Source organism: Cyprinus carpio, unplaced genomic scaffold (assembly GCF_018340385.1).
Source record: "Cyprinus carpio isolate SPL01 unplaced genomic scaffold, ASM1834038v1 S000006478, whole genome shotgun sequence".
NCBI lineage: Eukaryota > Metazoa > Chordata > Actinopteri > Cypriniformes > Cyprinidae > Cyprinus > Cyprinus carpio.
Genome location: NW_024879153.1, coordinates 1 through 72,089, shown reverse-complemented (window position 1 = coordinate 72,089; position 72,089 = coordinate 1). Strand labels below are relative to the sequence as shown.

General features: G+C 36.8%; 3 protein-coding genes, 2 long non-coding RNA genes and 2 pseudogenes across 6 annotated transcripts; 2 read left to right on the top strand and 5 right to left on the bottom strand.

The window, feature by feature from the left end:
- Window positions 1-7,845: 7,845 nt before the first annotated feature.
- On the bottom strand, window positions 7,846-18,492 carry LOC122143647 (annotated as a pseudogene).
- A 6,817-nt stretch (window positions 18,493-25,309) lies between these two features.
- LOC122143645 lies at window positions 25,310-30,876 on the bottom strand (annotated as a pseudogene).
- Window positions 30,877-31,981: 1,105 nt separating this feature from the next.
- On the bottom strand, window positions 31,982-40,667 carry LOC109103212 (NLR family member X1-like). The gene is given in 10 exon segments (XM_042754200.1): window positions 31,982-32,647; window positions 32,763-33,014; window positions 34,270-34,356; window positions 35,285-36,717; window positions 37,412-37,714; window positions 37,716-38,035; window positions 38,181-38,290; window positions 38,365-38,434; window positions 39,030-39,154; window positions 40,515-40,667. Coding segments are annotated over 9 exon segments (3,057 nt in total). The 5' UTR covers window positions 39,136-39,154; window positions 40,515-40,667; the 3' UTR covers window positions 31,982-32,271.
- Window positions 40,668-41,222: 555 nt separating this feature from the next.
- Window positions 41,223-48,280, bottom strand: LOC109103697 (ATP-binding cassette sub-family G member 4-like). 2 transcript variants are annotated; one of them, XM_042754202.1, is made up of 14 exons: window positions 47,916-48,280; window positions 46,059-46,176; window positions 45,667-45,814; window positions 45,446-45,496; window positions 45,207-45,352; window positions 44,983-45,106; window positions 44,786-44,900; window positions 44,486-44,628; window positions 44,035-44,133; window positions 43,689-43,857; window positions 43,438-43,538; window positions 43,104-43,262; window positions 42,875-42,993; window positions 41,223-42,794 (listed from the first exon to the last, which is right to left on the bottom strand). In XM_042754202.1, the coding sequence occupies exons 1-14, from the start codon at window positions 48,190-48,192 to the stop codon at window positions 42,572-42,574; spliced, it is 1,992 nt and encodes a 663-aa protein (XP_042610136.1). In that variant the 5' UTR covers window positions 48,193-48,280; the 3' UTR covers window positions 41,223-42,571. The 2 variants fall into 2 exon arrangements, with proteins under 2 accessions (XP_042610136.1, XP_042610137.1); XM_042754203.1 differs by having other exon boundaries at window positions 41,224-42,794; window positions 45,667-45,799.
- A 3,258-nt stretch (window positions 48,281-51,538) lies between these two features.
- Window positions 51,539-57,962, bottom strand: LOC109103214 (porphobilinogen deaminase-like). The gene is made up of 13 exons (XM_042754201.1): window positions 57,777-57,962; window positions 57,182-57,235; window positions 56,158-56,230; window positions 55,982-56,031; window positions 55,832-55,887; window positions 55,599-55,676; window positions 55,284-55,362; window positions 54,693-54,767; window positions 54,435-54,548; window positions 54,285-54,323; window positions 54,067-54,186; window positions 53,018-53,158; window positions 51,539-52,931 (listed from the first exon to the last, which is right to left on the bottom strand). Exons 1-13 carry the CDS (start codon window positions 57,801-57,803, stop codon window positions 52,752-52,754), a joined length of 1,086 nt encoding a protein of 361 aa, XP_042610135.1. The 5' UTR covers window positions 57,804-57,962; the 3' UTR covers window positions 51,539-52,751.
- Window positions 57,963-58,436: 474 nt separating this feature from the next.
- LOC109103218 lies at window positions 58,437-59,240 on the top strand. The gene is made up of 3 exons (XR_006159296.1): window positions 58,437-58,604; window positions 58,686-58,777; window positions 58,867-59,240. It is a non-coding gene; the product is annotated as an uncharacterized LOC109103218 (long non-coding RNA).
- An 8,637-nt stretch (window positions 59,241-67,877) lies between these two features.
- LOC122143646 lies at window positions 67,878-69,115 on the top strand. The gene is made up of 3 exons (XR_006159297.1): window positions 67,878-67,955; window positions 68,026-68,110; window positions 69,017-69,115. It is a non-coding gene; the product is annotated as an uncharacterized LOC122143646 (long non-coding RNA).
- Window positions 69,116-72,089: the final 2,974 nt, after the last annotated feature.

The following is a 72,089-nucleotide window of genomic DNA, read 5'->3' as shown; positions in this document are numbered from 1 at the left end:
GGGAGAAGGGCTGAAGGTCAGCGCCTGCTCCGCTGTGATTTAATAGCCCCGGATCAGTAGAGGCTGTGACGTAAGGTAAGGAATGTGACGGAGGATGCCTTTTTTGACAGATCTGCCTACATTTAAGCTGGGTTTGACCCCCGGCCCTGCATTCTTGTTTCCATGTGGCCAAGTCTGACTGACCTGATGGGCCCTGTCAGGGGCAACGCTGGACTCCATTGAGCTGAAGCTGCAAAACGTTCACCGGAATCACCTTGTGGTACGGAACGCAGCATACACGAGAGGTGTCTGTCCAGTTGGCTGTCTACAAAATCCAACTTACCCTGCACTTCAGTCCATGCAAAAAGAGCATCACACATGGTACTATCAAAGGACACCGCTTCTGGAACAAGCGTAGGGTGTGTCCTTTGAGTCAGATAAAATACAAAATGTGGTCGGTGTGTTAAATCTGAGCGGGCAATATAATTTTAACTGTTAAAGATACAAAGAAAATATCACTGAAATCGCGCAGCGCCATCAACAATTTCGTTCTTTTTTATGACTAAATTAACACAGTCTACAATGATATGGTTCAACGTATCTCTGATGGTAGAGTCCTGCAAAGATTGACTGTTGCAGATGGGTGCTTTTCATATAGCAGCTTCTTGGATTACAATAGGATTGATTATAGTGCTGAGGCATCGCAACACTTGTGTCCAGTTTAAATAGGGTAATGCAAGTTTGTTTTACAGCTGCCAAGCAACTTTGCAATAACATAATATTGAACTGATGTGTTATCACAGATATGTTTACATTAGCTATTTCAGACATGACTGATCCAATCAGACTCATAACATAGAAGTGTTTTAGTTTCTAACCAAGATGTAAATGTGAATGTTGTTTATAAAAAAAACAGACATTACTTAATGGTGACAAATTAAAAAATGTGGGCATTAAGTTTAAAATGACAAATTACTCCATACCACTGATATCAATGTATTCTACTTTACCTCAATATTATGGCAAAACAAATAATATGTAAAATTAAGGGCTAAAGGTATCCTGCTTTGTGGCCTGAGCTTTTCCAATCTGAACATCACACCAAACAACCAAAATCATTAACATTGTGCAAAATCAAAATAAAATATAATGCTGATTTTTAAGATTAAAGTAAAAACAGAGCCAGCCACTTTATTTTGGAAGCCCTGCAGCGTAACTTTATATGTGGGTCTGTTGGTAGAGAACTGGTCGACACCATTTCTTTTCATGCCTCATGGCCCTCCCTGTCTCGGGTGCAACCCAGTTTCTTTTCTAAACGACACCACTGACTGATTATACTCTCCTCACCAAAACAAATGGCATTCCTCCCATTCGTGATCGGCTGCCCTGAAAATCAATTCTATGTTTTTACAGATGGCACCGCCAGCCATCCCTGTTTATCTGGCGAGGAAATGTATCTAAGGCTCTTTGCATTTAGATAAATACCAAAAATGTAAAATCAATGACTTTGAAAATTATGCAGTAATGGAGGAAAAAAAAATAAAATAAGTGGCTTAAGGTAAAATAATGGCAACCTACACGTATCCATAAGACACGCCTAGCAGAGGAATTATGATTAATTTCTTTATTCTGAAAAGATGCTTTACAAGATGTTTTAGTTATTGCAATGTTTCAGTATGTATAATAATCAAAGACATCCTTTTTTTAGACTGGTCTTGTGGAAAATACTGTACGTTTGCCATATTTTTTCAGTTTTATTTAATTCTGCCCAGTTTTTTAATAAACACACTAAATGACATTTACTCACTTGATAATAGCATGCAAGTACAGTAAACTACTACATGTAATTTGCTTATTGCATTATATTTAATGCTGTAAAATAGAAGCATGATTAAATGAAAAAAGGTACTATTCATAATTACTATTTGCAATCATAATTACTCTGGATATGCACTGATATAAATAAACAGTGGGGTTTTTTTAACATTTGATATGCATAGTTATATGCCACCTATATAAAATCTTAAAAACGAGGGTTAACAAACTTTGCACTGTGCATCCGTAACTGGACTTAAATTGTTATTTGCATCGTGTAACATAAACATGGTCCCTAAGAGCAATCATTTGACTAGAAGGCACAAAGAGCACAGTTCCTCCATGATATCTGGGGTTGAGGCGCGGCGTAGACTGTCAGCTGCAGCCGTGATGCTTGAGCATCTATCTAATAGCACATAATCATACCTTGCTGTCCGAGTCTTCAGGCAAATGATCATTGACACTTGATGGATGCCCGGATCGGGGCCTGCCCGTGTCTGCCTCACTCCATCCCCTCTCACAACCACATAAGACAGCCATGATTCCAGCCCATGGCCAACCACCCAAATTCCCTCCAAAAAGCTTTCATTTCACTTTCTCAAAGACGTAAATGAGGACTCCAAGAGAGAGGAAGAAAAAGATGCCTGGAACTCATCTTTATCCAAGGATTGCCACTGATAAAAGAAATCATAATTTTTCAATATTAAGGGAAATTAAATCACTTGAATGATCTAATAATGGGAGGATTCACTGTCCCCCCACCTGTGATGTCACTCCCTGGGGCCCCATTACAAGGAGCCCTATTTTAGTTTTTTTTACTTGGCGAAAATTGACATGCGGTAGCCGCCATCTTTTGATCTCTCCACTTGCTTGACACCAATCCTTTCAAGCCCCAGCATTTTCTGCTGGGTAATTAATGCTAATTAAAATGTTTCAGAGCATTCATTGAGCTCCTTTCTTCTCCCGTCCAAATTGGCCATCAACTTTCCCCTATCTACGGATCTGCATGTCATGCACATTTCCTTCCTCCTCATGCAGGTTTTTAATCGCAGCGATCTATGCAAACAACACATTATAAACTAAATGCGAGGCAACTGTCCAAAATGGTATCTACTACTGAGCATTTGCAGACATTTTGCAAAATATAGAAGCATAGCAATCGTTAGTACTAAAATACCAAAACACAGCGGTCCCGCATAATAACTTCGCGGGTTTCGAGTCAATTCGCCAATCTCTAATTCCCAAACAGCAGGCAGACAATGATGTTAGACAGCTTAATGTATGTTTTTTAAAACACTCTTGAAGCGATACAGGCTTCGTTTATGTAACGGTCACATGTAAATGCTGCCCTGCCTACAATTTATGTATACACTGAAAATAGGTTAATGGCTTTTGGTTAGGAATTGTACCTCGGCTAAGTTTGATCTCCAGCATTTCCACGGACATACAAACAACCAGTGGAGATATTCCCTGTTACATGGGGCCTTTCGGTCCATGTTAAGTAAGAGATATGCAATAAATCTGGTTGTAATTAAATGAAGAGTGGTTTGATTTAATTGCAAGTCGCTCTACATTGGCAGTGCTTTAGAGTTCACTTAAATATATAGAGGCAGATCCACGGCGACTCCACCATCTCACACTCTATTATGTTGCTCAGTACTGTCAGCCATCCCGCCATATCATTATGTAGCTCAGTAAAGTGTCAGGCATGAAGATGTCTCTTCCTAGCTTGAGCAAAAGGCAACATCATTATACAATGCTACAAAGGCAAATAGTACATTTACTTCTGCATGCAGTACCAGCCTATATGTGATAATTAGGCAGGCTATTCCAAAGAGTAGGGTGGGAATTTCACAGATGAAGCTTCTCTGCGTTTTCCTGGCTCAAACATACAGTTTGAGCTTCTCCAGCCGCCCTGTCCACAAATATCTCACGTGAAAAAATGTTACTTGTAATCGCAGAATAACCTGTGCATGCCAAGGATGAAGAAAAAAAAGGTGAACAGCAATCACATCTTTTATCAACTAATTATGAACATTACACGCATAATCCCTATAAATCAGCAGATAACTTAACTTCAGAAAATGGTTCTTTGAAAACTTACGTCATTAGCCCCCACTCTCCAGTCCATTTCCAAACCCATGATACTTTCTTTTTTCACACAGGAAGCAAAAAGATGTTATTTAGCTGTTATGTCCAAGCTGCTCTTTTTCCATACATGAGGCCAGCAGCAGCTGAGGCCACAATTTCCTTTCAGTGTATGGTAAAGAAAGAAAAAAAAGTCTTGTAATTTACTTTTGGTGCTTAATTTTAATAATAATAGATGGAAAGTTTTCTTAATAATGCTTAAACAATGATACGCTTGGAAGGTGTCTTAATAATGCTAAATGCCTGTTTTGACATTGCTTAACTTTAAAAGAAATAAATCTTTGGCATTAACACTAAACTATCAAGTATGTATGGACATCTTGAAGCGCCAAAAGGAACAATAATGGTTACTGGAAAGTATTCCTTAGAAAACTAGATTCAATGGCCATTAGAAGCACTTGGAAAGCCTTGTGTGCATCCAACTCATGTGGACAACCATCATGTCTTTTTAATAATTATAGCTTCTTTGCACACAAAACACATTATGTTCCTGTTGGTATAGTACTTTTTGCATGTCTAGCCATTCCTAGAGCACTGATCTACTACTTACATCAACCGAGGTCCAGCTGGAAATGGGGAAGGTCGCTGCTTTCCTTTTCAAACGTTTGCAGGTGCCCTCTCTATAATACACAGCCATGACGCTTTAAAAAGAGGCATGTGATGGATGATCTGCGGCAATTTGGCTTGAGGGTTTCAGTTTGATGTAAGATTATTCTCGTTCTCTATGCCATTGCTTCATTTACCTTAGAAAAGCGGGAATCATTAAAGAGGAGGCAGAGTCCAGTCAGAGCCTGCGGCATGAATTCTCCTATAGAGTTGAACTGCTGTCAGCATCATTGGCAGATCGCTTTCTCCAGCACAGGCTATGACTTATGCGAGCACTTCTTTGTGTGTAATGATCCAAATCTCTACAAAAATCGGCTCCCCTCTTCAATGGGCCCTCGGGGACACACTAACACCCATGCAGCCTGCAGACATGTCAGAGGCATAGATCAAATGAAGCCTCAGTAATGGAGGCGCTTTTCTTTATCTTTTGTTCGCCTGTTTACTTCCATTTTCAGGTGACAGTCACCGTTGTGTGGCTGTAAAGTGGTACGTGCAAAATGGAGCATGCGTAACGAAAGCAGGAGGAATAGGGTAGGTAACGGTGATGTTTTTTGTGGTTCACAAAAGCATTGCTGCTATGCATGCGCAGAACCAGCTGAGCTTGAAGAATGTAATGTAAACTACTGGCCATGTAGTGGCGGGCTTAGAGGGGTCACTTAAACAGCTCTATGGACAAATCTTAGCAACTGTGATAAAGCACTGGTTGTGCTTCTGGGATTTAGATTTTTACATTGAACCAGAGCTCTGTAAACAAAACTGTTTATCATACAACAACTGAATTAAAAACTTATCAAATGCATCAGGAGATATATGCTTTAAAATAAAAACAAAATAAAACACAAAAACAAAACAGCAAGCCAAGCCATGAAAGCCAAAGCATCACCAAAAAAAAATAAAACAAAGTGAAACCAAAAGCAATGGTAAAAAATACTGAACATCCCATGTTTTCAAAGTAGGAAGCACATCAAACAGAACTACAAAATGTTGTTTTAAAAATAAAAATAAAATAAGCAATACAAAAATAAAATGCATCACAAAACATCAAAAATAATGACTGTTTTCTCAAGCCATGTCTCCCCATGTTTTTTACTTATAATATAATATAATATATATAATAATATAATATAATATAATATATAATATAATATAATATAATATAATATAATATAATATAATATAATATAATATAATATAAAACATAAAATAATAGTTTACTGTTCAAATATAAATACAAAAATAAAAAGAAAAAAAAAAAGAAAAACTTTGTATGGGCATAGGACTCTGACTTTACATTTGGACATTACATAAACACTAAAAAAGGAAATTGTTTGTAAAAGTGAAGAAAAAAAGTCCTTAAAATTAAACATCACAATAGCCATAGTAATTCAAAATTTCCGACTGGATGTGAAAACTCACAATAATACTTTACAGAAATGTGTTCTTACGACTGGACACAGCTTTGACACCAGCAACAAAATAAATGGGAAGCGTTTTCTCCTACCAGGTTTTGGACATTGATTGGCCTGTTTTTCTGTCCTAAGTATGCACAATTATACATGCTGCTTATGCTTAGCAACATTTTTTTGGGTCACAATCCACCAGTCCCGGAATCACTGGTTTTCCAATATCTCAGCCCACTTCTGCATGTACCATATGAGTAATGACTGGGTTTTTGTTATGAGCATGCTACGTATGAAGCCATGACAATTAGCCTGGGAGATGGCCTCACTGGCCCACAATGAAAGATGCTCTCTACAGACGGTGACTGGCTTACCTTTATCTGTCCCGGGGTATGTGTGTAATGCTTCAGCCTCACCTCCCAGCAGGGGTGTTGAAGCCCAGTCTGCATGAGGGGTGATGCTTCTCAGGGGCCTAGGACCACAGTAAATCTTCAAACAATTTAAGGCAACAAGAGGCACTAAAGGCGGGAAAAAAAAAGACAAGGAAAAACAGATGAATAACAGCAGCATCAATTACCGACAGGGTTGACCTGTGAGCCATTTTACACTTCGGCTGTACCCCTCACACCAGGGGGTAGCAGATTGAGAGATTGACATGCCTGGAGTAAGGGAGCAATATGTACTCACAGGAGCGCTCACTCGATCGCGGACAGAGCGAGAGAGAGAGAGTGCCAGCAGTGGGAGCTATGAATGAAAAAATCCGCGCATGGCCAGGTCCGGCTTTAGTTTAAAGAGTGAAACAAAATGGCTCCAATTTGAGCACACTTAGCCTGTGAAGAATTGGCGAGGCTGAGATAGGACAGGAACATGCGAGGGACAAGCCGAATCCCAGCCCTCTGATAAGTAGACTATAAAGAAGGGAACTTAAAGCCGGGATGTCCAATGGGCTTTGGTGAACTCAAGTCGCGATTACGGCCCCCTCGAGATGGCCACTTCAGTCTCTGCTTGCCCTCAAAAGACCTCCTCTCCCCTCAGATGCTTTGTGCTTGACCAGTAGAATTTAAATAAATACAGTGCTTATATTTGTTTAAACCCCACTTTTAAGCTTTGTGTCATCCCACTGGATATTATTTTTTGTAGGGATGAGAGAGCGGGGTAAATCTGCATATACAAAGCTTAGGAAGCTTTTAAGCTAACAGAAAGGTATCCGCATTCTTTTAAAAATCACTTACACACTATTGCAATAGGGAACCTGCATAAATGTTTATCTAGATAGTAATTTTTTTCAGCACAGTACTCACTTTAGAATCGTAATTTTGACTTGCATACTAATGTACACAGGATTTTTTAATACTGTTATCAAATGCATCAGGGGATATGAATATAAAATAAAATAATTGTGTGAATATAATTATAAATTAGTGCTATCAAATGATTAATCACAATTAATCGCATCTAAAATAAAAGTTTTTGTTTTTACAAAATACATGTTTATTATTTTCAATGTATATTTATTATGTATATATACACAAGCACACACATAGTATATATTTTGAATATATTTACATGTATATATTTATATTCATATAACATATTATATATAAATATATTTAATATATAAACATTACATATTTTTCTTAAATATATACATGTGTTTGTATTATATACATACAAATATTAATTGGTACACACAGATATAGCGATGTGAACAAAACTTTTATTTTGATGCATTAATTACATTAATCATTTGATAGCTAATATGTATATACAGTTTTTTATAAGTTAACCAAGTAAAAATGACAAAACTAGCTGAAATAGTTTCAGTTAACATTCATTTAAAGTAATGAAAAGGTTTTTTTATTAGGTTTCATTTTAGTTTCAGATTTTGTTTACTATAATAACCCTGATACATGCTCACCTTAGTAAATGTCGTGCTATTGTTGAACGGTCCACTGTGACGTTTGAAGAAGGCAGCAGCACCGGATCAAGCATCAAGGTAGACATGATGGGATCCAGAAATTCATCGGGAGCATCAGAGTAGGTCTCCTCCTCTTGCTGATGCCTGTCTGCAAGAGACTGAAAGAGACACAAAAAAAAAATCAACAAGGTTACCATAAACACTTGACTTCCTGAGAAAGGTGTGTATCTGAGATAAATACGCATAGTGATTAATTAACCTTAATTTTATCTGCTAACAGACTGAAAGATACAATCATGTCGCCAGGCTTGTTGATTTTCTGAGTACTAACACGTGACAGTTTGGCAGAACAGAGTGGGTGAATATGACCTCCATCTTTGGGACAGTAGCAGACAGAAATTTTCTTCTTCTACTTGTGGCCAAAAGTATCTATAACAGTTATTAATATCATCTATAAATAAAAAATGACATTCTGACAAATCTGAATATATGAACAAAGAGCCTACCCTAGGTTTAGGTAAATAGTACAGATGTCCCACACTAGCTGTATTGGGGTTTGAAGTCAAATTCACTGAAATCTTTTTACTTTCAAGGCGCCCATCTTGGGGCCTACCAAGTGTTGTAAAAAGTAGTTGAGCATGGGAGAGAGATCCTCTCTAGCAAGAAACGGGTGAACAAAAAGACATTTTATCTCTAGAGGGAAAAAAACGAAGAAAAATTGTAGTTTTAGTGACATTTTGTGTTCCCTAGGTACAGTCAAAGGCCAAGTGTTTCCCCTCTATAATTATTCAAAAAACCCCTTCTTGTTCAGGTCTAAATTGGTCAGGGTAGCTTATGACCAAAAAAACTAAATAAATCTGTGATGTGTTAATATTTCACTGCATTTGGTTTCCTTTCCACGTTTCTTGTGGACCAGATGTGAGGAAAGCCAAGGTGCCAATGGTGTCATTTGACATGATGTTGTGTGAAGCGACGCCAGCTGTCCAAACATCTGTTGCAGACTAGATTCTTTCTCTCTGCGGGCGTCAGGGGCCAGACATGTCCCACTCCCCCCCGATCCCTCGTCCAGCTGGAAGGATTTTGATCTTACTTAAGTACTGGAAGGAACAGATGCACATGCGAGTGTCTCAATCTTTAATTAGTCAATAAACTATTTCCTGGATATCATATAGATAGAGAGATTAATATGGTTAGGGTAAATCAACAACCAAGCTAAATGGAACAAAAAAATGTGTTAGCACACGATAAAATAGTTTTGGGATTTACATACAGCAACAGCAATCATACCTTTGCAGACAAGTCCCCTGTATAGCCTTCGTCGAAGTAAAAGGAAAAGCGGCAATCAGTCATGAGAAGATTGAGAAACCTCAGGAAGAGTGGTGGATTCCATGGCTTCAAGATTTTCAGATGCATATTCGTAAGCAAGGCGCTTAAGGAAATGTGTTTTTTTTCAATATTATTTTTATTTTCGGTTTTGTGAAGATTGCAAAGCAAGGAGTCAAACCAAATTCCACAGCTACCTAAATATTATTTATAGTATTATAATATCTAGTGCTGGTTCGCACTTAATGCTCTCTGCCTTTAACTCTCGTTCCTCCCCACATGTACTCACAGAATGGCAGGCATACATGGCCGTCTGTAATTAAACTCCTGGCCTCAAACTGATGAGGATCACCTGAGAAACAGGCCATGGACAAAATCTTATAGAGGCTATTACAATCAAATTGACAATAGAAAAATAATGCAGAAACTGACGCAGTCAATTCTATATTCCACAAACACTGTACAATGAGGGGCTTCAGCGAAGTTTGGGGTGCATGCTGATATGTGCTGAACACCCTTTGGCGTTGGAACATGATAGGCTGGTTGGGCAGCTTAGGTGACAGAGTCTCCATATGTGGCATCACATCTTTCTAGAACTCTCGGCCAGCTTTGCCCGCAAATGAGGACTTCTTCATTCTGTGAGTAAACAACCCAGAGTGAAACAACCAGCCACATGGAATGCAAAAACAATTGTGAGAAACTCCGCATTACTTTACTCCGGTTCACACCTATCAAACGTTTGCCCATGAACACAGTGATGAAGGTCGGGACATGTTCCAAGCTTTCCGCGGGGGGGGGGGGGGGGGGGGGGGGGGGAGGGGGGGGAGGCTCCAACCACCTCAAGTCACAAAAATGCGCGTAGGCATATGAAGAAATCGCCCATGTTTTCGTAAAGCAAAGAACCTGTTAAAAGGCAAGAGATTTGTTTTTGTTTTTTTAAATTGCAGCCCACTGAGGTACAATAACAATATCAACAGGTAATTGCAAAGGTTGCACAATTATCGATTTCTAATTGTGCATTACAATTAACGATGCCACATTCCATAATCATTCAAAGGTGGCAATACAAAAAAAGTCCACTTACATTATTCTGTGTGCTAAGATGTTTTTTTTTCTTTCTACAGTTCTATTTTTAATTTTTTTTTTTTCAATTGTTTTTGTGTATAACATTATAATACCATGCATGCATATTCTGTGAATAAAGAAGAACCAAACCAATGTGAAGTGTGACATTTGAGGCTTAATGCTATAGATAAGAAGCAAGTAATTGTTTTTAAGCTGAATTTTTTCACAGTGTGTTATTTTCATATAAAAATGCATTTGCACTCCTTTCAAAGGAATATATGTACGCATTCTGCGTTTTGTGTTGTATCGTGCAGGCCCTAGGTAACTGGACTTATTTCACATTCCAGACTTTTTTCCTTGCAGTTCTAATATGATATCTCACAATTAAATTTTTTTTTCTCTTGAAATGCTGCTTTTTAAATCCTCTGAATTTGAGTTGACATATCGCAATTCTTGACTAGTCCCTCTGAATCTCGCATTTCTGTTGTTTTCTGCCACAGATTTCTGTAAAATGCATTGCACCATTCTGACTTTTTTCCCTCACAATTCCAAGTTCCAAGTTTAACATCTCACAATTTAGGTATTGCAAGTAAAAAGTCAGATTGTTAGCTGACAAAGGAACACAAAACTTAGGGGGGATACCTGGCACAAAGCAAATCATGCTGTTCTCTATTGCAGGTAAGGGAAAGGTGAGTGGTAGTGGTGTTCAGACCCTGGTTGCCCAGGGTCTGATGCTGACACCAACAGTGCCTGCACAGGAGCCTTGGCGGTTGGAGGCAGTTTGTGTCAGGAATGGCGTGGCTGCGCGGGTAGCAGCCTTGGTTGAGAGATAGACTGTCATGAATGCGTTCAAACTGTTCCCGTACTCTTGCGCTGCAGGGCCTCCGAATTAGCTGTGTGTCCCGCCACGTTCCCTGCAGCCGGTGTAGAGACTGATTCATCTTCACCATCTGATCATGATTCTGACAAACAAATATCATTAAACATGTTTATTTTCTGCAAATCAGTATTTCCCACAGAATGCTGTTTTAAACTGGTTCACCGCTACAAAACCCCCTAACTGGTCCTAACTACATACCATACAATACAAAAAAACAAACAATAATCTTATTTTTGTACATTTTTCCTGTTTAAATATGTAATTTAACTCGATGCTAATTCAGTACTAATTCTGACAAAGCCTTTACAGAGCTGAGACAGCAAATGTTTTGTCAGACTGATACAAACCTGATAACTTCTGATTTTTTTTTTTGCTTTTTTATTTTACAATAAATAAACCCCTAAAATTCCCAAGCAGCCCCCAAATACAATCAATTGATGTGTAAAATTCAGATGGTCAAAGCCTTTATATGTGTTACAAAGATTAGCTTAAATAATTCTGAAAAATTGGTTAAAACAACTTCATTTATTCAAAATAAAAACATTTATATAATATATATTCTAATAATAATTTTCATTACTATCACTGTTTATCCAATTGACACTCCTTGGAGCTGAATAAAAGTATTGATTTACCTACCATAATTTAAAAAAAAAGAAACAAATTCCTGACCCAAATTACTGACGCATAGTGGATATTTTATTACAAAATATTATATTTTAAAAACATAGCTTCTTTTTTTTTTTTTTTACTTTTTTTCATCAAGTATCCTAAAAAGTATCACAGTTTCGAAAAAATATTTACGCAGCAGATACTGTATCCAACTTTGATAATGAATCAGCATAATTGAGATGAGTTCTAAAGGATCATGTGATATGATCCTAAAAATTTAGTCTTTGCATCACAGAATAAATGATAATTTAAAGTATAATAATTTAAAAACACTTATTTTAAATGGTAAATAATATATCGACATAATTACATTTTTTTTTTTTCTGTATTTTTTTGATCACATACAGGCAGGCTTGATGCGCATGAAGATAAACTTCTTCTTGTCGAAAAACATATGTATATAAGTAACATATCTATATATATATATATACACACACACATATATGTGTATGTATAAATACACACCACGCCGTAGATGTGAGTTACCATGACGCTTTTCCAGATGGAAGTATGACCTATGGAAGCCCAAGGACAATGGTACTGTTGGTGTAAAGATGAGATTTGCTGTGAGAAGGCTGTTAGGATTGGGCAATTCAACTGTTTGTTGAGGGGTGCACAGGTATCAGACCATGTCTCCGTGTCCAGACCTGTAGAGGAAGTATACATTAGAGTCTAGGATCATTGATAGCTGAAAATAAATAAACAACACGATGCTGGTACTGTGTGTTAAGGTAGAGCAAAGGTTTTTCACCTCTTGCATGCACGTTTCTGTTACGCCGCTCTTCCTCACATCAGCTCCATTAGAAAGCAGTACGTCGGTGTTAAATGGCCATTAGTTTTGTGGTGAGTCGGGCCCGAGAAAATGGTTGGCAGGCTTGAAGCATTGCAGCTCCAGTTCAGAAGAATGCTCCATGAAGCATCATTTGTAAAATAATCTCGGGCACTGTGTTTGCCCAGATTTTGGCCGCCCAATGTGGGCCTGCAGGCAGCAAGCCCAAGCCACGGGCCGATCGCCTGAGCGAGTACAGTGGTGGGTGTCTCGATGGACATGCTGGAACGAAGTTTTCAAGGATTTGGAAGACAGCTTGTGCGATAGAAACTGACCCTATAAACTATTGCACTATGGAGGAAGACAATACATGATAGGCGTTAGGTGGCTGTGCTTTTCTGGCTCATCAAAGCCTCTAAACAAACCAAGCTTGTTTTAAAGCTTTCCGTAGCCGTCACCTGAGGTATTCTTTGATCTCCTGACTTGACCTTCATTTGACTGTGGGCTGAGAGCCGTGGAAGGATTGAGGAGTAAAATCCATGGTTCTTCAGGACCACACCGGGGATTATGCCACCAGACTAGTGTGATATTCATCAGATCGTTTCACAGAATGTCGTTTTCTGATACTGAATCCCAACTTTTAGAGTGACTTACGGCTGAATATATGATCCATTTAAATCCTGAGGCTCATCAGAACATTCTAATCCAAAAATGTTTACGATGCTATGATGGAAGAAACTGCATGAAATTATGGCATTTGCTTTTGGAAGAACTGCGGTCCAAACCTTAGAAATATCCTTATTTGCCGACAGAAGTACAGGAGGATTTCCATGTAGGGAATACATCAGCAGCTGACAAAGTTCTAAGTCTTTGACCCGGGCACTTGGTAAAAATAGCAAGGATCATATGCCCACCCATATACCAGCCACACGCAAGGTCCGCACCCTCTTGCGTCTACCAAACAGGCTATAGCACGATGACATCCTGACCTCATAAAACTTCCACAACTTCCTACAAGCTTCTGCAGACGCTCACACACGACAAAACACACGGTCAAACAACATGGAATGTCTAGTCCTAGCGAACGCTTCGCAACACATAGAACAACTGCCGTGCTCCTCTCACAGCCTCCAAGCAACAGGTCCCCAGAGCTGCTCTACACCTTATGGCTGATTTAGATCTCTGGGGGTCCGCAGACACTTGCGGGCAGTTGGACAACGTCCGATTTTTGCACTGCACGTCCTCAGTGAGTAAAACGCGTTCTCCGGGCTTCTAGTCGTAATCATAGTGTGGATTGTAATGCACACATAGACACATAAGCATTATGGCACACAAACCAAGCCAGATCACTAGCTGCACCCTTGAGCAGCCGACAATTTCATTTCTTTCTGGTAGCGCATCAACCAAACAGGTCCGAACAAAGTAAGTACAGAGTCTACAGAATAATACCTCCGCTCTTTTAGAACGCCTGTAGCAGGCATAAAGGTGTACGGCCTTATGATGACGTTTTCCCCCCAGTCATCACGAATCGCTGATAGATTCGTCTGCAACCTGCAGGACCGGTCATGATACATCATATCGGTTTCGACTGACTCCTGCAAAGCAGCCTGCTGAAAAGCAAGCAACTGCGTGGAGCCAAATCAAGCGATTATTATTCTGTATTTAAAGTTCATATACATAACACTGTGTTCTACGTCTTATCTGACTATGGTATGCCAAACCTGGAAAAAGATGACACTATTAGCGTTGTGTGTGACCTGACTCGTATAGTGGTCCATGTTAAGCGTCTCGCTGGCCAGATCAAGAATTCAGCGGCCATTTCTCAAGGTATACCACAAGCATGGAGGGATGCCATTACCACCATCTATAGGAGTGGGCTGTCACCCTTCCGCAACACGATACTCAACCACCATGGATGAATTCAGAAAGCCACAATATCTGAATTGAACCTACAACAGTAAGATGGCTAGTTCTTTGGCACATTATCTATGAATGCCACCTATTCACTATTGTTCAATACGTTTATTTGGGGTCATCGGTAAGATTTGTTCTATATTTTGAAAGTGTCTCTATGCCTCATTAGGCTGTCCCTTATGTGATTAAAAACCCGGACAGTAAACACAGTATCTAATGTGACATATAATCCTACAATTTCAAGTAACTTTTGACCTTTTAATATATTTTTTCAATGTATATTATTTGTCCTGAAATGTGCAAAGCTGCAATTTTCAACCATCAGTACTTCCAGGCTTCCGCCAGGTGGTCAAATTGATCATTTAGAAATGTGGAGTGTGGTGTTAAAAATGGTGAAAGATTGGCGAGCGCTATCGCACCCATGAATCATTTTCGTCTTATTAAATTCCGATAACTTGTACAGTCGATGTCCCATTACTTATTGGTCACTCATCCCGTATGTGAAAAAAGTTACAACAGAATGTCGATATGATTACTGAATTTGCAACAACGTGAGACGGGTGATGTCTGTTACTTCCCTCGTACTAGACCAAATGCATCGAAGCGTTTGACTAGTTCAGCACACAGTAACTTGTCTTTGAAAAATCATCTTTCCCCATGATACAAAACCAGCATTCTTCCATCTTAGAAGCATTGCCGAGCTACGCAACCTGGTTACCTGCTTTATGAATGCAGACACAAGCTGATTTCATGCATTCCATGACGCTAGACGGACTATTGTAATGCACTGCTGCTCAGGTGGTTTTAGTCCTGGCCATCCCTCAATAAAACAAGCTACAGCTAAGTCACAAAAATGCAGCGCTAGCTAGAGTCCCTTACCAGGTCAAGAAAATATGATCCCTACTGATACCCATCACATACTACTAGTCTCTGCACTGGCTAGCATTATTAAGTCCAGTATCAGTTACAACACATCACTTTATTACTTACTGGATAAGGCCCCTTACCCTGGCTTAGGTCTCCTGCGGGTCCCTACATAGTCTTCTGTACCGACGGTAGGCACGCCCCTCCACCGCAACCCCTGGTAAGGTCACAGGTAAAACGCTGACGTACTGTATTGCCAATCTGAGTAGCCTGAGCCTGACTAGTCACAACTTTGCCGGCCGCGTAACGGAGGTAGAGCTTATTTACGCTGTTACTCCCCCCCCGTCCTCCATATCATAAACTAAGTCCCCCCCACCCCACACCCGTTTTCGGTGCCAGTTGTGCTGCCCCACGACTGGCAGGAGCCGGTTGCCGCGTACGCGGCAGCGCACTAGGTAATGCGGGTTGCCTTCAGTGGCGTTTTCTGTTTTTTTGTTTTTTTTTTTTTTTTTTTGCATGTTATCTGCTTTTGTGGGGCTCAGACACACGTTTCTCTGGTTAAATCTAGATTAAAAACACAACACCTCCCCTCTTGGGCGCCAAGCCCATTATCCAATAAGCATCTCATAATTTGGAACTGCAGTTTTATCGGATTCAAATGTGCATTATTATTCTTTAGCTTGGGTTTTTTAAACTAATTAATTGCTTACTTGGCTGGAAACAGCAGCTGACGCCTATATGTATGGTCTCTCATTTGTTTCCTCATGCGTGCTTTGACCACGGGATTTCCATACACCTGTTGGTACCTAGTGATTTACAGCCAGCTCCAAGTCCTGAGAGTCCGAGAACACCCGAGAAGCAGATGTATGCCAGCGCCGGCATCAGAGGACCGCCAGATGATGCGCTAACCCAGCCTAGAGAACCCCCATCCACCCCCAGAACTACCACATTTTGGCTATAAGGTTTGATTGCATAATTGCTGTTACTAATGTTACTCGTCTGTTTGTTTAAGTTCTTTGTTATGATTTTTTCTAGAAGACATTTCTAGCTATTCCCTTTTCTATGTCGCTATGCCACCATGACTGACATGTCCAACACCTGATAACCCGACTATAAGCTATAAGTCTTGCGTAGACAGACTTATTAAATGTTGTCGTAAAGTTTTCTGTGACATGACTTGCTGTATCGTAAAAGAGCAGCTATAAGAATGAAAAAGGGCTTGAATTGAATTCGCAAACTTGCAACGATCATGTTAATATGATAGTGGATTGTGCTGCTCTGAATAAGCTCTTATTATTATTCATTGATGCACCCGATGAAAGAATAAAAAAAATGACTAATTCTGACATTATGTACTAACCCACCTAGAAGTTAATACAAACCTAGGTTTGACTTTTTCTTCATACAATGGAAGTCAATAGTAATAAAACAGTTAGCTCTTTTGTATTCTACCAGAAGAAAGAAATTCATACAGATTTAGAGCAACATGAGGCCATAGTAAAGATTTTTTCATTTTTCTGGGTGAACTTTTCCTTTATTCTTTTATTGAAACCATGTACTTTTTTTCAGTCGATTCCTTGATCAAGTCGAAGCTTATTTTAAAAAGCATCGCTACTTTAAAATGCAATTTTGTATCTCGGCCTATGATTATCTGAAATATCTTTACTGTCTACTCCTTGAGTCGCTTTAATGTGCGTTCTTGTTCGAATAATAGCATTTTCTTTCTTTGGTCCCATAAACTTTTAAAGTTAGTGTAGAATTCAGGGCTATAGGGGTCTCAGATTAAACATTTTCAACTGCGATGCAACTGTGATAAAGATTTTGAAATGGCAGACAGACCAGTGGGGATGGGACAGTAGATCGATGTGTGAGGATAAGAGAAAGACACAAAATAACGGTCGAAGCAATACAAATGACGTAATGGGCCAAACTGCAGTAGATGAGGTCATCTGCAGCACTGCCGGGAAACTGCATGTGCATCGTGATATGATCCACCTAAAACTGAGATCATCACGACATTCGTCATCTACTATCAGGAACATCTAACATTCCTTTCTTCCCAAACTGTCTAGAAATACATTTCAGCAAACGCATTAAACGGATCAATTATAGTAAGCATCTCAAAAAAGCTGTGGTTCTCAGCTGGTGGGTTATCATACCCAAAAATGTGTTACAAGTCTCTTCTGCTAGGGTCTCTGACAGCAGATAGCACAACTTAAAGGGTAAGTTTACTACTGACTTTTAACCAGCTTTGTGTCGTTACAACGTTGATAGCATAAGTTAAACAACACATGATAGCAAGAAATAAAACTCATGGATATCTGATTGAGCCGGTGCTTTTTCTGTTTATTTCTAGTCATGTATAGCGCGGGATTTAGAAAAAAATAACATGTTTCTACTGCATAGACAGCCAGCTTTAATTAAAACAGTTCTCATAACTAGTAGGTGTTGAACACTCACTGTTGTCCAGAGTGATGAGGAAGATCCTCTGGATCATGTGGTTGACGTTGAGCTGCTCGCAGAGCTCCTGTCGTGAGCGGAAAGATCGGCTGATCTCTGCCACTGAGTCATCATTGTCTTCGATGCTGTCAGACACTGAGTTGTCTGACTCAGACTGGCTCTCTCCTGAATCTACAGCTGCAGGGAAAAACAATTACTAAGTGCCATTAAATGAATGTTATCCTGCAAGTAGAGTGCTCCTTATTAAGAAGGCCTTACATTGTTGCTCAGCTTGATGCTGGCCGGATGCAAACTGTTTTGCGTCAGCGAGGGAACTGAAGAGCGCTGCGAAGGGGTTTTGTGAGATGTTCTGATTGTTATTGCCCTGGTCTGTCATTTCCCTGGAGCTCGTCCTCCATCAACAGGTGTTTTCCCAGCCTGTAGGAGAAAATGTGTGAATTAGTTCTAGTATCTAATCCAAGTCCCAAGACCAGCGGGGTCCCATTTAGGTAACTCCAAAATCCATGCTCATCAAGAAATGGGTTTGCCTACACCATATGGAAAAAACACTGTACACTTAAGTGCAAGATGACTCACTATAACGATTTATTTACTCTTCTCATGAGTCATACATCAACACGAATTGATTATTCCATCTGTGAGTCATATTCAAGCAACAGGAAAAGCAGCAAACAGATCAAATGACCTACACAATGACCAACATGACTGCAAAAGTTTGTCAAGTATGCTAACTTGCTAACGTTTTACACATGCGTGGTCATATTAATCGCAGACGTGAACTACCACAGACTACAACAGAAAAGGGGACACTAATAAGTCTGAAAAGTTGTGGTAATGAGTGGTAAACCTAGATCAACGGGAGCTTTTATAGCTGAATAAAAAAGAGTCTGACAGATCTCCTTCCTAGCTGTCAGGTGTCTTTAGCTAGCCTGAATAACTAGCAACATGCTTAGCACTGACAGCGCGCATGGTAAATGTTCCTAAAACACGGCAACTCAAGGCAACATAAATTTAACGAACAGAGATACATTAAATCGCAGAAGTACGTTGAAATATATCAACGTAGCTGCTGCCATACCATGGTTTTGCGTTGAAATATTTGGAAAAGCCGACGTGTTCAGTTCAACAGATCCAGACTATAACGCCGCGCGTGACGTCAGTCATCAGTGGACGAGATTTGTTATGGGATTTTAAAGGTATTGGGTTTTTTTATTCCTGTTTTTCTCTGCAGTTCAAAGTTTTTCCAGATATCAAGGCTTGTGATCAGCCAGTGCGCAACAGACGACGAAACCGTAGCGCTGGAATGGCTTAGAAGTTTTTTATACAACAGATGATACTTTGCAAAAATGCGCAGGAAGCTGATTGGTAAGTTGAATCAAATATTACACGTCGCGCTATTATAAGGCCTTGTTTTTGATTTGATAAATGCACATTTTTTTTCACATTTAATTCCGATTAAATACTCTATCTGTTGTATTTTTCAGACAGCCCTGCAGACTCTTTTTCGTCCATGATCCCGTGAAAATAATGAGAGCAATGGGTCAATATTTATGAGAATGGCATGCAGTACTTAGATTGCATTAGTGATGTTCAACATGGTAAGGGGACATTTTGACAGGCATGCTGCTGCCTAATTTAAACAATTTCACATTACTATTACTAAGAGTGTCATAAGTGTCATTAAATCTTACATATTTAAATTAGGGGCAATTAGTATTATCGCGTTTAATTTTATTAATTTGTTTTTGGAAAATAACGGCGAAAATTAAAATATTATCACAGTAAACGCCCCTGCAGGGCCTGTACATCATCTTACATTTCATACAGGGACGACTGTTGACAAACATGATGCAGGGCAATAACTAATGTAGTCCATAAATGCAGTTATGTGCACCTAAAATTCTAAATATTGGGTCAAAAATTGCCACTGTATGAGTTTTTTGTCTCATTTTTATCATATAAGTGATATCACACGAGTTCTGTTTTTGTCCCAAATAGCACGTGTGCAAATGTCAAAACAATTCAGTTAAATAAGAAGGTTAATATTGAGTTATATTTCTAAGCACAATAGCGTTTGTTTTACTACAGAAGTGTTGTGCGTCACTGAGCAGCTCACAGCGGTGAATCATTTCTGACATGAATCCAGCGTTTTGAATGCAATTCGGTTTGAACCGATTAATTCCTGAATGAATCAGCCGTTTGAGTGAATGAATGAATGATGAATGAATGAATGACAGCATGACTCATTCATTAAGACCATTTTACTTTACTGCCACCGGGTACTATCAGTCTTAGGTTCTTATATGGTGTATCATTTAATTAAAAAAAGATTTCATATATTACGAAAAATCTATATAAAAACAAAAGAAAAAAAAAAAACTTTCTACTTTTGTAATATCTTATTGCATGCTTTTCTCTATGTAACACAATAATGACTTTAAATTATATTTGTGGCTTAAGTTCTCAGCCAACTGATGTGCGATTAATGAGATGAGTTACACTGTTGTCTCAATTAGATTGAAATTTTAAATCGATGCCGACCTAAGTTAATAATCTATATTGTAAAAATTTACATCCGCTGGAACCTCTATCACAAATATCTGTCAGTCAGAAGTGCTATTACATGAAAAATCACACATACTGTCCAAAACTCTTGGGTCAGTCAATGTTTTTTTTTTTAATGTTCTCTTCTCGACTGCTTTCAGTGAAATCGAATAAATCCCGCTATCCTATCAATTGCACAGTTTAAAGTGACTTGTTTAGATCTATTTACTCTTATCCACTAACATTTATTCCTCTTGATGCAAAGCCAAACCTTCAGCAGCCATTACTGCAATCTTCAGTGTCCACATGATCCGTTCCGAAATCATTCTAACATGCTGGATGCTGGGTGCTTGAGAAAGCGTTTTTGAACTCATTATCAATGCTTGAAATCATAACATTGAACAATGTTGAAAGGTTCTTGGGTTTTATATTTGTGTGGAAAACCCTTATCCCTTTGTTTATCCATCGGATTCGTTGATGAATAGAATTAACAAAAAACAGCAATTATTTATTTTTTACATTTGAGAACCATTATGTCTTTATGACTACTTTTACTCTATTTTCATGCAATCCTTATTGAATAAAAGTAATGTAATAAATTTTACAAAAATCTTACTGAATAATCGTCCATATCAGTAGGAACATCATCTAGAAATTATAAAAATTATAATCTGGTCAATTTATAAAATCAACATAAAGTATATTCCATAACTCCCCTAACATCTCTAGCAACATTTTCTGCCTTTCCTACCATAGTTAATGTTACGGTATAAAAGCCATGAATCAAGATTTCATAATATTTATGCCTTTTTAAACAATCATCAGCTTCTTGTCATCATCCCACTGAATTTTTAAACAGGCTGTATCCAGATCACTTAGAGGAAGTGTCAAGTATCATGAACACACATCAACAGTCCATGATGACATACTTGATACGTGATTTTGGTCCTTTGCAGTGGGACAAACGGTCACCACCCGAGCATCACTGTCCGTGGGCCGCTGCAGTCTTAGATGGATCTTACTGAATTCAAACACATAGATGCTCTCCATGATAATATAGTTTCTGGTATGCAAATCGGCCTGGCAGCCACTCTTGCCAAAAAACTTAGTGTGGCTTTTTATTGGTCAACTCGTGTTTGGCGTAACTCTGATTATACAGTGTTAAAAGAAATTTTCATTCAAAATCCTCATCTGGATGCTTGTCATTCTCTTCCAAAGATCATAGGCGAATGATCTTGGCCATGGATTATCCACAACATCAGGATGTCATTGTTTCTATTAGTATCGTGGTTTACCTAACTGTTTTAAAAATGTAAAATTGTGAACAATTATGATTCTCATATTATCAGATTAATAACAAATAGCAATTGTTATGTCATCTTTTACCTTGCCATTTCCATGCATATAATGGACATCTTCACCGCACTCCTTTTAATACAGCCCCGATCAAGTGCCGGAAAACTGGAGGGTCAAAACAGATTGGGTGCATGTGGTGTGTTAAAGGACAACTGTTAATCAAACCATTTTAAAACCAATCATTTAAGGCCTCATCAGCCACAATATCTTTCTTTGCTTGCTTACATTCAGGCACCTCTCCTCTCCCTGATACTTGCCCACGGTATCGACCGAGAAGATCATCTTGAACCCAGGACAGGCCCTTATGCAGACCCTGTGCAAAGTCTTATGAAGATGCACATAAGGACGGCAGTAAGGTAAGGGTAAGGAAAAACCAAAAGTCATTAATATTGTTGTTTGTTTCCAAAAAATATATCTATATTAGCTGATTTATCCTTCTTACAGTGGATCGTTTGACTTCATTGGAAACCCCCAAAAAAATTACTTATTTCTCAGTGTCATTCTGCGCAATCCTAAAAGACTTCTCTTTCTAGTGTGAACAAAGTTTTTTTTTTTAAAAAACATCTCCATGTTTTTGTTCATGCGAGTAAAAGTCCAGTGGGTGACGCATTGGTTTTTTTGGACCCCATTGACATTCCTTGCATTTGACAAAGCATATAAGATTGAGTAAATACTGCAGAATTTACATTTTTGGGGGGAGGCTGAAATTATCTTCTTGTGGTACCATAGATTTCCCTCTTTTGTGCTGAGGTGGGGTGCGGCCTTTACCCAGATCATTTCGTGCGCGGGGGGCAACTGGTTATAATTGTAAACACGACAGTAGTGCCGAGTGGGGTGCGGGGTGGGGCTTTTGGGTCTTTACTGTGCGTTTATTCAGGTGAGTGAAGAGACACGCAACATTTTATTTTTCCCCTCAGATACGTTCATGAAGGCAGGAGGAGTTTTATGTGGCAGATGAGAGTCAGACAGGCTTTGTTCATGTTGGGGAGTCAGTTCTGGCGCCTTTTTCAGCTTCAAGGTGGCGACTGCTGCCCTGACAAATTGGGAGAATGGGCAAAGCTAATAGGCAATGGTCATCATATTGAAATGTGTGGCCCACTACAGAGGAAATAGCTGATGCCTGTTAACGCCGAGTGGTGTGGATTACTTCAACAACAACACAGTGGATAACCATTATGCCTTCTGTTGATAGGATATTGTATCTTTTACATCCTTTGAAGAGTTTTAAGTAACTTTTGTGTCCCATGCGTTTTGGTGTTAACGACAGTCTCCTGTGCCATTGGTCTGTCAGTGTTGGATGTTATTAGAGAAGTAAGACCCTCAGAGGCATAAGCTGTTCTTGTTGGAGGCCATCTTTAAACAGCTGCTCCTTCAAACTTCAGACTAACAGGCCACCTCATCTCTTAGATTTGCGGTAAGTAGCAGAACATCAATCTTTACCTAACCGTTGTAAAATGCTACTGTAACATCATCATGCTGCAATCTCAAATAAGAACATTCACAGATGTGTCTGATTTGCAGTGGTTGGTGGACGGGGTTTATAGTTAGGGATGGCTAGTTAAAGACAGAGTGTCCAAGCTACAGAAGGATCAGCACATCTTGTTCAAGGTACTGACCCATTTATTTTTCTTTCCTTGTCTCAGCTAGCTAACGTTACCTGAAGAACACCGACTCCCCTTGGCTGATTTGATCCTTCCTGAAAGAGGACGGTATAGTTATGAGTCACTGATGGACCACGGGACCGTGTCATCAAATTCAAACCTCCAATGGCTTCCAGTATTGAGGATTGCCGAGAGAGTCGCTCTAACAATGGCCTTGACCAAATTCTCGAGGGTTGTTAGTAATATTAACAGTTCATTCAGTACATGTATAACTGATTTATCTGAGTCTGCAAATAAGGCAATTAATTTTGTGTAAATACTATTTATTAAGTGATAAATAATACGGTTTGTTCCTTTGAACTTACAGAACTGGGGGATACCTACCAAAACAGGGAACGGCGGATGAACTGGAGGTTTAAAAACATTACCATAGTTTATTTAGTAATGTAGTGCATAGAGCACACTTTATACATTTAATAACTGACGTCCATGTGATTTGCATTCTTGAATATAACTCTGTTTATATTTCAAATTTGGGTTATAACAGAAAGGTAAAGTTACTCATGCTTCAACTCTGTCGAATATGAATTTTGAAATCAAAACTTATACATATATACAATTTAAGAATCACTTTTTCTACAAACAAATACTTCAGCTACCATAATTTTTGTTATATTACCATTGTACATCAAAAGTTGGTGTGGTTGCGCTTAAACCCCTTACACTGATTCCATAATACATGGGGTTATTGACAGATGTATTTGCTTTTGTTTGGAAAAAGCTTTTTTACCCTTTGTCAATATGTTGCACGACCTAAGACAAACGGTAAAACAGTGTTTAAACTAGTGTAAATTATCCACATAGACAGTATTTTTGAATCTCTGTGCCAGAGCGAAGGGAAAGGCGTTTACTGGTATGTAGTTTTATATTATATTTAAATGACTAAATGTTATTTTTAAAAAAAAAAATTATAATTTTAAAGGAAGTGTTTAAATTAATAAAGTTAACTAAATGTTTTACCTGACTATATTAATTCATACAAAATCACTCTTGTTAGCATCTGGAACCTGAAAAAACAATGTCTTTAAATTACAAAAAAAAAAAATAATCCTGAAATTTCCAAAATGCACGCATGTGTTTGAGCAGGTCTCACTGTGTTAGTACTGCTGAAGATTGCGTCCTGAACTTACGGTCCATGTCTGGTGTGTCTCTCAGTGTTCTCAATATCCAGTCCCCTCCACGACTAGCAGCCTGAGAGGAGTTGCTCCCTTCTTTTTATCATCCTCACCACATCAATCAAAATACTCTTCCTACACACATTCTGTCCATCGACTTCTACACAACACAGACCGTCCCCCTCACAGAGCCCAGCTCTCTCTCCTGCACTCAAACGTCATCACCTATAGACAAGGACGACTTACATTTATCCTTTTTTTCGTAGACTCTTGGAAAAGCATTTTTTAAAGCTATAGTCAGTTATTTTTCCGTGTTGTAAAATGCTATAATTTAATGTCTCCTTAAAATGCAAAGATAAATCTTATATTCCTAATTTTAATCCATATATTTTTCTATTTAAAAAAGTAAGTAAGACACATGAGTTACCCTTAAAATGTAAACACTGTGGTGCTATCAAAATATTATTCTCTTTGTTGGAGTATACCAACCCAGCATCACTTAACCAATGGTATGGGTTTGGGAGTAGGACTGTTATTACCTGACCCAATGACCACGATGACAAGACGGGGTTTGAGGAGACGTGTGTGAAAACAGTCATTTTTTGCTATAGAGTGCTGAAATGAGTACTATTTTTTTAGGCCCAAACCCAGAAACTTTTTGTTGGCCACAGAGCTCATTTTTTTGCAATAATCCAAAAGTCAATGGAAAAATCTTGTTGGGTTTTTGTCGAGGGAACTAGTGTTATGCAAATATCTAGGTTGACCTTCAAAAAATACATCATCACTGCAGCACTCTTTTCCATTTGATGAAATTTTACATTTAAGGCTCTTTATATATAAATGCTTGCAGTACCTGACCGATATACGTCCCAGGCTTATTCTGAACACAGCCTAGTTTGAAGCCAAATCCAGCACCCTCCTTGTGAAGCACACAAAGTCGAGGATTTGGTTGGTCCCTCTTGATGTGGCAAAGGAGGTTTAAGGAATTGTTCCCTTTTTGGAATATTGTCTTCATAGAACAGCAATGGAGAAATATCCAGCTGAAGTGGTTCAAAAAAACAGACAGTCTCTCAGTGATAAATCCAACCACATACCGCAAAAACTAATGATTCCTATGTTATCTAGGTCACTGCAACAACCACCCGTTCCCTGGGGTTCATGTCTTTTCCAAACAGTAGATACATTTCATTTCAAAAAACACCTGTTTGGTGAGTACTATAAGAATTAGGAGCTTGAGTTTAGGCCCTTAGTTAGCCCTCAGGGTCAAATGTCTTCAGTCAGAGGAAAACATGTTGGATTTAGCAGCTGTTCGCAAGCTGAATGCTATCACTCCTGTTTTTTGTATGATCATGTGCATTTTCATGCATAAAGCACCTGTGTGTAATAGTCTCTGGCCAGGGATGGAGATGGTGGTTAGGGTGACCTGCATTGGCGCGCTTTTGCCGTATTTTGCTGACGATGCCCCTCATGCTCTGCATCCTCCACCTGCTCCCCATTTACCGCTAGCACAAGCTCTCCATCCTCCTATCCCCTGCAGCCTCAGCTGGGCTGCAGGGGTCGATCTCTCCGTAATACATGAGCTATAGAGTCAACATAGCACAAAGTGATTGAAATATACTGTATGCTGAAATAATGTCTTCTGACTAGGTTGTACATTTAAAGCAGGGGTTTTCAAAAAAAAGTGTTTGATTGCAACGGAGACCCCAAATATGATAATCCCTTACGAGAGGGTACCTCTTCCTAAAAATAATAGGCGGCGATAGAGTTTTTATATATAAATGTACTTTTTTAATTTAGAGTTCAAAGAAAGACCTTTTATACTATTGACAAATCTCTATTACAGTGATAAATCAAGATGCTATTACTTAATAATAAAATGATTTACTATTGACATGGGATTAGAATGAGTTGTATTTCTTGATAAATTGGTCAGATTTGTATTGAAGACCAAGTGTATTATTTAATAATTAATATAAAATAAATTATGTATCCCATTTTATTTTTTAATTGTAACATATTAGATATGTAAAAAATATTATATTATATTTTATTCTATAAATCTATATTAAACACCCAAAAAAAAAAACAACCCACCCCACACACAACCCCCTTCCCAAAAACAAAAAAAAACAACACCTTTAACCTCCCCCAATACAGTTTTCTCCTGCACTAAAGAATGGTATTATTATTAGACTATATAGTTTGTTATATATCAGTGTAGAATATTTTGAAATGGCTCTTTTATAGTTATATTCTCAGTTTTCATTTGATGATATGTTAGCATTTTTAGTCGTTTTATTTTAATATTACTATTTTTAAGTTTAATTGTTTTCGATTGCAGTTTCACTTCCGGTTTTTTATTTTCAGTAAAATTGAATGCTTCAATTTAAACTCAGTGCCACTTAATACATCTCAGTATAATTAAAGACAGTTTTCTATCGAATGTTGAAATTTATGAGATGTTCGCTGTATTTCAATCAAAAATGTTTTAATGTTTTTAATTTTAGTAAATACAAGTGATGTTTTGGTGTGACGTGACAATTCAGGCCAAGGTATGGTGACCCTACTCAGAAGAATTAGTGCTCTGCATTAAACCCATCGAAATAATGTGCACACCCACACAGCGCCAGTGGAACAAACACACACACTGTGAACAAAGCACCCGGAGCAGAGCAGTTGGGCAGCCATTTTCTGCTGCGGCGCCTGGGAGGGAGCAGTTGTAGGGTCGATGGCCTTGCTCAAGGCACCTACAGTCATGGTAGTTTGAAGGTGGAAGAAGAGAACTGTACATTGCACTCCCCCCACCCACAATTAATGCCGTCCCGGGGACTCGACTTCACAAACCCTGCGATTGGGAGTCCCGACCATTTTGTTAACCATTAGGGCACGGACTCCCCCATAAACGCGGTAAATAATCAGCGAATTTTCACCCGTGCGTCCCGATCGTAACTTCTCTGCGCCTTAAGAGAAAAAACCCTATCCTGGTGGGGTCCTTGAGTAAGGTGGTAGGTGTTTTTGGTCTGTAGGGGTCGATTATGAGTTTTGGCGGGAAAAGCAGGGACTTATGGGAAATCCCAGACGATTATAACTAATCTTCAACTCTGCTGTCAATAACCAAGACTAGTCACATGCTCTTCAAATTTCTTCACCTGTGGAACAAAGTAAATTCTAGACGCGCCCACAACAAACCAGAACTGATTAACAACGTATGTAAGGCAATGCGATACATTCAAAGTGCAACTCACCATTTTTGAAAACTGCTTGCATACCTGAGTGCTGAAGATTCCTAGCTCCAATGATCCAAATCAGCCTCCTGTCTCCATTCTGGACTCCTGCTCTCTCAAGCTGGACCATCAGTCACTGAGCTGAGACGATAACGGCCTCGCTCACCTACTCTCAACAAATGAACCAGAACTGCCACAATGACCCATGTATACAACAAAAAAACTATGACAACAAAACTACTTTTTAACATCTCTTCTAGGGGAAAAAGTTCCTCATTTAGTGTACTTGGACATCATAAAACCCCATGGATGCATAAATAAACAACCCGGCCATCCAAGAGTATGTTTACTCTCAGCCCATACTGAGTTCCTCTTTTATTAGTGTACGACATTTTGTTTCTATAGTGGAATGTGTGTGGTCTGGATTATTTATAGGTAATAAAAAAAAAAGATATAATAACTATAAATACCAACAAAATTTAAATTAAATTATGCATTTAGCAGACGGCTTTCTCCAACAAGCGACTTACAGTGCATTCAGGCTATCAATTTTTACCTATCATGTGTTCCCGGGGAATACGAACCCCAACCTTTGTGCTTGTTAACGCAAGCTCTACCACTTGAGCTACAGGAGCACTTTATTTAGTTAACAACAAATGTTAACTAAAATAAAATAAAAATTACATTTAAAAAACTAGCATTTAAAATGAAAATGGAAAATATAAAAAATGTAAACTAATTCAAAACATTAATAAAACTATAATAGTGCCTTGATGATACTTAAAAAAAAAAAACAATGGGACAGTGGGCTATACTTAATAAAAAAATAGCTGATTTGGTCACCAAACATGCGGCACTGCATCTTAACCCATATGGAAATGTATAATAAAAAATACAATATAATTTAAAGCCCTGAATATTACACTACCAGATTAGGTTCCTTGTGTAAATATTCTACTTGTGACTTTAAGTATCTGTTTGTGAGTATTTTTATGATACGTCAGATGTTTTTGTTTTTTGCTTTCAGTGTTGATTACAAAAATAATTGTTGAATACGAAACCAAATGTGGACAGTAAAGTTGTTGCTGATATAGATGATAGAATGTGGTGTTGCCAAAGACATTTTATTTGAAACATTCATGGTATACAAAATACTCTTTGTGCTTATTATGTGATGTTGGAGATAATAGATATGTGCCCTTTCTGTGAAAAGTTTTGATAAACTTCAACTTGTTATGTGAATAATAGTTAAACTGGTAATTTTAAATAAATAAAAAAGTAAAAAATGTCATCATTCTAAAGCTTCAAACATATGTTTGATGCATTAGCAAAAGGAGCAGTACCTTCAATAGGAATGATGCTGAGGCCCAAGCCACTGCCAGGCTCTTTAGTGATGTAACATAACCGTGGGCGAGAATAGCCCTCTATGGGACGGTAAGCGCTGGTGAGCGACATGAGGTCTCTTCCCTCCGAAACCGCAAACTCATAATCTTGAGCAGTCAGCACTAACAGATATAACTTCAGCCCAGACGCTTGCACTTTCAGCATCACCTGAAAACAAGGCACATGTTACACACCTACGAGACTAAATCTAATACACAGTAAGGTATACTGGTAGCTCTTCCCAATCAGATAACATTAGTTAATGCATCCACTAACAATAAGCAATACAATTTGTTCCAATATTATTAATCTTTGCTAACATCAGTTAATAAAATGCAACTTTGTTATTGTTAGTTAATGTTAGCTCAGGTCCATTAAATAATATTTACAGATCCAACTTGATTTTAATAATGTAAAATGTTGAAATTAACATTAACAAAGATTAAGAATGCTTTAGAAGTACTTTTATTCTTAGTTCATGTTAACAAAATGGAAACTTAATTGTAAAGTTTATTCAGTAAAATCTAATTTTATATACTTACTTAATCGAATTATTTACTTCTAATTGTGTTATATAATATGTGCACATTGGAGGTCTATTGTACTTTAAAGAATGTTTGATATTTTTTACACCCACGCTCTGGGATACTTTGATTCTCATTGGTCAATCGCATCACTCAGTGTTTGTGTTTGACAGAAGAAAAGTCACACGTCACATGTGTTCTACAACATAATGTTACGTATGACAGAATTTTAGGCTTGAACTATGTCTTTAATACTTTGCATCTATTGGCAATATCCATTTGTATTCCAGTGTCCGTGTGTGTTTAATTCCCAGAGTACAAAGGCCTCATGTTTGCATAAGGAAGTGCTCTTACAGTCGAGTGCTCCTTGTCATCCACAAATTACTCATTGACCTCCAAAATAACGGTCCCCCTTCCTCAGCCCACCCCACTCTGCGCTGCTCCAAGACTCCACCTGGCGCACCACATGTCCCCTGCAGCCAGCATCCTTACTCAGGTAGAAGCCGAAGCCCTGACCCTCTTCCCGCTTCAGGAAACACACAGCCGAGCGGATTGCAAATCAAGCCTCTGGAGACAATTCATTCAGTATTCATATGAAATCAGCCTTTTTTCTTTCAATCAATGATTTACTGGATGAAGTCACTGACTAGGATAAAAATGATTGAGGAAGTAACCTTTGTTCATCAGAGATTACTAAAGCGGGGTTGTCACCATAGGCCCCCCCGCACCTTCTTTTGGGTTGAACGTGAACGTCCTGTGGGAAAAACATTTGCGCTTTGCTGAAACATATTTTTTTATGTAAACAAGCCAAAAAAAAAAAAAATTGATGATTTAGTGGCTAAAAAGTAATACAGATTTTCTTATGCAGAATGGTTGGTCAGCGTGCACATGTAGGATCATCAGAGGTCAAAAGGTCACATTTAAAGGAGCATCTGAAGACTTAATTACTTTGGTAACTCTGCGGCATCCGCTGCGTTCTGTGATAGTAAAACAATTGAAATATAATATTGAAAAAGTGATGTATACCTACTAAAAAATATCCCTCAAAAAATAAATAAGTGATGCGTTAACTTTCATAGATTATGTGTAAGAGTCTTCAATACAGTTTAATATTAACCATTGTCAGTGGTGTGTGACTGGCAACCACCAACTGCTTTTTTATTTTTTTAACTGCAGAGGACAAACTGTTTTCATGAAAAACTAAAAAAGGCAGACACTGAGCCTTTCTTCTTAAATGTGTGTAAAACATGCCACATTATTTCTATTTCCAATGGATCTAAAACCACCAAACATACACGCTCCTTGGCAGAGCTTTTTTTCAGTATTTGGCCTGTGAGATGCACTGTTAGGGCTGCTTTACGTTAATTAAACATCAGGAGTTTGGCTTCACGGAAATATGATTAGAGATCACACAGGTGACCTGTACACAAAATGCTGAAAAGAACTTGAGATCAGAGTTTTAAAAGGAAAATCCTCAGTTGACGGATCCAGTGCTGTAATCTAATATAATATAGTTTTCAAACCTCAAGGAAAAAAATACATTTGTAACGAACGAGCCAATGAAGAAAATCATCTTAATTGCATAATTTTGTATAAATAAAACTCTTTGATTACTGTGAAAACATGAAAACGGCTACACAAATGCTTAGTCTGCACAACCGCTGCAATGGAAAACAATGTAGTGATATCCATACACAGTGGTAAATTACCTGTGGTGAATCTCATGATCCTGTTCCAACGGCTTCGTGAGAGAGTTGATGGATGTGCAAAGGTACACATTTAAATGACCAAAGCATTAAATAAAATGTTTTAGTCAGTATAGCTCCTCCTAATTGTTCACAAGCACACCACAATAACACACAGGAGATTATTAATATTTAATCTCAAGTTTATGAGAACACCTCAGACATCATCAGATCTGAAGGGTATTACATAACCAACTGTAATTAAGACAACTGACAACAAAACAATGCACTACAAATAAGGACTGTTCGAGAGCAACAGCCAGAAAATAGAAACCAGTATCAAATTATTAGCAAAAGTCAAAGCAATAGAGTATAACAAGACGTTACCTTTCATCAGCACTTTTAGTTTTAAGTATTTCGTTGTTATTGTAAAAAAACACCCACCAAATTTCAGTCTCAGTTTGTTAGTTCAAACATTTTTTTAACCATAGATTAAGGCAAAAGATACGTTAATAATGCAGAAGCACTAAAGCCTTGTCTTGGTTACTTTACTTATATTGCTAACCTTGTCTAGAGCACCATCTGACACTCAACATGTTTGTTTTAAAAAGTTTAAAAATTTTCAAAAAGGAGTGACACAGTGGTTTGTTTTTATGATAAACAAAGCAACCTGAATTCTTACATAGCATAGGAAATAGCTTCTAATTTGTCAAAAATTTGTCATCATGCAACAAGGAGCAGTTTTCAAGTGGTAATCTATAGTATTACGAAATAGCAGATATTGATCTTTCCCTCAAACAATCAAATAAAATTTGTCACAGTGTTTTCACAAAATGCCCTAATGCTAAAGTAGATGGATATGTTAATAGACAGACAACCCTTTTAAATCTAACTGGGAAATATTAAGGCTGACTAGACTAAAATATGGCAACAAATATCCCTCTAAGAAATCAAACACCCATCCCTTTAACTTCTACGATAGTTACATAATTTTGTACTGGTCCCTGTTCCAGTATCACTGCTCTTCTCCAGTAAGCGCAGCATTTGCCTCACAACGCTCTCCACTCGTCGGAAGTGCATCTTTTTCCAGAAACTCTGGTGCTGTTTGCGACCCCATTCCAGATCTTTCAGGAAGACCAGCAGTTGCTCGCGAACACGGTCTCTGTCCCAGGAAAGAGAATTTTTTCCAATAACGCTCAGAATGGGATGCCAGTCCTCTGAGATGTCCGAACCCTCTGTTACAGAGGCCAGAACCTTCACCCGCCGGCCCTCCTTGACCCGAGGACCTCCACGCACGTACAGCGACTGTTTGGCCACATCGGTAAGCTGGTTCAGGTACAGGCTGAGAGGAAGTAGAAGTATAAAACATCTATTAACATCAAAATGAACATGGAATCAGATAGATTTTTAAGAAAGATACATATTATTGGACTATGAAAATGTATTTTTGTACTCACTGTACTGTGTGGATGCTGGGATGTTCACGACAGGCATCGACCAGCGTGAGAGCTGCACTGTCTCCAATGTTGTTGTAGGCCACATTCAGCTCCTGTAACATATCATGCTGGCCCAGTCTCTCAGCCAGCATTTGTGCCGATCGGTCCCCTAGGCCAGTATGCATCAGACACAGCCGTTGCAGAGAGTGGTTACCAGACAGAGCTTCCAGTAGATGGCTGATGCCGGCGTCTGTCAAGTAGTTGTCACACAACCTGTGATCAGAGTAACATCGAGTTAACACAAAATGCACAGGAGACACTTTTTTTTCCAGAAGATCATCACAGTGGCCTTTGAGACAAGGGATGAAACTGAAAAAGTAGTGCATAAATCATTTCATTTTTCGGGATTAATCTGTTAAATAACGTCAACATTTAGACACAAACAGAATGACAGTGACAAGACAAGACACACACAGATAATAAAAAGACACTAAATATAAAAATAAAAAAATAGGATAGTAAAACAGGAAATAACGATATATATCTATATATATATATATATATCTGTTATTTCCTGTATATATATATATATAGTATATATAGGCTTATATATATATATATATATATATATATTTGTGTGTACAGATGCATTATGTGCAAATGCAAGGAGATGTAAAAAGAGGTATGTGTGTTAAATAAATAAATATACAAATGTTAAATAAATTTATAATAATTTTTATAAATATTATTATATTGCAAATTTAGCATTTGCTTCAATGAATGAATTGATTGTTTTTTACTATATTAAAAACCTTTCTTTTAAAGATGCATATATATATATATAATTATATATATATATATATATATATATATATATATAATATATCATATATATATATATATATATATACATATATATATATATATATACACACACACACAGTGCCACTTGAAAGTTTGTGAACCCCTTGCAGACTCTGTGAAAATGTGAGTAATTTTAACAAAATAAGAGAGATCATACAAAACGCATGTTATTTTTTATTTAATACTGTCCTGAGTAAGATATTTTACATAAAAGATGTTTTACATTATTAAAATAACCAATTCAAAAGTGTGGTGGTTTTGAACATGATGATGTCCAAATTTAATAGTTTGAAATAAGTTTAATTTGAAGGACTAAAATAAACTAGAAATAAATAAAAACTAAAACCGAAATGAAAATAAAAATTACTTAAAAATTAAATAGTATATCTACAATATTAAAATATATATATATATATATATATATATAGATATATATATATATATATATATATATATATATATATATATATAATGATAATAAAAATGACAAAAACATAAAATTACTAAAAAATTTAATACATTTAAAATAAAAACTAAAAAAAAAAAAAAAAAAAAAAAAACCTAATTCAGAACTTTATCAAAAACTAATGGTATATAAATAATACTAAAATAACACTAAGAAATATATACATTCTGGGACATGTGCTATTGGAAGCAGGCTTACTGTAATGACTTAATAGTACAGTTGGGCTCAAGCAGGAGATCTCGCAGCAGAATGCAGGACTCGGGACCCAGGCTGTTAAACTGGAGACTGTAAACACACAGTGAGCAAAAACACATGCGTACCATTAGTTTGTCGATTTCCCAGGCAGAAAATCAATAACTAACGAGATAATTGTGCTTAGAAGTATTTATTACTGACTGCATTCTGCAAGCAAAGCAACTGCAAGCAAGGCAACAGTTGAATCCATAATAAAAAGTTGCATGTTAAAGGTCCATTAAGACCACAATATCAAAGACAAAACAGTCTTCAGTTACTGTAATTTTCACTCAATAAGATGCATTACATTACAAACGTTTCTGTTGTTCATTAAATGAGATTATTAAATCAAATTAATACATTAATAAAAGTAATTATTCTAGCACTTTTACTGTGCATCTAACAAAAATAAAGCAAAAGACTAATATTGTGAAATATTATTTCAATTTAAAATAGCTGTCTATTTGAATATTTTTCAGCAACCGTTACTCCAGTCTTTAGTATCACATGATTCTTCAGAAAATCATGCTCATTTGCTGCTAGAGAAAGATTTCTTATTATTATCAGTGTTGAAAACAACTGTGCTGCTTAATATTTTTTTGGAAAATGTGATCATTTTTTTTCAGAATTCTTTAATGTATAGAAACTTTTAATCTTTTGAAACAGTCTAAATGTCTTTACTGACATTTTTGAACAATTTAATGCACCCTTGCTGAATAAAAGTATTAATTATTTTTTGAAAAAAAAATTAAAAAACTAACCAAACTTATGAATAGTTTTTTTTTTTTTAATTGTGAAAGTTCACCCATACATTCCTTGCTTTTAAAAGCAAAACCAAAACTGGAAGAAAAAAAAAACGGTTTGCAGGTCTTAGCTGGTATCCAAGACTGGTCAGGAACTATATGACTCTATATGGAACTATATGACTCAAGCATGCAAAACACTGACTAGTTTTCTCTATAGTAAGAGCACGTCTCACTTGAGGTTGCTAGTGTGATGGAAGGCTGGCCAAAGCATCTGCAGTAACTCTGGAGTGATGTGGCAGGAGGAGAGGTTGAGCTTATTCAGGTGGAACCTTGAGCTTGTGCAACTCAGAACCGTGCTCAGCACCGAGGAATTTTTTGGCGTCATGCGCACATTCGACAAGTTGATGGTCTTGATGGACTGTAGGACTTCAGCTGTGAGTCGAGGGTTCTGGAACTCATAGAGCAGGACCAGAAGGTCCATGAGCTCCTCAGGAGGCTGCTTCTTCTGGCTCTCCTTGATCAGGTGTTTCCTCAGCACATGGGTGATCTGAGAAACTGTGTGACTCTTGATGCTGCATCCAAGCTGGTCTAACAGCCTCCGGTTTCCGTAATGAAGAAGTCCACCCATGAAGATAGGGTAGAGTTCAAACGCTCTTGTGTAGGTTTCCTCCTGTGGCTGTGGACCATGCACTCCCAGCAGACTTTGTTCCACCTGGTCCAAAACATCTTCATTGAAGCTGTCCTCCGAACGAAACATTTCTGCCGTCATGGTGTCTGCAATACGCCCTTTGCTGAGGCTGCTGACTCGCTCAAAGAGTTTCGGGAACAACTTAAGCAAATTGAAAACGGCAAAAGAAGATTCGGAAAGGTATGTGGATGATTTAGAGAGGATGCTCAGGAGGCTTGTGATGTCCTCACTGGCTTGTCCCAAAGCCTCCGAAACCTCCTTAGTCAACTTCTCCAGGATGCTTTTGTTCTCGCCAAGAACAACATAAAGAGCGGCTAGATATTCCTGCATGGCGGGAACAGCAAACACGTAGCGCCTACCACCAGATTCGGGATCTGTACCATGATCATTGCGAGGAACCAGAAAAAAGTCAAGCACATCTGTGCGAAACACAGCTAGTTGCTGGAGCTCTTCATCCGTTTTAGTCTTTCCGCCAACCCACTGCTCCAGTTCTTCAGCGGAGAACGACGTCCGCTTGTTGGTGATGCCATCAAAAGCTAGTTTACCAACAGTACGGACCACATAGAGCATTAATGAGTTCTGTTGCTCTTGTGATGAGACGTTTCCATCCACAGTTATCACTTCTCCTCCAAAGTTGAGCTTCATGAAGCTGGTGTAGATGCCAGTGAGGGTTCGAATTGGTGACTTTGTATCAGTAAAATGCAATAAATGAAGAGTGGCACATGTGAGCCAGCAGTAAGTTGGTAAGAAGCAGGCGGTTGCTAACTGACTCTCCCGCTGTAGATTTAGGTAAAGCATCTCTATGAGCGTGTCGGCCGCCATTCCCGGCTTGCCTTCATTCTGTTGCAAGAGCCTGCTGGTGAAGTAGGCTCTCTGGCGATGAGGATCATTGAAGCCACAGATTTGTACATAACGATTTATGTATTTTTTAGGAACTCTGTCCACAGCAGATAGTCTCGTTGTAACCAAAATGCTGGCCTGTAAGAAAAGCAACAGGTCTTAGCAGCTATTAATTACAATAAACTTTCATCTAAAGGTGAGGGTCAATGAAAAGTAATTCTCAGAAATATATTCTTTGAATACATGTTGGTTTCATATATTGGTTTTGAAAGCTTTTTATACCATTTGTAAGTTTAGTTGACTCTAAAATGTAATGTAGTGTAACCAAGTATAAAGCAATTAATATATTATTATTAATATAATATAATATTTTTAAGATAAAAAAGTAATAATATAATTAATGAATTCATAAATATGAAAAACCCGCTTTGTCAAAAAAGTCTCAAATTATTCTGACACACAGGCTCTTTATGATATAATTTTATTTTCATGTTTTTTTATTTTGCATGTTGGTAGCACCACATGACTTTGAACTGTCGCACAAATTTTTTTTTCAAATTTTCATTAAAAATATCAAAATGTTAAAGTTAAATTCACAAATGTGAATAAAAATGTGCATCACGGATCAGGTGTACTGAAGTTACTGTATTTGTGAAGTGCATTTAAATGTATTTTTAATAAATGAATAGATCTGAACATAAATGAGTGTCATGTCATTAATCAAGGTACTGCAATTTACGTCACAAAACCACCACCAATTTAATCTGGAGCATGACATCATTCGATATGCCAGGCCACAGAGTAAAAAGCTTCAAAGATCTGAGCCTCATACCTCGGGTAGCATGTATTTCCTAAGCAGATTAACAACAACAGCTCCTGATGGGAGAGCCTCATTGGGATCGCTGCATAACTCTGTGGAACCGATGCGAAAATCCAGCTTCATCTTCTCCATTCCATTGAAGATGAAGAGGACATCCTTAGCCTTGTCATTATCTCCACTAAGATAAGGTGTCTTGCGAAGGTGCATGTATTTCCTGCCCACAAGGTCTCGAAGGGACGTTGGCTTGGATAAATGGGAAAGATCCTCACAGGAGAAGGGCAACACAAGTTTGAAATGGTTTGAAATGGGATAAAGCAGATCAAGCACACCAATCCAGCATGAGTTTAGTGATTTTAGTTGTTTTGACAGCCCCATAAACCAAATCATTTAGTCCTCGTGCCTTGTTTCCATTATTGTTAGCATCAAAGAGCTGCTCAGGCGTGAGAGAGGGACGTGTAGATATGCCTGTCTTTTCCTTGAAGGGATTAAGACCTCTGTCCTCATCTGGATGTTGCTCTACGATAAGTGGCTCCACATGCATAGTTTCGGGAGAAAAGTAGCCACCGAATTGCCTCTCCTCTCGAGGAAGGTGACTGAACCATAATGTCAGCTTCTGTTTGTGGATCTCAATGGGATCTGTCGATTGATTATAATACAAACATGAAAGACACTGCTATTTTACAAGCTGAATTTTTATGGATTAAGAGGGAACTTAATCTTCTAAATTACTAACATGGAGTAATTTGCCATCGAAATGTAAATAATTAAAACATAAACTCACCTGCGACGGGTTCACAGGTACAAAAGAACCTGTGGTTGAATCCAGAGATGGAATAGCACATAGATGTTCTCAGTTCTCTCCATGCATGTCTATAAGAGCTTGTTGTCTTGCTGATGAGACAAAACACAAGTAATATCAAAACATATTCACTGAAAACACATGAAACTGAAAACATTATACTTACGTTGGAAATGAGAAGTGATGGCGATTTACGCTACCACAGATGCCAACTGATCGGAGGTTTAAGTTAAAGGCTGAAATAAACAATTGTTATTTCTTTAATTATCGAAAACCAAAAAACGAATTTTCAGAAATATTTTTAAAAGAAATTATTCAGCAAAGACTAAAAAAAAAATAATCAAAGAATCGCAGCTTCCATATCAATATAAAGCTGCCTAACTGTTTTCAACATTGCTAATAATAAGAAACATTTCTTAGGCACCAAATCAGCACATTAGAATGATTTCTGAAGGATCATGTGACACTGAAGACCAATGACTGCTGAAAATTTAGCATTGCCATCACAGAAATAAATTACTTTTTAAAATATATTACAATAGGTTGTATTTTAAATTGTAATAATATTTTACAATATTACTGTTTGAACTCTATTTTTGATATAATAAATGTAGCCTTGGTGAGCATAAGAGACTTATGAAAAATAAACCTGATTATTCCAAACTTTTGTACACAGTAGTGTAAAAATATATTTTTTAATACATATATTATTTTTTTAATACATATATTATTTTTAAATGCATATATATTCTTTTTTAAATAAATAAATAAAATAAACCTAACATTTGAATAAAGGATATTTTCTATATTTTAAGGATATCAAACACCTACTTTTCTGAAAAGCCCTGATGTGAAGTTTGCAGCAGAGATCTCTTGGTGACCCTTGGCATCTCCATCTTAACACTTCTGTTCCCGATGGCCTCCCAAATCGCCACATTTCGACTTTAAAATAACCCCTGAAGGATCATATGTTTTGTCACAGAGACTTAAAAGGTTAAACAGGACTGGAACTTGTGTAGTACAGGTAAACAAATGCTACAATCAACACAGTAACGTAAATGTACCTGACAAAATCAAGCCAAACCTTGTAAGGTCCCTCCTTTGGCTTTGTGTTTCAGTGACACATGACACTTGGACTGCACAGTTACATGATACACATGTTCATTTAACAACACACCCAAAGTGTTAATTTTGGTAATGTCCATTATCTAAAGAAATTCCATGATGCATCACTAAGTGTGACCAATGTGCTCCTTATTCAAATCCAGGCAGAAGAATACATATATTTAAAAAAGGAATTCTTCACATATGCAAGATTGGCTGAAATTCATCAGTCAAGTTAACATTGATGATTGATCAAGAAGTGATTGGTCTTCGCCTGTGTTTAATACACAACAGAACATGTTTTCCCTCTGGCGAATGTGACGAGGACTATGAGCAAGACACTATGAAGGCGTGACCTGTCACCACACCTGTACCTAAACAAACACTGGAAACTCATTTTCATGAAGTAATTTACAACATAATTCATCCAGCGACCAGTTTAGACCAGTGGCTGTCAACTTCTGTTGTAATAAAAAATAAATAAACTCAAAAATATCACATCAGTTGAATGTTGTAAATCAGTGTTTTTAAAGCATTTTAATTAAGATTACGTTAATATAACTACATTTAAATAATGTTAAGATTTATTGGGGCCACTTTTTAAAGTCACAAGCATAAAGTAAGCTGATACCATAAAGTGCTGTTAACACAACTGTAGCCCTTTAAACCTATTTACTACTGTAGATTTTCTCTTTTAAAATAAAACAACTACTGTATATTCAGGTATTTTGCTTTTCTGCGTACTGTGTTCAATCACCACATCAACTATTTGGTAACACAGCTGTCACTCTCTAAAAATAGCACAGTAAATTCAAAACTCATTACAAGCATGTCATTTGTTTTTGTTTTGTTTTTCATCTGACTTGTATAATGTTAGCTCTGCCTCGCAATTTCCTTGTCTACAAAAAAAAAAAAATCCATATCCAAATGCAATTTTAAAACATATACAGTTCGAACAGTTTGTCTATAAATGTGTGAACGTGCCTGACATGCATACTCAAGCGTAAATGAAAGATTCCATATAGTTCTGTTTTGGAATTCGACGCAAACTCAGCTCTTATTTGGTTTCAGAAGGGTCATGACGTGCGTTTCATTTCAATATTTATAATCAACCGTTAGGTCACTGAATCAGAGCAACATAGCGCCTCCTCTTATTCACATGAGACACCAGACGTAACGATTAAGATGCTGGTAATAGCTGTAGATCTTTACCTAATCTAGAGGCTCTATATAAGGTGAATTCTTCATTGAATTTCCCAGGACTCTACCAGCGTTCTGACTCTCGGATCACAGCCGAGGAAAGCGTCCACTCTGCGGCAGGATGATGAGAGCGTACCGCTCCGTCTTCCTGCTATCAGTCTTAGTACCGCCCACATACACAAATTTCAACTTTCAACTTTGCTCTTTTTTTCTGTCCATTTCTTAAGAATTTTTATATTATATTGATTTTTCTGTTTTTTTTGTTATTTTTTTTATCAGTCTGGGGGGCGGGCAAAAAAAAAAAAAAAAAAAAAGCGTATCTATAAATCCATAAGTAGTTTATTATTTGAAATTGTATTTTTTGTATGTTTTGTACATACTGTTTTTTTTACTGTTTGTTTTGTAGGTACTGTAATCTTTCTTGTTTATTATTGCAATAAAAAATAAATAAACTTTGCTTTAAATCTACAAAAGACAAGCTTTCTTCTGTGCTTGCTTGGGTTTTAAGTCTGAAACTGCCTCCAGTTAATGGTGTATTCAGACAGCAAAATCATTCTGCATTTCACAATTTTATAGGCCCACCATTAATTTATTTTACACAAGTTTAATTAATGCCTGAGACAAGCTTTTTTACTTTGGACTGCTCTGATCAAAATGACACACCTACAGTTTTCAGTATCGAGTCCAACGAGTTCTATATATGGATCTGTGTAGGGGTTCCTCAAGGATGATGAATGCTTCAACAATTTCAACTTCTTTGCAACTCCAAAGGATTCTGAGTTATTCAAAATAGTTCTTAGAAAGGTTCTTTGATAAAGCATACAGGTGGGGCTGCTTTAGTTTCTTTTGCACATGCTATTCTTTAGTTTTAGTTCAGTGAGTCAGAATTAGTCAATGTGAAAAAAGAAGAAAAAACACCTTTTGTCTAAAAGGCACCGCCTGATGGCTTCATTGTTATTTATTGTAAGGGGGAAAATAAATTATAAAGCATTTTTTATTGTTCTATGTCCTCATATGAATCATTACGAATACTACTGTTCCTGTGGCTCAGTGGTAGAGTATTGCGTTAGCAGCACAAAAGGTTGTGGGTTCAATTCCCAAGGAACACACATACTGATAAAAAAAAATGTATAGCCTGAATGCACTGTAAGTCACTTTGGATAAAAGTGTCTGCTAAATGCATAAATGTAATGTAAATGTACTACACTCAAGAAGATTGTTTTGCAGCACTTTTGATGGATTTCATAATTTTATTTCTAGACACACTAGGTACGTTTGGCAGTAAGACATGTTTAAACAATACACTGCTGATATACATATATGAAAGTTTGTTGGTCTAAAAAATTATCACTTTGTTTTAATACATGCATTTTAGCACCAGGTAGTTACATAAAATCTCTAGGCAAAATTTCTAAATAATCAAAAAAGAAAGAAAACTAAAAAATTCTACTATACAAAAAGACAGTGGATACAGTGGTTTTAAAGAAACACAGGCACTGTGTGAACCTTCACAGACTTCTGGTTTGAATTAAAACCCTTTTCGGACTTGTGCAATGATATGTAAACATCCTCATCTCAGGCTAAATATGTTCACGATGAGCTTTCTGAAACTGGAAATGCAAAAACCTGTATTCTCATAAAAAGAAAATACATCAGTGTTAGTGTAAGCTTAAAGCTATGGTTAAACGAGTTTGAGAACTGCCATAATGAATAAAGAAACATCAGTAAATTATCATTTGCATATTTAAATTTGGTATCATATCTTGAATTCTGATATACAGTAGAGTCTATAATACCAATTTTTTCCAACACCTGGTACTGCATCAATGTAACACTGAACAACATGAAAGTATTTGCTCAAATTTTTAAAGCCATTTTTATAGACAATGACTTTTGGTTAACTTAATCTAAATGAAAAACAAAAACCAGCACAAAAATTATCATCAAATAAATCTGGTCTTCCTGAGCAGACAATGACATCTTTGGAAAATATAGAGCATAAGTTATAGTGTAGCCTGAAAACAGGCCACAGGAGCTGTAAACCATTCAAGGCCATGACTTGAATATTATCAGTCTGACTTTATTTTGTACCGAAGAACCAAGTAGGTGGCGAGTCGCAGGATGAGGAAGAAAATCCCCAGTATGATGAAGTCCATGTAAAGCTTGGCATCTTCTACATCCAACAACTGCAGCACTTCTTCAGGTCTTTGGAACTTGCAAACCCTCCCTGGACATTCAAGCTCAGTTCTATTCATCCCATAAATGGACAAAATCACTCCCTCAAACCCATACCTGTCAGAAACACAATCAAACAAACATAAAACTATGAAATTTGCCTAGTAAATGTATATATTAAGATATAAATAGCATACCGGACATAGGACACGTAAGAACTCCATTGCAGGTATTCTGGAATGGTGTCAAAGTTCACGAAGAACCCCGAGAGTAGTAGGACTGGAATGGCTGTAACCGGACCAACAAAAGTGGCCACCTGTGAAGAAAGTTTTCAAGGCTGTCCTGACTAGATTTTAAATTATTGTTGTAAATGTTTTAGTCGCAGTCTGGAGCCCTTCTAAGCGAGATAATAGCTGTAACATGTACCTGAAGGGATGTGGAGGCAGCACCAACTAGAAGTCCAAGAGACTGTGCTACTAAAGCTGTACAGATGGACAAAGCCAAAAACAGCAAGTAGCGGCTTGCCTCTGGAGGCTGTTCAGTCATCCAGTACACAATACTGCAGTACATGATGGGACAAAGGACCTGAGGAAGAGTGGACAAACCCATGACAATATCAAATATAGGAATTATAGATGTCCTGGGTTTTCTTTGTCTTAGATCCACTATATTAAACTTTCAACACTTTTCAAATATGCTCCTCTCATCTCATATCATGCATAAAATAGAGTCAGTAAGGCTTAGGCAGGCAGGAACCCACCTGGAATGGAATGTCAGCCATTGTCTTAGCCAGATAGTAAGCCTTCAAGCTGTACCAGTAGTTTAGATGTTCCCTCAGAAACACAGCCATCTCTAAGGGAACTGAAGCAGGACAGAATATCTATGAATCTAAAAAACACTTTCACTTCCTCTGAATGAATGTAGGACATGACTTTAGACCCTAATCTGTGTTACATATGTTGATGGTAAAACTGTGACATGGCATTCTTACATGCCTCTTCACTAACTTACAGGTAAGAACTGTAGGCATCAGCGCTCCAAACATGAGAAAGAGCATTGAGAAGAAGAGGAAACCAGTGTTATTGAAGACTTTGCTGGCATCATTGCCAATGTTGAGGTACAGCAGGCCTATCAGCACTCCAATGGAGATGTGTGACATTAGCCGCAGATGTGTCAAAACCTAGTGCAAAAAACAAGAATATACATATATTAGATCAATCAAAAGTCAGCAAAAAATAAATTTTGTCAGTTTCAGTGTTGGTATAGTTACTCTGATTTGTCTTCGTAAAGCAAAACTGAAATTAGGAAACTTTAGGACTGAGATACCAGATATCAACTAAATGAAAAAACAGTGTACCTGGTCTCTGCATATTGTAATAAATGTTCTCTTGAAGAGAATGCAGAACTGAGTCAGAGAGCTTGTTGCAAAAGTATGGCTCTCAACATGCCCTGAATCCTGTAAAAGCAAGTGTAGGAAAGCAAAATGAGTCATTAGAAAAATCTAATAAATATAAAAGATTATGTTAAAGCATGAACCATCTGCCCCAGACAGCCATCACTATTTAAAGCAGGTGTCAGTGACACTGCATGTACTCTTGTGCCAAGTACAGGAAAAAAAGTTATCTTTTATATAATCATGTCTTTGGCAGTCAACTGTTATCAAAAGATTAAGAAGACAGTTACATCAGTTTTTTTATTTTGAGCTGAAAAAGACTTTTAAACACTGTGGATCTGTTGGTCTAGCAAACATCCTGACCACAATTCATGCAAGTAAGCATTTCAGATGTTTTCCACAGCATCACTCTCACTTTGACACATTTTGTAGTGCATGGGGTTACAGTGGTTTTGTTGATACAGTTGCACTTTTGCTCCAAAGCACACATGCCACCCTGAACAGCCTCAAACAACACTGGGTTCAAGTCCCCGTACTCTCCTGATGCTACTTCAATGACTAAACACAAAACAGAGGAGAAATGTATGATGCATGATATATTGGTGCCAAATAGATTATTGGTTATTTATTTATTTATTTATTTTTTTGTAATGTATATATGCCCCAATATATGAATATGTAAGTATAAGTATTTACTGTATAAAACACAACTTACTGAAATCTGCAGGATTGTGGTATGTGGGACAGTGAAGACCCAGTCCTTTCAAATAAGGGATGAGGTATGGGACACTTCCCTTGTATATGCACTGGCCTTGGCTTAAAATATACAGCTGTGAAGGAGACCCAGAAGGAATCAAATGATGACTGAAATGATCTGAAGATTTCCAAAAAGATTTGCACATGTCTTTGTACCTTATTAAACATCTCGAATAGTTTGGCACTGGGCTGGTGAATAGTGCAAATGATAGTTCGCCCTCCTTGTGCCAGAGACTTCATCAATGACACTACCTGGAAACAGGATGCACTATCCAAACCACTGAAATCAAAAAGCAACAAAAAATATACAGTATATTTTAATGCTACAAGCATCTAAATAATGCTGTTTTATTTGTATCTAAAAATGATAACAATATTACCTGGTGGGCTCATCAAAAAACATGACTGGGGGGTTGTTTACTAGTTCAAGGGCAATAGCCAACCTCTTACACTGCCCCCCAGAGAGAGACACAGTACGAGTGTGGACACACTCATGCAGTCCCAGGGCTGTCAGAATTTCTTTTATCTGCAAGCCAATATAAACACACAGAAAGGAGGTGAAATTTCAGAGGGAAACATATTTGAGGCAAGTCTGAATAAGGTGATGAGCTTTACCTACCAGCTCTTTTTTCACCTCTGTGTCTTCATTGAGCTTCAGGTTAGCTGATACCTAGAAAACAGTGCAGAAATCATTGAGTTCAGTGTGTTGCTTATTAGAAATGACATATTTTCTGCAAGTGACAAAGCATTCAGAAGTTATTGTTATATGAGCATTAGCACTAAACCAGCAGTAGGGGGCACTACACTACTTTTGCTACACCATTCAAACTGCAGACTCACCATCATTGCTTCTTGAACAGTCAAGTGGGGCAGCAATTTATCCTCTTGCATAATGTAACAGGACATTTTACGAAAGGTTCGGAGGTCTCGGAGCTTTCCATTTACCAGGATCTCTCCAGTCATTCCTGTTTCCCTGTAACACACAAGACTACCAGCAATGGATATGTATGAAAACTTTCAGGATAGGATTTAATTAATTTTATTTTATTTTATTTTATTTTATTTTATTTAGAAATAAATGTATTTATTAGGAATTTTTTTTACAATTAAATTAAAAACCATTTACCAATAATATAAACAAAAGTTTACCAATGATACAAACAGTTGGAAAGAAAAGTATAGCATGCTTTCTCACTATTTTTGTTCAGATCACTTTTGCACTGTACCCTCACCTGTATCCCGCCAGGATGTTCATCAAAGTGGACTTTCCAGCCCCAGAGGGGCCCATAATGCCAATGAACTCCCGACTGCAAAACTTCCCTGATAGACACTTGAGTAAGGCCTTATAACCTGCAAAGAAAAAAATATATGCTTGGCATCATACGGTTCTCCCTTGGAACAAACGGTCAACTTGCAGTTAATCCCTTCAAATAAGAAGTATGATTTAATCCGTGAACCTCATGACTGTACTACTTATTTTCTCCAAAGCTAAGAAATGTGAGAAAGCGAGAGATAAAGGCGATGAAAGAAATAGGTTCCAATACCTTTAAGTACAGTAGCTAATTAAACCATTCTGGACAAGTCTGCTCATTGACCTTTCTATGAGTCCACCAAGATGGCTTTCACCAACCACATAAGAACGAAAGATCTCATTGATATAGTAATTCTAAAAAATAAAAAAATAAAAAAAACACCTAGGATTCATTGTCAAAGCCTGACTTACAGCATTTTAAAGCAAGTTGCCTTAATTATCAGCCTATCAGACCAAAAACTGTTCTTGCAGTCAAATCACAGGAAAGCCCTCTCCTTTACCCTGACTTTATTCCCATACATGTCCACTGAATGTTTAGAAGTTGTTTAATGACTGCCCTTTTATCATCATTGGTGGCGCTTTTCCTTTAGGCCACAATGGAAACATAAGGACAGTGGAAAGATAGGGAGTGCAAATTAAATTGATCACTTTTACGTTGGCATTTATCATATTTACAAATATATTCAATTCTGTATCTGTTTATTTATAAGAGTAGTCAGCATAAATTCCAAAGGCACAAGCATTAGTATGATGTCAGCAGCCAATTTCTAATTTAAAAATTTTGTTCTCCCCAGTCATGTCAGTTGTGATCTCATCTAATTTCAACTGCTTGTAGCACTGGAAAAATGAAAGTCCTGTTGGCCAATGAAGGCTGTAGAATAGTAGAAACTTCAACACTAGTATGTTTTAACCAATAAATCAAGGAACCAAAAAGAACCATCTGCTTCTTTATGCCAGATTTTATTAGACAGTGCATGACCAGAAAGTGCATGATTCAGCTTCATCAGATAAAGACAAAAGTGATCAGTAAAAGATACCAGCATTCATGAAGTTACCTGCAAATCAACAGATCTAAATGTCTGATAGAAAAGCAAAAAGGCATCCATTAGTCTTGGTTCTCATTCTAATGTGATTTTAATCTGCTCTGAATGCTAAGCTGCTAAAATAAAATTGCTTACTCTATTTCTCTTTGTACATGAACAAAAGTTGCTACTCTAAGCATGCATCTAGCCAAGACATGCGTTAATTTCCTATTTGATTTATACATTCAAGAGATAAACTATTATTACACACAGTAACCATTATTTAGGCTTTATTTTATTTCTAAGATTGGATTTCTTTGCTATTCTGATCTAAATTTCGGAGTTGTGCTGTGTTAATTTGTATTTTTTATTTATCTATTCTGTATAATTAAAACATTTGTAAAAATATATATATATATATATAGATGTGTGTGTGTGTGTATTTTTGTAAATAAATTTAATTATAATAAATTTTAATAAATACATTGTCTTTTGAAAAGTACAGAAAAGTAGCACATACTGTATCCTTTCTTGTTTTATTTTATTTTATTTATTTTATTTTTTTTTGCCACTTCTGATGATGGTGTCTTATGATTATGATAATGTCTTATAATGACAAGACCCCTCCTTAATGTCTGTTTCAAATTAATGAGGTCAAAACTACAAGTCATGCACTATTTAGGACCTCTGTCAAAGAGTATGACCAATTATTTATGGTCACCTTAATCAAAATGTGTAAAATATGAGCTCCTGACCTTGTTTCTTCCACCACGGTCCTTCTCTGATGGTGCAGGACAGGTCTCTGAACTCCAGGTCCACAGTAGTGCGTCTGGGCAGGTGAGAGAAGCGCTGCGCCTCTGTGATGTGGTTCTCCACCTTCTTCAGATGGGTTAGCAATGGAGCTTCCTGGAGCTGTGTTACTCCATTACACAGGCTGTCCTCCATAGTAATGCTAACTGACCCAAGATCAGATGTCTTCACTGCCATTCCAAAGGTCTTAAGAGAGCAAAAATCCTTCAGTGCTGTGATCATACACTACTGGTCAAAAGTCTTGAATAATTACTTTTTCTTTTTTCTTTTTTTTTTTGAAAGATGTCTCTTATTCTCACCAACTCTGCATTTATTTGATCGGATGTATATATTTTTAATGTTTTTTTTGATATATTTTTTTTATTTTTTTTATGTTTTTTTTTTTTTTATATTTGTAAATAATTTATTCCTGTGATGGCAAAGCTGAATTTTCAGCATCATTACTCCAGTCTTCAGTGTCACATTATCCAATCATTCTAATATGATGATTTGTTGCTCAATTTTCATAAATTATTATTGGTCCTCAATTAATAATAATGCTTCTTATTATTATCAATGTTTAAAAAAATGTTTTTCCTGCTTGATAGTTTTGTGGAAACTGTGATATATATTTTTTGTCAGAATTCTTTAATAAATAGAACGTTCAAAATAACAACATTTATTTGAAATATGAACATTTTATGATATTATCAATGCCTAAACTGGCACTTTTGGTCAATTTTATTCTGAATAGGTTTCTTATTTCTTCTTTTTTAATAAATAATAAGAAGAAAGGAATAAATAATAATATGTTTCTTGAGCACAAAATCTGCATATTAGAATAATTTCTGAAGGATCATGTGACACTGAAGACACGAGTAATTATGCTGAAAATTTCAGCTTTGCATCACAGGAAGAAATTACATAGCAAATATATTCAAACAGTAAACAGCTACTTGATATTGTTTTTACTAGATTTTTAATTGAATAAATGCAGCCTTGTTGAGCTTAATTATTCCATACGTTGACTGGTAGAAAAAAAATCCTATTAGATAATTAAATGAGATCAGAACACTTTACTTCTCCACTGGTTGTATAGAACATCTATATACAATGTTCTGTATAAAAATGTTTCAAAATAAAAGTACAGAACACCCTGATCCATGTGATAAACTACATTGTTACATTATTACATCTAATACCACTGTGTCTTACAGTAAAGAAATGCCATGAGTCATCATATGGTACATCACTATATGTTCAAAATGAGAAATATCCAATGGGAGCGTCTTCCTATACTTTCCCCTTGAAACGCAAACCTCTTTACACTGTCTGCTCATTCAGGAGAGGCCCCTACTCTGTCAAACTGATCTGGTTTAGAATTTGGAGCTCTTCTAAAAGGCTGGGATTTGGTTTCCTCGGAGAGACCGCATTGTGCTGACACATTGAATTGGCTGGCTAGATGTAAGTCCCTGGAGTTTGGAGTCAAAAGGAAAAACGAAATCAGAGAATGTGAATAGCCAGGTCAGAGAGAGACAGCACTGGCTCAGTCCCACAGAGAACACTAGCTAGGAGGGGATCGCTGTAGTGTTCACATGAGAATTAGTAGATTGTGCTGTGTGGAGAATGTAAATCTTATTGGAATGTATTGTAACCAGTGAAACATAATCAGAATTCTCGCACACTATGGGTAGAACAAATTATCACCACTCCTGTGATTTTTGCTCACCGTTTAGTGAAATGCTGTGCATGTTAATATACAAGTGTTAAATAACACACATCCATAAACATGTTACATGCAGTTTGTATCAGAAAACCCTTTAAATGGTATATTTGAGAAAGGAAGTGGGAGGGCTTCATTTCTGAAAAAAAAAAAAACTGAATTCTAAAAGATATGAAATTGTATTAAAGAAAAGAAGCTCTAAAGTATTAAAAAACAGTATTGTAGGCCTATTATTTTGTGCCTGCCCTTTTTAGGGTTAATAAAATTATTGTACACACACACAGAGAAAAAAAGGAAAAGTTTAACAGGCCAGAGAACCAAGAGATTTGGCTTTGTGGGCTTTATACTGTGTATGTAGGCTAATCTACAAGAATTAGTAGTTTTATCTCTCTTAATACCATGCACATATATTACAGACCACATAAATATTAAAAAATCTAAATGTATGATATGATATATATTACATTATTACTTGTATTAAATAATTATTAAAGTAGTAATATGGCATAGCATAAAATGGTAATATGATTAAAATATAATAGGATAAAAGAATAATAACATAAATATATAAAATACATTATCAGACGCAATGCTATTGTTGTAAGTCATTCACAGATGATAAAACATGAATTTTAAACTTATGTTAATGCTGAAACCAAATTCTTGGACTCACTTACCCAGACTCACACTCGAGAGGAAATATTAAGTGTCGAATAATAGGTGTTGAAATGTAAGTCACTTTTCTCTTTACAATAAGTGACAGAACCAGGTCCTGTGCCACTGGCAATCCCGTACAGAAATGAATGAAAAAGCGAGTCCTGAAGAAGAGATTCTTGGCGAAGTGTTACGCAAAGCCTGGGATGGACAGAAGAGCAGCCGGACCATCATGATGCTCCAACGTCACGTGCACTCTCTCCCATGGAAACCGAAACAAAAAAAATATTTTATGTATCTACTTTCGATATTTATTGTATTATAGTGTTATTTAGTTCTTAGTTTATCGTTCACTAAAGGTTAAAATTCTGTTTTATGTATTTAAAAAAATAACAAAAATGTGAGTGTCGCACAAATATGCACGTGTTTTTGAAATGCATGTTTGTTTATTGAAGCAGGTATGAGATTATAGACTTCTGTGGACAGCGTGGTATGTAATTTCCTGTGAAAATGAGTGGACGCGATGGCAACATGCCACAACTGGTTGCCAGAAGAAGCCACGCGCTACTAAAGCGAGTTCACCCTCAGAACAAGAACACATCTGGACGAGTCTAAGCTTGACATCTGAGAGAGAGTCCTGCACTGTCTACATGTCACCTGCTATCTGGAATATATGAAACATCAATCTTGAAAAGTATGCATCTATAATTAATAAAACTGATAATAAATCTTTAAAAAAAATAATTAAGAGTTCAGAGAAGGGTTGCCAGGTCCAAGAAAAAAATAATAATAGGAAATACAGTCTATAATCTCACATCTGTTTTTATATAAATGAAAGATATAGTCAAATTCTCCCCCGTCCAAACACAGCTTACAGCTACACCTTAAAATAAACATTTTTTAATTTAATTTATTGTTTTAAATCTTGCTTTCGGTGATTTTAGCTAGATTTCGTTATATGTATGTGCCTTTATTTAATCTGCATTTTATTCCTCTTCAGTCATTGAATCTTCCCGAATTCTTTCAACACATCTTCATATAATAAATGAGAAATAAGAACATATCTTCTCTGATATTTTCTGATCTCAATCAAGACCATTATTAAAAGCCTTCTGTGTCTGTGTCTGGTCACTTTTGTGACACCTAGTGGTATCTTACTGTCTAGGCCGGGCAATCTGTATAAAATACAGAGAAAAAAAGGCAAAACCACGATTGCATATATACTGCTTGATTTATTTGGAACTGGAAAATATAGTTCGTATAACCAAATAACTCTCTCGCTCTTAAAACCTCCAAACTTACAAAATGTGCTGTTTTATGTATGTGACAAATAATATCAATGCTATCAAGTATTCAGAGTTTACACCCCTGACTCTGAAATGGCCATAAAACTCAACTAAAATTAAGAACTGAATGTATTTTATAGAATTCAATCATTTCGTTACATTCAAAGAATCTTGCATATGCTCACACTGATTCAACATGGTATGAGTTAAACTATGGCTGTAAACCAACCAACCAAAAAATAATAATAAAATAAAATGGTATTTCAGAATACTACAACAGAATACTGTTGTCAGAATACTGGCTAAGTTTGATCATGTTTTATCATACAAATGCAGGCACAAGAGGATGCTAAAATACATTTAGCCAAATAAATAAAGTAAGGACATGTATGAATTTGAGAGGAGTAAATGAAAAGGCTCAGGCACTGCTTACAAACTCCATACAAATAACATCTTCATCAGAATAAAGTTAATACACAAAGATATTTCCAGAGGTGATATTTAAAATTTTCAGGCACTGATGTTAGATTCAGTTTAAAAGATTCAATGACAACATTTAACAAATGCACAAAATATATCAGTGGCAAATGTCTGAGATGAAAAACATTGTACTATCAAACCCTCCATCTACGGAAAAAAAAGAAACAGCGGACTCAATCATACAAAAACGTTTTGTAGTGGTTCACAGGTTATTATGCTGTATACATTCACATGTGCATATAACCAGAGTTGGTGGAGGTAAAATGTAGATGATACTTCAAGCAGCTCCAGAAAATATACACCCCAGAATAATTCAAGTTTCAAATAAGCATGTGTTTAGATACAACACACACCATCTTAAACGGCATGATTGCATGTTCATGGCTTAAAATGAGAGCAAATATAATTATGATTAATTATACATTATTACTATGCATCATACTGCAAGTCTGATTTAAGTAGTAACTGCACATTAACCTTCATTAAACTCCAGTAAATACAAAGAAAAGTTTTCTGTGAAATACTAACCAATATCTTAATAACAAACAAAATATAAAGGTTATAGGATGACACTATAACACTTGTTGACATTGAAATCTATAAAAATACTTCTGGAAGGGGTGGTTGGTCTTCAGCTACAAATATGGACTATTATACACCTATTGCGCATCATTAAGCTGTCTGGCTACAGTCAGTATCTCTTTGGCCCCTTTGCTGAGCAGCAGATTTCCGAGGTCCACTCCTAACTTCACTGCGGCGTCCTGGGGTGCCTCTGACACCTTTAAAGCAGTGATACTCACACGCTGCACCTTCTCATCAACCTTCTCCTGTTCCTCAGCCTGGGAATAATGAGGTTACAGATGCTCAAATAAGTGTCAAATTCAACGAAGGATTCATCTTATCTGTATTGTAACGGATTAACAACCTGATTGTCAGAGCTGATGCTTGTCTGCATGGTCTCTTTCAGACTGTCTGAACCATCGAGACTGTACACCGCTCCAGTCAGGTAGAGCTGTGAATTCTTAACTTCAGTGTAAACAGCAACTGGAACACTGCATCCCCCTTCCTGTTAAAAACAAATCTAGTTTAAAACAGATGCAAAGTTCTTAGGAATGCATTCTTTGTATTCATGTTGGTTTTAAAAAAGGTTTGCCAGAAAAGGTTCTATTTAATATCTTAGAAATTGTCATGTGGTGTAAACATCAAGTAAAATGTAATTAATGTTTATTTTACCTTAATTTTTTTTTTTTTAAAGTCTTTAAATTATAATTAAATATCTACACTACAGTTTGAAAGTTTGGGTTCAGTAAGAAATATATATATATATATATATATATATAATATATATATATATATAATAGTATATTATATATATATAGTATATATATATATATATAATATATATATATTAGCAAAAACATATAAAATTGATCAAAAGCGACAGTAAAGGCATTTATAATGTTACAAAAAATGTACATTTCACATAAATGCTGTTCTTTCTATTATTAGAAAAAAACTGTATCACAGATTCCAGAAAAATATTAAGCAGCACAGCTGTTTTCAACACTGATAATAGTAATAAATGTTTCTTTAGCACCAAATCAGCATATTAGATTGATTTCTGAAGGATCACGTGACTCTGAAGACTGGAGTAATGATGCTGAAAATTTAGTTTGCCATCACAGCAATAAACTACATTTTAAAATATATTAAAATAAAAAGAACATTTATTTTAAATTGCAATAATATCTCACAATATTACTGTTTTAACTGTATTTTTTAATCAAACAAATGTAGCCTAGGTTAGCACAAGATAACTTCTTTCAAAAACATTACAAATCTTACCAACCCCAAACTTTGGAGCCACAGTGTATTTGTTTATTTTAATTTATTCAAATATTAAAACCAAAATGGCATCATGTCATTGATCCCGAAACAGGTGTGAGGGGTGTTACAGTGCTGCAGGATGTCTACCAGGTGTTTGAGGAAGGCTCTCTCCGCGATGCATCTCAACACAGTGTCCGAGTCATTTAACACTGACACCATTTCCAGGATGTCCTGGTCTCGAGCTCTCACTTCGACTGCCAGAGCACCCTTTAACAAGACAGTAAGAGCAGCATGTAAGGTTCAGTGTGATGGCACTCACTGCTGAGTAGGAGATCTGGATGAAAGCAACAGTGAATGTTACCCACCTGTCCAACTGCATACATGCAGTCATCAGGCCCAAGGATCTGAAGCAAGATCATAACAACAGAGGTCAATAGTATCAATTAAATGATGCATTAATCTTTAGTTTTGGATTGTATTTGCATTTTAGGTTCACTGAAGTAAGACAGGGGCACCTGGCTGATGCGATTCTCCCAGCCCATTCTCCGAAGACCAGCTGCTGCTAAAATGATGGCTGAAAAGTCATCCTTTTCATCCAGCTTCTTTAGACGAGTGTTGAGATTACCTCTCTGAAACACAACTGTTAAGGTATAACCTCTAAACATCAAGTGCTTGTTAAAACACTGAAATTATAATTTACTTGGTATCTGTATCTACATAGAATAACAAGAAAAGTAAAAAAAAAAAAGCTACTCCACTGCACTGAAAGATACAATGTCTTTAAACTCCAGATGAGGAAATCTTTTCTTTAGTTGGGCAGCCCGGCGAAGAGAACTGGTACCTACAACTTCAAATATAAAATATATTATTTATTTTTCAAGCAATCACTACCATCAAAAATTCTGGGGTTGGTAAGATTTTTGAATGTTTTTCAAAGACGTCTTTTATGCTTACCCAAACTGCTTTTATTAGAACAAAATTACAGTGAACACAGTAATACTGTGAAATATTATAACAATATCAAATAACGGTTTTCTATAAGAATACATTTTACATACAAATGTAATCTATTTCTGTGACACAAAGCTGAATTTTCGGCATCATAACTCTTCAGTCTTCAGTGTCACGTTATTCTTTATAAATGCTGATTTGCTGCTCAAGAAGCATTTCTTATTAATATCAATGTTGAATGTTGATTGTTTGATAAACATAAAAGCTCAAAAGAATCTTTTCTAACATTATAAATGTAAATGATCACTTTTGAACAATTGAATGTGTCCTTGCTGAATGAAAGTATCAATTTCTTTTAACTGGTAGTGAACTTTAATATAGTCCTTTGTCCTTTGTACTGGGCACCAGTTTTACCTCTTGTTGGCTAGAGATTGTAGACATTTGCCTTTATGTTTGGGGTGCAAGACAACAGCATCATGGGGGTTTTCTCGCCTTTGAAGAGAAGGAAATGTCAATCATAATGTTGACCACATTTAAAATGATCTGCGATGAGCAATACACTATATCAGTTTTTTTTCCCCATAGACTTTAATAATTATTTATGAACATTTAGGTTAAAGTTAATCTGTAACATGACATGCAAGCTACTTTTAAGATAAAAGACTCTTCAGATGTGGAGGGGCATGTAAGCACTTCAGAACACAGAGACACTACTGTGATTCACTTACTTCAGCACAGATCCTATAGTGAAGCCTTCAGGAAGAACAGTTGGCAAGTCTTTCAAAGAGTGCACCACCAGGTCCACCCTATAGAGACACAAATATTACAACAGCATTATTCATACTGAAACATAAGCACCAGTGTAGCATCTCTGAAACATCAAATGCACCAAAAAAACCAATGAACAAATCTATACGCAGTGCGAAGTATACATGATTGATATAAAGAAGGAATGACTCACTCATTTTTTTCCAAAGCATTTTCCAGTTCTTTTGTGAAGAGACTCTTTTCACCAATCTATTAACATTTACCAAACTAATTAATTATAACATCAGTATAATTTAACTGAATGATCTACTTTAATTTGTTTTATTTATGGATTTGGACTTACTTTGGATAAAGCTGTGTCAAGAATTTTATCTCCTGTTGTTGACATAGCCACTGAAACAATAAAAAGATTGAAGAGGAATTTAGTTTAAGGAGAGTGAATATTAACTACATCATACTTGCTAAACTCAATTACAAATAAACAACAACTCTTCTGCATATTCGACAATGATCTCTTACCTATTTCAAAATGAACATCAGGGTATAACTCCTTGAGTTTCTCTACAACACTGTCTGCTTGAATCCGAGCCAGCTGAAAAAAATGGGAGAAAGGTAACAAAAATGTTCAACAATATTCCATTTCCCATAAAATATGATGGCCCTTTAAGGCTAATCTTCTTGTTGAGGGCTGTAACTGGTTTCTTTACTAAAACTAATCAATCTTGTACGCACCCTAACAAAGACAGAAATCTTATCAAAGCCATCACCACCCCGACACACCCAATCAAACTTACAAAACTACATCTGACTATGTGACTCTAGTATGACTACTTGACGATGAGGCAAAATATATATATATAGGCAATGTTTTACTTTTACTTCCCATTAAGTCTTTTTAGACTTAAGTTATAGAATGAAAGGAAAAACTTATTTTAGAAAAGGTGAGAAGATAATTAAGACACTTTGGCACCTTAAACACATTGATTCCAATGACAAGCAGTTTTTCTCCAGTTTATCAGGTGATGAAAATGGTTAGATATTTTAGCAATATTTAGATTATCTAATTTGTATGTACGCTACAGTTTAAAAGTTTGGGATCAGTGATTATTTTTTAAAGAATGAATACCTTAATTTAGCAAGGACGTGTGAAATTAATCAAAAGTACCAGTAGAGACATTTACAATGCAAAAGATTTTTATTTTAAATGAATGCTTTTTTTCTTCCTTTTGAATCCTGAAAAAAACCGTGATACAACTTTTCCAGAAAAAAAACACTGAGCAGCACAACTATTTTTTGCAACACTGATAATAATAAGAAATTTTTTCTTGAGTACCCAGGCATATTATAATTTTTTCTGTAAAGATCATGTGACCTTTAAGACTGGAGTAATGCCTGCTGAAAATTTAGCTTTGCAGTCACAGGAAGAAATTTTAAATATATTCAAATAGATCACTTTTTTAATATTTTTTATTAATACGTACGGAATGTGATTTTTTTTTATTTTTAGAAGCCATGTACACTGAATGTGCATGTGATAATTTACCTGGCTTTTTCTGGTGCCAACACGGATCGCCCTGCTGACTTTGCCATCAGCATCCTGTAAAAGAAGACAATATTTTTATGCAAAGATCAGTACCAACAAAAAATACCACAGACTTACATGTTAATTTGGATTACATTCTGACCCTAATGTATTTATAAGGTAGGTCTGCATTTGTTGTAGTTGTATTGAATTTAACTTTATTCTTTATTGGGAGGGAAAGAAATACAAGACCATGAAGCAGGAGCAGGACAGACTGAAGAGGAGGCAGTACGCCCCAGTGTCCTGGCTTCAGCAGATAAGACAATAACGCCTATTCACTGCGTCCGTTACACACGAGGGAGGAGTAAAGAACACCATTCACATTTTATATGCGAGAATATTACACTTAAACTTTTTGGGTGAAGATGATTCAGATGTAACTTCCTATTAACCACTATTAAGCCAAAATAACATTAGCTATTATGTCATAATCGCATAACTAAAGAAGCTGTATTGTTTACGAGTATGGGCGAAATACATTTAAATTAGAGTTAGTTTTGGGATTGATTACTCTCAAAATAACTTTTTTTTGAGTAGCGAATGAATGAAAACATACCTGTAGTAGGTTTGTCTTTTCCGACATTTTGTAAGATGATCCTAGTTATTTAGTGCTGATCTTGTTGAAATGAAAGTAATTTCTCATTCATGATTGGTAAAGGAGAAAATATTGAAGTGTTTTGAACTGTTACAGGTAACAGGTTGAGTATAATTTCCGTAAAGTCTGAATTTCACAATAAAAGTCACCATGACCGTAACAACCACAATAACCAACTGCACAATTCAAAATAAACTCATTTGGACTTTTATTTTGAAGACGCGGTTATTCTAGAAACGGAAGTTAATATAAACACACAGTGAACGCGGTATCGTTACTTAATTCGCTCAATTTATTTATCAGAAATTACAGTCATCTAATGAACACGATGGCGGAGTATGAATTATTTTTTTTAACATTATTTTAGTGTATATAATGTGTCTGTTGTGTGGAATGTTTTCGTGAAGAGGTTCGGGAAGTTGTTTGGATGGTTTTTTGTCTTTGAGTTGTCGTTGAAGTTAGTTGTTGACATTGATGCGATGTTGGACATGAATGAGAATCAACGCAGACTGGTGCCTTTATTTTTATTCTGCATGTATTTTGCATGTTTTTTTGTTTTTTATTTGATTATTGTTGTGGGTTTTTTTTTGTTTATCAGATTTTTCATGAAGCTTTTTCCTGTGTTTTTTCCTATGTGTAGTCTTTTATTTTAAGGTTAGGTTACTTTTTATATGATTAATCTAGACTTTTTTGTTTAACACTGTAACAAGTAACGTTAACTATATTTCATTCTTTAAATGAAATGCTCAGTTTCATCCTGGAACAATCAACCTGTCAGAGTTGTGCCTGGTAAGATGTCCTGCATATATTATAAAGTCATATTCAATCCACTACAATTTTAACTGTAGTAATTTCTCATTCTCCTCTCAGATTCTGCAACTGTAGCTCCATCAGTGTCTCTGAAGAGACCGAATTTGCTCGCTTCGTTACCTGAAGAAAATGTTCAATCACAAGGCCAGCAGGTGAGTTCATTGTTGAAATGATTTAACTCTGTTTTGTTTGCTAAAATGCTTGCAACAACGTTTGCTCTTATTTAATTTCTTTCTCTCAGTGTTCAGAGGAGGGTCACGTTTCTGAATTTCGTCCTGAATCATCAAGTAGTGGACAAGAGAACCCAGTGCAAGCATTTTTTATATGTGTGCTGCACAGCTTTGATATTTATGTGTACTATCTATATAAAAAGTGTAGTAATTGATTGAATATTAATTATTTATTTAAACTTGACTTCAGTATGTTTGGCATTATTACATGATTAGACTTTAGACTAGTTTTTCATATTTCTTCAGGCAGCGGACCACATCAACATTAAAACAACAATTCTAGACAACCGAACACCAAAAGTACCTCATTTGTAAGATTGATTAGACACTTAGTTTATATCCTATATTTTGAAATAGCCTCACTTTTTCCAACCAGTCCCTTTTCTATACTTTTTAGTTTTTTTATTTTTTTCTCTTTTATATAATATAAAGTTGATTTTTGCTTTTGGATATTGATGATAAATGAGAAAACTGTTTACTAGCTAGTTATTAATTAAATTTGGTATAATTTACATTTATTCATTTAGCAGACGTTTTTATCCAAAGTGACTTAGCTTACAACTGGGGAATACAACAAGCAATTCTTCAGAAAGATGCAAATAAACACAGGAAGTGCTCATAATACAATTATATTTAATTAATTAATAATTTTATTGATATAAATATTTCTGTTAAGGCTTAAATAAAAAATGTTTGAGGTAGTAAGATTTATTAAATGTTTGTAAAAGAAATTGGTCATGCTTTATGTGATCAAAAATACAGTAAAAAAAATATTTTTTTAACTTTTCTGTACTTTTTTAATAACTTTCTATGGCAAAGCTGAATTTTCAGCAGCTATTTCTCCAGTTAGTGACACATGATCCTTCATAAAGTGTTTTAATATGCTGATTGGTGCATATTTTTATTATTATCAATACTTTTTAATAACTGTGAAAAAACATGATTCTAGTTTTCCTTTGATGAATAAAAAGTTCAAAATGAACTGCATTTAACCGAAATCGTGATCTTTTGTCTTTATTAATACTAATGTCTTCTTTACTGTGACTACTGATTGATGTAATGTGTTCTTGATTATATAAAATATTAATTTTCCTTAAAACAATTTGCTGACCCCCAAACTTTTTAACGGTGGTAGGCTTTTTTTAAACCAGCTAGACATACTTGTAGCTTACAGTAACTGGGACCAAGAAAGCCTGTTAATGTGTTGCAGTTGAATACAGTACCTTTCACCTCTGGTTGAGGACGAGCAACCTGAAGAACAACACACAAGCAGAGCAAAATAAGTACAAAATCTGAAAAAAACAAGAAGACATGAAAAACCATAATATGAATGTAAAGAGTGCGGAAAGAAATTTCTCTTTAGACGCTCACTCGATCAGCACAAATGTGGACATTTAAAAGGGCCTCACAGTTGTGAGCAGTGCGGAAAGATGTTTAAATACTTAAAAGGATTAAGAAAACACCTGCTGTATCACACAGAGAAAAAAAGGAATGTGTAAAACTTGCGGGAAAGCCTTCGCAAATCTTAAGATGCATGAACGTGTCCACCTTGAAATAAAGCCGTTTCTTTGTTCCACATGTGGACATGGCTTTAACCGTAAAGGGAAGTTTATTCTGGCACACCAGAGGATCCATACAGGTGTAAAACCCTACAGGTTGTGAGACCTGCGGGAATGCACTTCTCACACTCAGGCAACGTCGCCAGCCATCTGATCACAGTCATTCCAATGACAGACCGTCGAAAAATGCAGCCTCTGTGACAAGAGACTTTCAAAACCAAAAAGAAAATGGAAATGCACCAGCTTGTGCATACAGAAGAGAGAACCCCCATATATGTAACGAATGTGGGCAGAAGTTTGAAGTCATTAATGTGTGAAATATGTGGGAAAAGCTTTTGTTTTTTAACTATCGCGGCCCCTACCAGAAACACTTACGCACACATAGTGATAGAGCCAATCTGAATGGCAAATCTAAAGATGGGAAGTCTTTCCCGTGTGATGAATGCTGTAAGTGCTCTACATTCGACCGCTATGCTCAGAATGCATCAGGAGACTCCATTCTGAAAAAGGATCCGTACATGTGTAAAGTCTGTGGTAAAAGCTACAGCAGCATGTATTTGCTGAAGGAACACGAGAAACTTCATTCGGGGGTGACACCGTTCAAGTGTGACATCTGTGATAAGACTTTTACTCATAAAGTTGGTTTGAAAATGCACGAGGTTTGTTCATACCAAAGCTAAACCCTAACAGACGTTCTGTTTGTGGAAGCCAGTTCGGGCTTCCCCACATCTAAGACTGCATATGTGGCATTCATCACTCCGGTGAAAAGCCACACAAGTGTGAAACATGTGGAATGTGCTTTCGCTTGTCTGGAAACTTAAGGCGGCACGAGCGGGGTGTCCACACTGGGTGAGGAGGTGGACCCGCTGTGAGGTGTGTGGGAAACAGTTTGTACAAACTCAGCCATGTGAAGGCACATATGCTATAATCCCATACCGCGTGAAACCCTACACGTGCCAGAAATGCGTGAAGAAATATCGCATACCGTCGAAATTACAATGATCATCACAAATGTATTCCGTTGTGAAAAAGATTTTGCCTTAAATGATGCTGGGAACTAAATTGTAGTGTGCCATTTTCTTTGTTATATTAGCCGTTTCTTTCAGACAGATGTCATCATAAAGGGTTCTCTTGTCTCAAAGACAAAAATATTTGCAATAGGACAGTGTAACATTTGATTTGGAAAGCTGGATAAGTATAAATCAAATTTTCATTCATTCAATTAATAATTGGGCCAGGGCCAAATTACTCTTAAAGGGATATTCCTCCCCAAAATGAAAATTTAGTTTAGTATCATGTCGTTACAAACCCATGACAGCTGTGTTTTGTCTTTGGAAACACAATTTAAGATATTTTGGATGAAAATCGGGAGGCTTGAGACTGTCCCATTAACTGCCAAGTAAATTACACTGTCAAGGTCCAAGAAAAGTTATGAACAGACATCGTGAGAATACATACTTCATCTGGCCATCAGTGGTTCAACCGTAACGTTATAAAGTCGACAAGAATACTTTTTGTACACGAAGAAAACAACAACACAAAAAAAAAGACTTTATCTCAACAATTCATCTCCCTCTGTGTCTCTCCACATCACCGTAGCACCATTTTGAAGAATATGAGTTGAACCGCAAGCAGCTTACGCTCTTCTGTGTCAGCCACGCTGCACGGCATGTGCCAGTTTTCATTTTCAAATCAAAGCCTAAATACACAGAAGAAAAACCATATCCTTGTGTCGACACAGAAAGTATTATACAAATACAAAAAGTATTCTCATCGCTTCATAACGTTACGGTTAAACCACTGATGGCAGATGGAGTATTCTGACGATATCTTTCATACTTTTCTGGACCTTGACAGTGGTTTATACTTGGCATTTATGGGACAGTCACAAGCCTCCCGATTTTCATCCAAAATATCTTAAATTGTGTTCCTAAGACGAACGGAGCATTTACAGGTTTGGAACGACATGTGTGGTAAGTGATTTATGAAAAAAATTCAATTTTTGGGTGGAGTATCCCTTTAAGCCAATTATTAATATGCAAAAATCATTAGTTATACAGTGAGAATTTCTCATTAAAGTGTACTCTGTGTCCGAGAATAAACAGTCTTGTTGAAAATGCAATGATCTTTATTTATTTTTATTGTTATTTTATTTAAATTTAATTTGTAATTTTGGGAGGAAAAACAGAAGTCTTAACTATTATTACTATGGATAAGATCAAAGGAGTAAAGAGCAGACAAATTGTTGTAAACAGTTAAATGCTCAAATGGAACAAATAAAATTCAAAAAAATGTTTGACTTTTTCCTTTTTCCTGTGCAGAGACGAGAAATTATTAAACAGAGTGCAATGCATAGTTCTCCCACTTTTGTCGTTTACCTGTTTAAGTGACTTTTATTTTGAAACCCTGTATAAAGTGTACGAGACCTGTGATGACGCTGGAGTCCCATTTACCTAAAAACAGGGTCCATAGGAGTTTCTCAACATTTGCAATTCGAAACTGAGTTTTGGCTAACACAAAACAATAACAAAAAGCCTCATTTAACAAATTAACCGGAAAGAGCTCTGACTATTATATAAAAAATACACTATAGTATCATATATAATAATTCTTATTTTAGTTTTGTTTGCCTGTTTTCTCACAGATACATTTTTATATTCAGGTTTTAATTAAAAATGATTTATGGTCAATGGCGCATCTTCGCATACTTTTATTTTGAAATGGTTATGTACTAAAAGAGGAAGTGTTTAGCGCAGAGTGCAACTTTTCCAGGGAGTTTGCACACCCCGATGTAATTACAATATAATGACATGGCTTCATATTGAGAATTTGTTTTTTCACATTCACCATCTATTAGCACTGTTGCGATAATTTGGATTGCATATATTCAAACTGGGTTTACAGTTTATTAGGCGCTGGACTGCCAATTGCAGAAACGATTATTTTTTAAAATCTTGCTGCAATATTATTTTGAACCCGCTTTCAACACAGTTTCTCATTTGTGCACTGCACGTAGCTGTGTTCACTATGTCCATGTATGAACTTTTTTCAGAGTCAAACTGCTCTGTTGATCTTTATTATGCCAGGACACCACCAAAGACATGCCGCTCTTGCTGAAACCTCATCTCAACATGAAACAAAACGGAAACGCAGGTGGTAAGAACTTTTTATTTGACTTTTTTTTTGTTTTTTTGTTACTTGGGAATGTTTTGCAGGTGAGTAGCTTGTATCTATGCTCTCTCATCAGTCATTTTAAAATAAATAATATAATATCAAGGAATATAAATCTAAATGACCATGACAGTATGAAGTGCTTGGTATGTTCTATATTATATTTATTGAAACTTGTAGTGGTTATTTTGTTTGTCTGTTGTTTACCACGTAAAACATTGTCCTGTGATTTGAACTGTAGGCTGCACCGGATAGTCAGCAAGCGGATGTCTTTTAGTGGAGGACAGAGCAGAAGACAACATTCAGACTGTAGTCAGGAGTGATGGTAAGGTAAGTTCTTATCCTAGCTATTTTATTTCCTTGTCATTTAAATTGCTTATGAATAGTACAGCTGCTGTTTGTCGTACATAGTAAAGACCCCATTTTTTGCTAGAATCATATTTTAGCTTATGTTTTTTCTTTTAAAAGTCTCAACTCCATGCACATTAAAATTCTTAAAACAGATCTTAAAATTTTGATTTACTTTAAAACATATTGGATGATGCAATGATTCTGCAACGCACTAATGTTTCTGGAAAAATCATGTTAAAATATAAGTAATGAAATATGACACAACAGCCTTTTGAAGAATGTTTCAATGTCATGCGTCCTGTCCATGAGGAATCTTTTAATATCTCCATCTATGATAAACAGATTTTGTATTATTTGTGTTGTTTTTTTATCAGCTGATGACAGGGGCCTGGTCTGGAAGGAAATCAGGAAGGTGTGTTTGCAGACATCAGCCGAGCAACCTGACAAGCCACAAGAGAACGAGTCTTTTGAATGTGACGCAGTGCGGGAAAGACCTTTCCAAAGATGTTTTCCTCTTCTTTAGACATAAACGTGTGCATTCGGCGGGCATAAAGCAGTCAGCTTGTTGTGAAAAATGCCGGGAAGAAGTTCTCTGCAATTAAGTAGCGCTCGAACCCACCACCTCCGCAAGCATACGCAGAAGTTCGATAAGAAGAAATTTCCCTGCGCTACTTGCAAAAAGAGCTTCAAAGACTCTCGTGCAGCGCATTGACGGGTTCATGCGGACGTCAGACCGTTTACCCTGTGAAATATGCGGACAGGGATTTTACAGTCCAAAGGAAGCTATACATGGCACGCAGAGGGTGCACACGGGCGAAAAACCCGTACACATGTGACACCTGTGGGAAAAGTTTTCTCTTCTAATAGGCACGCCTAAATTGCCACAAGAAGTTTCAATTCCAGATGACAGGCCAATAAAATGCAGCCACTGCAATAAGAGCTTCTCAAGGGCAAGAGTCATTTGAGGCGCCACCTTCCTGTGTGCACACCGGTGAGAGAAACGATATACGTGTAAAATCTGTGCTAAAACATTTGCGCATCATGAAGGCTATGACACCGCCACATTCCTCATCTCACACCGGCCAAAAGCCGTACATCTGTGAAGTGTGTGGTAAACGATTTCGCCAGAGAAGCAATTTTAAAATTCCATATGCGGTGTGCACAAAGAAACACGATTTAAGTTGTTAAATGTGTTGGGCAAACATTCCAACATTATTTTTTGCTCCAGAACCATCTTTATATCACTAGCAACCATACTGAAAACTCAGAAGATCCGTTTCTAAATTCCAAGTCTGTGTTAACAAACTCACTACAGCTGCATTCAGACACACAGCAAACCTTTTACGTGCAAATTGTGCTAGAAGAGCTACATGCAACCCGTATATAATCCTTCTCATACATGAGAAGCTTCACTCAGGCGAGACCCCGTTCAAGTGTGAGCCTGCCGGTTAAGGCTACATGCGCTCATAAGTCCGTTTAAACCCACATGCTGTGCCATTCCGGAGATAGACCCAGTATAAATGCATAGCATGCGGAAAGCCGTTCAAGTGGATCTGGCTCTCTGAAACTGCATATGAAGACTCATACTGAATTGGAAAACTCGCACAGATGTGAGACGGGGTGGAAAGGAGCTTTCCGCTTGGTTATGGAAATTTAAAGCGGACACAAGCGTTCCCATGCTGGGGAGAAGCCGTTCAGCTGTAAGGTTCGGTGGGGGAAGGGTTTTTTCCTAAACTCGACCAGAGTCTTCAAAACACACATGCAACTCCAGTACTGGAGTGAAACCCTACACGGGCCATAAGTGTGGGAAGAATTATGTTTATCTTAGACATTATCAATGATCACAAATGCAAAACCTGTATGAAAAAGATGTCGTGGTAGGAACTTTGTCTGTAACACCTGCAGGACTCTTTTCATAGTGTATTATTTTCCCTATACAAATGTTTGGGTAACATTGCGAATACCTTAAATAAAACATAGGCTTAAGCGTGTTGTTCACGAGTTTCACATACTAAACACTTTGTCCCTTTTAGACTTGCACTCTATCCATTTTGTCACATTCAGTTTGCTTAAAAAAAACACAACACTCTGCTTTCTAATCTTTTTGTCTTCTAATCTGTGTTGCATTTAATTATACATTAATAAAATCAAAAGAGCACCTCTAACACTAGCTCTTGCTCTATTCTTTTGAATATCCGATCTGTTTTTTAAGTTTATTTATTATATTCTTTAAAAAGCCTTGCCATGTGTACGGTGTTACGCTAACTGAGACTTGTTATAGCCCTGATATATCATTGCTCTTTTGTTGATTTTGATTGATTGTTCCTCATTTGTAAGTCGCTTTGGATAACAACGACTGCTAAATGGAAATGTAATGGTTCAAGTAATATTGACCTCTATATAAAATATGATCATTATCACCATGATAAGGTTTACATTGTAATACTTGTTTACCTATGTTGGCATGGCATTGTTTGTGAAAACCGGGAAATATATGGGAATTTAATATTGTAATTTTGTTTTCCGAGGCCTAGAAAAGGTACGTGAAAAGAATCAAATATGGACATTTTTAAAAAGGGAAATCTAAATGTTTCTAGTTAGGCTCTGAATATTAATTATTTCATCAGTTAGTACTGCTCTTGCATAGAGCTTGTGGATAAATTTTCATATTTTTCAATGGATATTCAAACTGGTGTACAAACTATCTGAATGCACTTCCTTGGGAACTTTATCTGAATATAAACTAGCAGATATAAAAGACATACTTTCCAAAGTGTTTTTTTAAAAATATCAATCATCAGAAATTCCCGAAAAACCTCAAAACAAATCAAAAGCATTAAACAGCTCTTTGTTATTAAGAATGGTATCTGACATTATCTCAAATAAACTCACCAGCACTTGTTATTAAACCACTGACATAAAGCATGCGAATAACAGAGAAATGGTAAATTAGGAATTGTTTATTCGTTTTTGTAATTAGAGCGCGGTTCGGTGACTTTTATTTTGAAAATCTGTCTATACCGGTTCTTACCAAAACCAATGGCTGCATGATTAAAATTGATCCAAAACTGTTTTTAATGTCCCTCACACTGTACCACTGAATTTTAAACTCCTTACGTTGTTTTTGTTAGGTCACAATATAAGCAGTTTATCATGGCGCATTCCGATCACTGAGAGACTTTTATTTTTAAAAAAAATCAAAGAGGAAGTACTTGCTGCTTAGTTTCAACTTTGTAGGGAGGTCAACGTTTTTGTTATTTCTTCTCAATCTGGCAGTACCGCTGTCAACGCAGGTTGAGTTTGATTTCTGCATTCCTCTTACACTGTGGTTTCATATGGCCCGTTTTGAGCTTTTTCAGAGTCAGCACTCTGATCATGTCTGCCTGAACGGACTCTGCTATCACGAGATCCAAAGGCTTTTACATGCAGCTCCGATGAATCCGTCCACTGTGCAACCAACGAATACTCAGATTCAGATGGTAGATAGTCCCTGTGAGTCATAATTTTAACGTGGATTGTTGTAATATGTTAGAAAAAACCCAGATTTTTACAGCCTGGTTAATTATGTTTTATTCTTATAGTGTTATTTTTGTTACCTTAATTGTAGCATTTTCCTTTTTTTTCTTTTCAATCACAGCTTAATTCAATAATGGAAGGTTTGCCAAAGAGGCAGGAGTGCAGAAGATTTTGCAGTCTCTTCAGATACTGTTCATCCATTGCACCAGCTCCAGCACAGCTAGGGTTTGAAGGGTCGAGACAGGCTGAGGAAGACCTTCTGTCTCAGCTGGGACATGATCCCAGTGGAGCAACATACATACATAACCAAGAGTTTCCAGGGTAACGTTACTTGATATAGATGTCAATATCAGGCCTGAGACTTACTCTAGCACTCTCCGTCCTTTATCTTGGTGGTGATTTTTGTTTTGTGTTCCTCTCTCACAGTAGATCCTGTATCTCTGTCTGTGAGTCGCCTGAAGGAGCCAGCAACAACATCTCACCAGCAACCTTCAAGCAGTGAGGTGAGTCATAATACAATGCAGTTTTAAATGTAACTTACAGTGTGATAAATGTTGGTTGAAACCTTTATAGCCTGCACAGGAAAGCAATGTAAGCAAATGTCTTATGATGGAGAACAGAGGAGAGGAAACCATCCAGACAATATTCATTAGTGACGGTAAGAGACTCAAATTTAGTTTGAAATTTCTCACCCTCTTACACTTTTTCCACACATGCATGTGTTGATTTATATGTCAGTGTTGATATTGTTAATTAAAACTATTTAAAACTTTTTTTAGTTGAAATAAAATATAAATATTAGAAAAAAAATATTATTTGTCAACTGAAATAAATAAGTTTAAGTACTAAAATTACTAAAAACGCAAATAAATTTAAAACTACATAAAAAGATGAAAAAATAACAAAAGCACGTAACAGAATTAATCAAACTTAAGAAAACTAAAAATATAAAAATAAAGGCTAATTAAAATATTAATAATGTATACTGTATATAAACGAATGTATATAATTCATATTAAAATTACATTGATATGTATTATAGTTTTTAAATGTTTAAATGCTAAAGTTAGTTCACCGAAAAATACATTTATACTGTCCATGTCCAGAAATGTAATAAAAACATCATCAAAGTAGTCCATGTGACATCAGAGGGTCCGTTAGAATTTGTTCATAAGCATCGAAAATACATTTTGGTCCAAAATAACAAAAAATGACGACTTTATTCAGCCTTGTTCTCTCTCTTCCCGGGTTTTGTGGACCCTTTCTGGTCGTGGACAGTATACCGTTACATACATTCTCAATGGAGGGACAGAAAGATGTATGTTTTAATTTGAAATTTATTTAATTGTTTTAAAAGGGTGAAAGGTGGTCTTTGGGGTTTGGTGGGGCATGAGGGTGAGTCATTAGCCAATGACATAACTTTAAATTTTTCGGTGAACTAACCCTTTAATAATCTTCAATAGTTCTTCAAAGGGGACATAACACACACAGTTTCTAATCTGTGAATATATGAATAGACTATGATTGATATTGACTGCCCCTGTTGTTTTTATTTCACCTGCAGCTGATGACAGGGGCTGGTCTGAAGATCAGGAGGGGTGTGTTGCAGACATCAACCAATCAACCTAAAGTTCCACAAGCGAAAGAGTCTTTTGAATGTGAGCAGTCGCGGAACAAGGCCTTTCCAAAGATGTTTTCTCTCGTGCAGCACAACGTGTGCATTCAATCGTGAGGCCTCACACTTGTGAAAAGTGGGCGGGAAAGAAATTCCACACTGCTGAGAGCGCTAGCGACCCACCTTCCGCAAACACTCGCAGAAGTTCGAGAGAAGAATTTCCCTGCGGCTACTTTGCCGAAAGAGCTTCAGAGATCTTGCGGCGATCTAACTGGTTCCCACGGCCGACGTGAGCCATTTACTGTGAAATATGCGGACATGGATTCACAATCAAAAGGAGCTTATATGATGCACCAGAGGGGTGCACACGGGTGAAAAACCATATCATATGATAACATCTGTGGAAAGTGTTTCTCCCTGATTGGCACGTTGAACTACCACAAGAAGAATTCATTCAATGTGACAGTCCGATAAAATGCAGCGACTGCAACAAAGCTTCAAATACCCATAAACTTTTGAAACACCACCTCCGGCGTGGCATTATCGGGTGAGAGGGCGACACGCGTGCATACATCTGTGGGAAAAGTTTCGCACTTTCCGGGACTCTAAAACGCCTACATCCTCATTCACACCGTGACAAGCCGTATCCGGTGCGCGGTGTTCGAGCAGAAGATTCAACCAGAGAAGCACTCTGAAAGGCCACATGCGAAGTTCACCTTGAGAAAAGCGATTATGTGCTTAAATGTGGCGGAAAACATTCCAGTATAATTATGCCCTGAGGAACCACATTCTAACACATAATCAGATTGGAAACCCAGGAGATAAGAGCAATGCTCAGCGGCTGCGACGTAAAAGGGAAGTTTCTGAGCTCTGCCTACGCTAAAAGCTCACTTGCAATTGCATTCGGACAACAGCAACCTCATATGTGCACGGTGGCGCTGCAGCGGAAGATACAGCAGCCGTACATTCGCTCCGGATGCGCTGAGCAGCTTCCACACGGGAGAGAAACCGTTTCAAGTGCGTAGATCTGTGGTAAGGACTTTTTCTGAGGGCTTCAGATAAACCCATATGTTTCTGCATTCTGGAGAAAGCCCATCACAAATGCTATTGTGTGGGAAAGATTCAAGCTGTCGAAGCTCTCTGAAAATGCATATACGCACTCCATACCGTGAAAAAACCCTCATAAGTGGAAAACGTGTGGGAAGGCTACGCTTCATTTAGCTGCTAATTTTTTGAAAAGACACAGGCTCGTGCACACCGGGGAAAAACCTTTTACCCTGTGATATCTGTTTGAAGAGTTCCACACACAGCCCAACAATCCTGAAGGCACACATGCACATTCACACAGGCAAAAAAGCCGTTACACATGCACTAAGTGTTTGAAAAGTTTTGCATATCAGGAGAAATTGCAAAGAATACAAATGTGCTCCACTTTGAGAGAGTTCCGATCTACTGAACTGCTAATGTCTAGAAGCAGGAGCTTGGAATTTCATGTAGATTGTAAATACTTTTGTTGAAAGTTACATGAAATGCTTTGCAACTGGGAGGGGGTATTAATATTTATTTGCAAAAAATAAATAAAATGTTTTCCTTTGTAATTTTGGAAGGATATAAGTTGAACATTGCATTTTAAACTGTTGTTTGTGATTGGTCTTTAAAGTCCAAGGATCTACAAACTAACAAGCTCACTGCTTAAATCAAATCGAATGTCTTAATAATAAACATTATACTAGGGCCATTGACTTGAGGCTGTGTTAGTCTACTTATATTTTTTTCAGGTCCTAAAATATATAAATATCCAAACTAAAAAAATATTGATTTTATATTTTAACTCGAATAGATTGATTTAAAAATGCCTTTTATCCCCAACAACATGAGGGCATTTTACTGCTTCTGCTGTCATAAAATGTTCAAAAATTGAGGAAATATTCAGTATTCACTGAAAAATTCTTCATTTTTGTCACCTTAAACAAAACCTCAGTGGTCACATAAATATACATATAAATATATTAATATAAAATATACAATTTATGTAGCTAGATAATAGATTTATAGAATTGTGTTGTAAATTTATTTTAAAAATTAATTATTGTATAATATTTCTAGGGGTTTGTCAAACGTAATGTAGCAACAGCTGTGTTTCATATAAACTCGATGTAGCAACAGTTGAGCCGACAGCATGAGCACAAGTGCTTCACGACTCAAACAGAGACACGATGTTACGACAATTGCAGTGCAATGGCTTTATTGAAATTATTAGAATTTCATTCACCAAAACAGCACGGGAGAATAATGTGCGTTTGTTGGAGTCCTGAGGTTGTACCCTGTTTCTGAGACACTCGGTTAAGGCAACGGGTTAATGAAATGACCGAGAGGCATGGGACTCTTCAGGCAAAAAACCTCACACAAATTAAAGAAGACAGTTCACGGCCACCCTGGGGGTTACAAAAAACTTTACAGTAAGTGTACCAGATTGCGACGAGAATGATGCTTTTGTTTTTTGTCGCACCTAGTTTGTACCAACCCTGAATGATTTAAATTGAAATATAATAAAATGTTTAGTGAATATACAAGCATCTCTGAGGCTGAGAGTCACAGATAAAGTGATCATTTAAATGTAATATTTACCATTTTGTAACCCTTATAAAAATGGCTACATTCCTTAAAATTGTGGCACCCATTTCATTCCAAAATCATTTTATCCCCAGTTTCTCAGCTTGTTTACAAATTGACTGTATTACCTAGTTTGAGACATTGATAACAATCCTTGTTATCAAAATTATTGTTGTGAAACTTTATCCTGCTTCCCAGGTCTTGTAGCTAATCCGTATTGAATGCCATCTTAATTTAGGCTAATTTTTAATTGATTTGTGCCTGTATTTCAGAGCCAGCTGAACTCTGTGTTAACACGTAACGCAAATGAAGCTATGGAGAAAATGTGCCAGCTTTTCTCTGCACTCTTAATTTACGGGACGCTGCTGTAACGCCGTCTGAAAACTTCTCTGTTTTACGGATGGACAGG

Coding starts and splice junctions, on each gene's coding strand:
- LOC109103697 (XM_042754202.1), bottom strand. CDS start 48,192: ATGATCACAGCACTGAAGGATTTTTGCTCTCTTAAGACCTTTGGAATG. Junction 45,353..45,445: donor CAGAGGTGAAAAAAGAGCTG/GTAGGTAAAGCT, acceptor ATTGGCTTGCAG/ATAAAAGAAATTCTGACAGC. Junction 43,858..44,034: donor TTACAATATGCAGAGACCAG/GTACACTGTTTT, acceptor TTTTTGCACTAG/GTTTTGACACATCTGCGGCT.
- LOC109103214 (XM_042754201.1), bottom strand. CDS start 57,803: ATGTCGGAAAAGACAAACCTACTACAG. Junction 54,549..54,692: donor ATCTGGAGTTTAAAGACATT/GTATCTTTCAGT, acceptor GTTGTGTTTCAG/AGAGGTAATCTCAACACTCG. Junction 54,324..54,434: donor GGGAGAATCGCATCAGCCAG/GTGCCCCTGTCT, acceptor ATCTTGCTTCAG/ATCCTTGGGCCTGATGACTG.